Source organism: Protopterus annectens, chromosome 2.part0 (genome assembly GCF_019279795.1).
Source record: "Protopterus annectens isolate FY-2018-M chromosome 2.part0, PAN1.0, whole genome shotgun sequence".
In the NCBI taxonomy this organism is placed as follows: Eukaryota; Metazoa; Chordata; order Ceratodontiformes; family Protopteridae; genus Protopterus; species Protopterus annectens.
Genome location: NC_056728.1, coordinates 1,611,062,589 through 1,611,134,677, shown reverse-complemented (window position 1 = coordinate 1,611,134,677; position 72,089 = coordinate 1,611,062,589).

Genomic DNA, 72,089 nt, shown 5'->3' with positions numbered 1-72,089 from the left:
CTGAGCCAAATGTAGTAATGCTTTGTGTGTACTTATTTTCAAACACTGCTAGACCTCAACAGCGTTGTGCGTCACAGTTGCAACGTTTCCATGTGGAGTGCACAATTTACAAAGCTGAATTTTTGCATTCAAGATCATTTAGGTTAAGGTAGGAAACCCACTGATGTTCTTCATGTTTCACTGTTGCAGTCATTACATTTGGGTAATCAGCTGGCAGCTTGCCCTCAGGTCGGCCTGAATATCAAAGTCTTGGGTCCTGCATTGGTTGCTGTCTCCTCTTCCATGACGTCAGGTCGTCAGGGGTATAAAACATGCAGCCGATGCCATTTTCTTTAGTCTTTCTTGCCGTGCGGTGCCCGAAGCAGAAGCAGTTCGCAAGTGCCGGTCGACCGACTGCTGAAATTTTCGCATTCGAGTTTCATAACCAAAGTCTTCAATTAAATCCAAGTACCCCGTTGGGGAAACTCTTTCTTGCTCCTTACCTATGTCAGTAAATGCTAATAATTGCATTACTTGTGGGAAGCAAATACCTCATAAGGATTTCCATTTGTACTGTATTCCTTGCTGAGGCCCAGATCATGACATGCCTTGCTGTCGGCTTTGTGCTAGATTTAACCAACGCACTATTAAGCGTCGGTATATCTTTGCTTCAAAATATTTTGGAAACAGATTTAACTACCCTGAAATGTCTGATAGCAGTCCGACTACCGGAGTTTACAAAAAAACGCAAAGAAAAGGACAGAGACAGACCGTCGAGGTCGAAAACCAATGACGAAGCTTCTCCTAAACCAGTCGTCAGTTTGCTGGTACTCAGTAAGATGCTTTCGCAGCCCCTGATACCTGCTACTTTCTAGTCGAAGACCTCTACTAAGACCCATGTGGAGCCCGGCATGCCGTGAGATTCTCAAGAGTATTGTACCCGCGGATGTCTCACCCTCGGATGGGTCCGGAGCCGCTGAGCAGGCAACGGCTTCTGAGGGTGTTTTCAGGCCTCAGCATTTCTATATAAAACCGATACCAGCTTCAAAAACAAAGACAAAAGCAACTTCTAAGGCTAAAAAAACCAACACATGAGCCACGTGCTCAGGCCTCTGTGCCCAAAAATCAGATGATCAAAATGGCTGAACACTTAATTACCTTGATCAGGGGTTCCCAACCCCCCAGGTAAGAGGCCTAGTCAAGACACTGATTATGAATCTTCAGATCAGGTTTCTATTTCTTCTGATTCCTCTTCTGATCAGGAATTTTCTATACCACCCTATGAGGATTCAGATGCAGAGGAATCCATCCCTTCTGCATCTCCTCCTGAAGATTCTTTTTTTGGAGAAACCTTGCATACGTTGAGGGAACATTTTCATTGGGAGAGTCAAGATTTCTCAGAATCAAAAAAGAGGCTTAGGGATTTCCTTCTTCTTCCTCAGCGTAGGTCTTTGGCCATACCTCCTGTATTCGACATTGTTGATGATGTGTTTTCGGAATGAAGCATTGCTCCAGATTCCCCACCACCGGCTCCTAGCAAGCCACACAGATATTACAGGGTTTCCTGACTCCCACAAATTTTTATTCAAAAATCCTGCTGCTGACCCTGAAACTGTCTCACATGGTCCCAAAGGTGTAAAGGCCTCAACATCTAAGAATCCTACCCCCTCTGATAGAGATTCCAGGGCATTGGATAGATGGGGAAAGAAGGTTTATACATCTGCAACCTTGGCAATTAGGGCCTTAAACTGACAGTTTCATATGCTTAAATATCAAAAGCATGTTATGGGATTATTGAAACAGAAGATTATGTTGATTTCTGAATGTGTGGAAAATAAAGAATTACAGGAATTATTGCATGCAGCAGAACAGGTTGGAAAGCATACTTTGCAATGTGGTTTTGATTCCTTGGAGGCCTCCTGTAGGGCCGCAGTTACTGGATCTGTGACTAGAAGGCATTCCTGGTTCAAGGAGCAAAATCTGCCTGATCATGTTAAAGGTAAATTGTTGGATGCACCTTTACAGCATGATACTCTGGTAATAAGGCAGAAGAGGTTTTATAGAAAATGGAAGACAAATCTAAGTCTACGCAAAGTGTAAAAGACTTCTTACAAGTGCAGCCACCAAGATTCAGTAAACACTGGCCTACAAAAAATTGGTTCTTTCCTGTGCCCGACAGAGCCTCACAGGGCAAATCCAGGCGCTCAAAAGGCTCTAGATACCAATCACAGGGTTCTTACAGGTCAAAGCAATGGGGTTCCTCTACCTCCAAATCTAGAGGAAACAAAGCACAAACCTGCAGTAAACAGTCTCAACGACTTCCCTCTGCCATCACCAAGCACTTATCTTTTGGCAGCCCCCTTAGGGGGGAAAACTAGCAATTGGCAGTTAATAACCCAGGACAAGTGGATATTAAACATAGTATCCCAGAGATACAGATTTCATTTCCATACCTTGCCATTTCCAAACGGTTGGCCAGATCTGCCACAAAATCAATGGGCAGAGGCACAGAAGCAAGATGTTCATCGTGTTACACTGCTGCAGTCATTACACTTGGGTTATCCTGCCGTCAGGCGGTCCCGCAGTCGGCCGGAGTTCCAAAGTCTTGGTCCGGCGTCGGTTGTCGTCGCTTCTTCCCTGACATCAGTGCGACAGGGGTATAAAAGAGGCAGCTGATGCCATTTACTTCAGTCTTTCTTGCCGCGCGGTGCCCGAAACAGAAGCAGTTCACAAGTGCCGGTCGGCCAACTCCTGAGTTTTTCAAATCGAATTTCAGACCGAAGTCTTCTCTAAAGCTAAGTACCCTGTTGGGGAAACTTTTCTTGCCTCAGACCGATGTCAGACAAAGTTAATAATTGCATTTCTTGTGGGAAGCAAATACCTCATAAGGATTTCCAGTCTTATTGTATTCCTTGCCTGGGCCCAGACCATGACGTCACTGGTTGTAGGTTTTGTGCTAGGTTTAACAAACGTACAATTAAACATCGGGCAGATTTCGTCCGACATTATTTTGGTAGGAAATTTAATTATAGCATGCCGTCGGAAAAAACGACTAAAAAACGCAAGGACAAGGACAGGCAACCGAGACCCAGACCAGATACCGAGGCCTCAGCTAAGCCTGTCGCCGGTTCTCCGGTTTTCAGTGAGGCGCCTACGCAGCCCCTGACAACCGCGGATTTAGAAATACAGACGGCCTCCCAGACCGAGATAGCTGGGCCTCAGGAGCCGGTTCCTTTAGGCCCAGCGGACGCCAATCCTGAAGGGGATTCTGATGTTGCAGACAGGCCTTCGGTTTCTGAAGGTGTCTTCAGACTGACGACTCTCACTATTAAGTCCTATGCCAAGCTTAAAGCTCCCTTAAAAGTAAGAAAGCCTGGTCAACAGACCCCTGTGTAGGCCCTATGCCTAAGAAACATATGCTTAAGATGGCTGAAGATTTGATTACTCTTATCAGGGGTTCCTATCCCCCTCCTGACAAAAGGCCTAGACTGGAGGAAGATTGCCCTTCTGACCAAGTATCCATTTCCTCAGCTTCCTCAGAGGACCAGGATTATTCCTTTCCACCTTATGAAGACTCAGATGCTGAAGAATCCATTCCCTAAGCATCCCTCCCAGAAGACTATTCTTTTGGGGAAACTTTACACACCATGAGGGAACACTTCCACTGGGAAGGCCAGGATTATTCTGACTCAAAGAAAAGGCTCCATGAGTTTCTTCTTCTGCCTCAAGCACAGACCCCTTGCAATTCCTCCAGTATTAGACATTTTGGATGATGTTTATTCAGAATCCAGCCATGTGAAGTTGTTCGATCTCGCCGTTTGTTCTTACACACGGGTTCGAGTCAGCCACATTCCAAGCTCTGCGTCTAAGAGAAGCTCGAGGCACAGTCCCTATCCCATGATCCCCTGCTGCTAACCCTCAGATCTAGTTTGCCGCTGCAACAGGTCTCGTCGAGTGAGAGCTCAGGCCAGTATATTCTATAATTTTTCTACTTATATTTACATATATTTAGCTAAAATCCTTAGATTGTTAAAGTTGTTTATTGGACTAGCATAGTTTTAGTATAGTATCGGTGTGTGTGTGTGTGTGTGTGTGTGTGTGTGTGTGTGTGTGTGTGTGTGTGTGTGTGTGTGTGTGTGTGTGTGTGTGTGTGTCTGCTTAAATTAGCGTTAGCTTATATGGGAGTGCCTGCCTGTAGACTTTAGGCCATTTTCCCTTTTTTCTGTCAGGGCTCTGACAGAAACTGTTATTGATAATTCCCTAGTTAATCGATAGTTGTGTGTTTTCTTAGTGACAGTATCTCTTATATACTTTTACTGATATATATATATATATATATATATATATATATATATATATATATATATTCATATATATATTCATATATATCTAGCCTAATATTTAGATTACTGTTATTATTATTAGGATTAGTGTGGTGTGCCTTTTACACATACTGTTACACTTGTTCATCTTTTGGGAAAAAAATGTCAGAAAAAGCCAAATCTGGCTTTAAACGTTGCCAGTGTGGACAGAAAATGTCCATAACTGACAACCATGTTTCCTGCGTCTACTGTCTGGGTCCTCTCCATCTTCAAGAGGATTGTTCCATCTGCCACTCATTTAGTGGCAGAGTGATGATGAAGAGACGCAGGAAACTGGTTGAGAGGAGTCTCCTGAAGCTGGAGTTTCAGGAGACATTGGACAAGGCAGACCAGTCATCGAAGTCTTCAAAGGGGTCGAAGTCTTCGAAGGTATCGGGGCCCAGGTCATCGGCTCCGAGTACCTCTTCTAAGATTGGTTGCTGACTCCACAGACCTTGGAGCAGAGCGCCGAGAACCTGCCTCGAGTCGAAGTCCAGGTCTTGGAGCCAGTATCAGAGGTTCCCCCTTCATCGATCCTTCGCTCAGTGACCTCTTCGGCCCCTTCGACCCGTTCCTCCAGACTGTCTGACACCGATGTGGATTGAGTGGTGCAGAAACTGATGGAGAACATGGCCTTATTCAAACTGATTGCGGTTTCGTCCCAGTTGGTTTCGAAGCTTGAAGACCCTCCCTGTTCCATCTCTTGATCCTCCTTCGAGACCCGTTGTGTCATTGGAGCCGGGAGTCGAGGATCTGATCATTGATCCACCGGGGCCGAAGCCTTCCTTAGTACTTTCATCTCCACTGACCTCGACACCCTCGGTACCCTTCGAGGGGTCTCGGAGCCAACAATCTCTCCTCGGTTCTGGGGGTGGAGAGTCGAACCGAACTTTCAGTTCCAACTCTTCCCCTCGGTGCCTCGGTGCAGATTAGTTCGGCTCCGTCCTCTGGATCGGAGCTCGTGGTTCCGGGCCAGAGGAGGCCACCGTCTTCTTTGGAACCAGTGGAACCCTCGGCCTGGGGCTCCGTTGCTTTTGACGTCATGAGGAAGGTCTTGTCGGCTAAGACTTTTACATCATCAGACTCTTCTACTCCCTCCCCAAAGGGTCATTGTTCTGTCTCTGCACCACTAATCCCAGCCAAGCGTAGAGACCAAAAGCCTCAGTCAACCCCAGAGGGTGAACCCTGCTCCTCGGAAGCTTCACCAGATTCCCCCTCTGATGATGTCCCGAGGAAGAGGTTGTGCAAGAGGAGGCACATTGATTCCCCACAGGAATCTCTGACATCGGATACCAACTTGGATGAGTCAGAGGGGTCCCCACGGTCCTCCTCAGAGGATGTCTCGTTTGCCGACATCCTTGAAATCCTCAAGCAGAGGGGTGACTGGCAATCCCTTGCCCCCACTGAGGATGAGTCGGTGTTACTGAAGGCTTTTGGGGCTCAAACTTCCACCTCCTGGGTAACTCCTCCCTTCGACGAGTTAATGGAGTTGATAGCTTGAAGGGCGCGGGAGTCCCCTGACACATTGGAACCAGTCCCTCGGAGGCCCAATAAGTACATCACTGCCCCACAGGATAAGGCGTACCTCACCAAAGGGGTCCCATTTGACGCTATGGTGGTGGCGGTGGCTACCAAGAAGGAAATTTCTGAAGCATCTTCCTCTGTTCATCCTCCTAATAAGGACTCCAGGACGATGGACAGGTACGGGAAGCGCATTTTCAGTTCAGCGACGTTTTCCATGCGATCACTGAACTACCTCACTCATTTTACCCGTCTTCAGAGAGATCTCCTCAAGGAGTTGGGAGATGCTCTTCAGGGTACCACAGATGCTGCAGTCTCAGACAAGGTGACAGCACAGCTCAATACCCTAAACTCTATTGTGAACTCATCCATGCGGCTCATTTCATATGCAGCCGAAGGATCGAGTAGGGCTGCAGCTTCAGCGATCGCTCTGAGGAGACAATCCTGGATGCACCTATGCTCCTTTGCGGAAGCCTTTAAGTCTTCCTTTACTAATGCCCCTTTTGATGGCTCCTCCTTGTTTGGGCCCAAAGTGAAGGTGACGCTCACTAGGTGTGAGCAAGAAGGAAAGACCCTGTCTGCCGTAGGGGTCCATTTTTCCGCCCCTTCTAGACCATACCCCAAAGGGCAAAGAGGTGGAAAAATGTGGTTCCGGAAGACTCACGGAGCTTTCCAATCCACACCTAGTGAAACCCCCTCCAGAGGCAGAGGAGGGGGAAGGAATGGAAGAAGCCACCCAGGTGGCAGAGGGGGTCCGTAGAACCAGGGCGATAGAGATAGCGTCTCTGGCAAGCCCTTTCAGCACTCCTGAGTGGAGGCCGGGCTGTCCTGCTCTGGAGACAGTCGGGGGTCGCTTGGCTTTATACCCAGAGGTCTGGCTAAATCTCACTTCAGATTCCTGGGTAAAAAGCATAATAACCAGAGGATACAACATCCCGTTCTTAGACAATCGTCCTATCCAAAAAAGATTCCCAGATGTTTCACCCAATCTGAGGGATCAGGCAGCCATAGAAATACAAAGGCTGTTAGAAAAAGAGTCATCCAGCCAGTCCCGGCAGACCTAATACGATCCGGAACTTACTCAAGGTTCTTTTTAGTTCCAAAGAAAACGGGGGAACTGGAGGCCAATACTGGGCCTCAGCAAACTCAGTACCTTAGAAGGAAAAATTCCGGATGGTCACGCTTCAATCGATCCTCCCATTTCTTCAAACAAACGATTGGATGTGCTCTATAGATCTCAAGGATGCGTACTACCACATCAAAATGGCCAGGCCATCCAGAGATCACCTGCGCTTCCAACTTTAGTTTCGAGCTCTGCCCTTTGGCCTCACCTCAGCCCCCAGAATGTTCACCAAGTGCATGGCAATAGTGGCGTCCCACCTGAGACGACTAGGATTCCGGGTGTTTCCATACTTGGACGACTGGCTCCTAACTGCCACCACCAGGCATCACCTTTTGCTAGCCAAGGACTATACAGTCAATCTCTGTTCCCACTTAGGCATAACTCTAAACTTCGAAAAATCTGTCTTATTGCCCTCACAGCATATATCATTCATAGGAGCGGAATTGGACACCACCTTATCCCTAATCAGACTTCCCGAGTCAAGGGTCTCAACCCTGAGGGAACAGATTTCTGTTCTCTTAGAAAACAAAAGGGTCCCAGCCGCACAGGTTTTGAAAGTTTTAGATATGATAGCAGCACCCCTTATCGCGGTCCCCCTAGGGAGAATGCACATGAGGATCCTCCAATGGCAACTCTTCGCATAGTGGTCTTACCAACAGCTACCATTGTCACACAACATTCTACTCACGGAATCTTGCCAACGGGATCTCCATTGGTGGATGAACAGTCAGGAACTCATGATAGGCCGCCCGTTTGCCCCCCCCCCCCTTTAGCCACAGTGACCACGGACGCTTCCCTGATAGGGTGGGGGAGACTTTTTCAGGGGAGAACAGTTCAAGGCCAGTGGTCGGAAATGGAGTACAAACTGCACATCAATGTCCTAGAGTTAAGAGCAGTGTTCCTAGCGTTGCAACACTTTCACGACTGCTTACCTCAGGGAACAGTTGCAATTCAGACAGACAACATGTCAGTGGTCTGGTACATAGGCAAGGAGGAACCAGGTCTTATCCCCCTATGCAGAGAGGCCCTGAGGATCTGGCAATGGGCTGTGTCCACCGGACGCTTTCTCATAGCAACGCACATCTCGGGGACGTCCAGCATAATAGCGGACAGGTTGAGCAGAGCCATCCTGCTGCCTCATGAGTGGTCCCTCAAGAATCAGGTAGCGGAGAGGATTTTCCGCAGATGGGGCCAGCCTTGCTGCAACCTTTTTGCTTCCCCCTTGAATGCCAAATGCAGAAGCTAATTCGCCCTACTTCCCCTTCCTGGGGGCGCCCCCAGGGACGCACTTGTACACGATTGGCCCCCGGGTCTCCTATATGCCTTCCCTCCTATTCCACTAATCTCGAAATTTCTGCAGAAAGCCAAGGGTCTGGAAAGGACGATCATCTTCATAGCCCCATTCTGGCCTCATCAAATCTGGTTCCCCTTCCTCCAAGCTGACCAAATAGAAGAACCTTGGACTCTGGACCCAGTGCCAGACCTGCTGACCCACTCGTCAGGAGTTCTTCACGCCTCTCTCTCGTTCCTCAAACTGACAGCATGGCTGCTCCACTTCCCAGCTTAGCCAGGTTGGATCTTTTATCTCCAACAGTACAACATATTCTTATTTCTTCCCACAAATCCTCCACTAGAAAAATTGTATAAGAGCAAGTGGAAACGTTTCACGTGTTGGGCCTCCAAACAAGGTTTAGATCTCTTGGTTGCTCCTATTCACAAAATTCTGGAATTTCTATCTACTCTTTTTCTTGGAAAACTCTATTTCTGGTGGCAATCACCTTGGCCCGCAGAGTTTCGGAGCTGCACGCACTGTCAATTAGACCACCATATCTGATTTTTCACCCAGACAGGGTCACCTTACGTACTAATCCATCTTTTCTACCAAAAGTCTGCTCAGAATCGAATCTTAATCAATCCATAAAGCTTCCCACCTTTTTCAAGAACCATACCAATAAGCTGGAGTACATGCTTCACAAATTGGACATACACAGACAACTGAGATTTTACCTGTTCAGAACAAAAGAATTCAGGAAATCGGACCAACTATTTGTGTCTCATGCAGAGACAGTAAGAAAGGACTTGCAGTCACAAAAATCACGCTATCCAAATGGCTCTCAGACTGCATAAACTTTGTTTATTCATCTTCAAATCAGCTTACTCCCCTCAAAATTAAAGCTCACTCTACTAGGGCCGTTTCTACTTCTCTGGCACATGTGGCTCGCTTGCCTATAGTTACCATTTGTGCTGCAGCTACCTGGGCCGAACCTCGTACATTTATTACTCATTACAAAGTGGACAGGGCCTCCGGGGACAGGGCTTCCTTTGGTTCCACTGTTCTCAGGAATGTTCTCCCATGAGCCACCCGGGGTTTAGGGTGCTGTGGACGCTACCCGTGTGTAAGAACAAACGACGAGATCGAACAACGTCACATAAAGAAGTTATGTTCTTACCATAACGTTCCATGTGAGTTGTTCATCTCGCCTTTGTTCTTACATTCCTGCCCTCCTTCCCCCCTCCATGTTCTGGAGGAACAGGTACGACTCGTGGCTGGTCGTCTTCTCATGGTTCCGTGACTGCCTGTACCCATGTATGCGTGCGTAGTCAGACAGGTATAACAGAATTGCCTGTATTTATATTTACCTTCTAGGTATATATGTGTATAGGTATATTGGATGCGTATGCATGTGTAGACAGGTAGATATGTTGTTGCCTGGTTTCTTTGCAAACTAGATCTGAGGGTTAGTAGCAGGGGATCATGGGATAGGGACTGTGCCTCGAGCTTCTCTTAGACGCAGAACTTGGAATGTGGCCGACTCGAACCCATGTGTAAGAACAAAGGCGAGATGAACAACTCACATGGAACGTTATGGTAAGAACATAACTTCTTTTTAATCCAGACTCTACCTCCTGCTCCAGCTAAACCAGATGGGTATTACAGAGTCCCTGACTCACAAATTTTTATATAAAAGCCCTGTTGCAGATCCCAAAACCATCTCCTAGGGTCCCAAAGGGGTTAAGGCCTCTATTGCTAAGTATCCACTCCCTTCTGAAAGAGATTCAAGAGCACTAGACAGATGAGGGAAGAAAGTGTATACTTCTGCCACTTTAGCTATGAGGGCTTTAAATTGCCAATTTCACATGCTGAAATACCAGCAGTATTTGATGTCCCAATTAAAACAGAAAATGCTCACTCATACAGATCAGCCTGACTTCAAAGAAATGCAGGATTTGTTGCATGCAGCAGAACAAGTGGGAAAGCATACCTTGCAATGTGGATTTGATTCATTGGAGGCTTCATGTAGAGCAGCTGTCACAGGGTCTGTTATACGTAGACATGCTTGGTTAAAAGAACAAACTTTGCCAGAACATGTTAAAGCAAAATTATTGGATGCACCTTTACAGAAGGATGTCTTATTTGGGGTTAAAGCAGAGGAGGTTTTAAAGAAAATGGAAGAAAAGGCAAAATCTATGCAGACAGTCAAAGATTTTTTACAGGTACAACCCCCTCGTTTCAGCAGAAACTGGCCATCAAAAAACTGGTCCTTCCCTGCTTCAGACAGACCTCAAAGGGGTAAGTACAGATGCCCAAGAGGCAGAGGTCAGCCACAAGGTTCCTTCAGGCTTAGACAGTGGCCTGCAACAACTCAGAATGGTGAAGACAGATCTCAACCCTTCAGAAAACAAACACAATGACTTTCCTCTCCGTCTGCCAAGCAAAACTGCCTTGGCAGCCCCTTTGGGAGGGAAACTAGCTCTTTTTTCACAGAATTGACGCATCATAACAAAGGACAAATAGGTTCTAGATATTATTACCCAAGGCTACAGATTCCACTTTCACACTTTACCAAGACTGAGAGGCATGCCAAACCTGCCACCAAACCAATGGTCAGAGGCTCAAACATTACAGCTCTCATGGACATGAAAGCAATTCAAGAGGTACCTACAAAGGAACAAGGTCAAGGATTTTACTCAAAACTATTTCTAGTACCAAGAAAAGACAAAGCCTGGAGACCCATTTTAGACCTCTCAATTTTAAACACATACCTGGGCAAGGAGGCTTGGCTGGTAACGTTGGACCTCAAGGAGGTATACCTGCATGTCCCTGTCAGACAAAATTGCAGAAGATACCTCAGATTTCTGGCAGGTTCAACGCATTATCAATTCTCTGCACTGCCCTTTGGCTTATCTACTGCGCCCAGAGTATTCACGAAATGCCTGGCATCAGTAATTGCATACTGCAGACAAAGAGGAATCCAAATTTATCCGTATCTGGATGACTGCCTTATTCAAGCAGACAGCAAGGGCATTCTTTTACAGCATCTGGCGTTTGTAACAAAACTATTAAGTTGCCTGGGGTACACAGTAAACGAAAAGAAATCAAAACTAGTGCCCTCACAAGAGATAATATTTCTGGGTGCCAGCTTAAATACAACGGCCCAGATGGCTTATCTCACACCAGACAAACAAAGACATCTGACTCAATATTTCAAAATGATGGCAACCTTAACCCAGCTCACTGCAAGGAATATCCTGCAGACCTTGGGGTTCATGGCATCCTGCATTCTACTAATTCCATATGCCAAACTGCATATGAGGAAATTACAATGGTACCTGAAAAGTGTATGGACTCAACACAGTCACAGCTTGGAAACAATTATACCACTCATTCCCTGCCTTCAAAAATAGTTTCTATGGTGGCTCAAGCATGTCGCCTAAACAAGGGTCTCCCTTTTGTCTTACCTACAGCAAAACAGACAGTAACAACAGATTCTTCAGATTATGCCCTGGGGGAGCACACATGGCAGGGCAGTGCATACAGGGCGAATGGTCTGCAAATCAAACGCATCTGCACATCAACCAAAAGGAGATGTTAGCTGTGCAAAATGCCCTGACAGCTTTCAAGGACCTCTTGCATCCAGGACAACTACTAATAAAGACAGACAACACCAAAGTTATGTGGTACATAAACAAACAGGGAGGAACACATTCCTACCCCTTATGCAGACAGGCAATGACCTTGTGGAACACAGCATTGACCTACCAAGTACACTTGCAAGCACATTTCCTGCCAGGAAAAGAAAACACATTGGCAGACGAACTAAGCAGAAATATCACAGATCCCCATGAGTGGAGACTAGACCCACAAGTATTCTCAGTGATAACTCAAAGGTGGGGACGCCCAGACATAGATCTATTTGCCTCCTCCCACAATTACCATCTACAAAAATTTTGCATAAGGACATATCATTCACTAGCCTGGAAAGTGGACGCCCTATCATTCAGTTGGAGAACATTGACAGTCTATGCCTTCCCCCACTACCTCTACTGGCAAAGGTGTTACTGAAAGTCAGATCAGAGAGACCACAAATGATCCTCATTGCTCCGGACTGGCCACGCCAACACTGGTACCCAATACTAAGGAACATGGCGCACAGCCCTCCATGGATTTTACCTCAATTTCCACACCTGCTGACTCAGCAAACCTCTCAGATCCTTCACGGTCAGCTCAGAACTTTAAATTTGGCTGCATGGAGAATAAATTGAATAATCAATCAACACTTCTCTCAAAGAATGTCCTGGATGTCATTTTGGAGGCCAGGAGGCCCAGCACCAGAAAAACATACTCAGACAAATGGAAAAGATTCTGCGCATGGAACCAGACTAAAGGCCAAAACCCTTGGATTCCAAATATTTCTCAGATACTGCAATACTTAACTGAGATGTTACACAACGGCCTTTCTTTTTCCTCCATTAAGATGCACGTTTCAGCCATTTCATCTCATCATAATACGGATCCCCCTATATTCTCACATCCTTTACTAAGGCAGTTCCTCAGAGGGGCTAAGAATATAAGACTGCCAACTCCAGCTTGGGACCTCAACTTTGTTTTAGAAAAACTAACACTGCCTCCTTTCGAACTAGCCTACAATACTTGTCCTGGAAAACAGCCTTGCTGCTGGCAGTCATCTCAGCACACCAGGTCTCAGAGCTACAGGCCCTAATGGCAGTGGAACCCTTCATCATTTTCCATCAGGACATAGTTTCTTTACGAACTAACCCTACCTTTAAGCCAAAGGTAGTATCCAGTGTGGCCCTGAATCAGACCATTCATTTACCCACTTTTTATCCAAACCCCCAGAATAAAGGAGAAAGGCTCCTTCACTCTTTGGACATTCATAGGCAGTTACGTTTCTATTTGGATAAGACAAAGACATTCAGAAAAACCGACCAACTCTTTGTATCTTATGCTGCAGGTTCACAAGGAAAGGCCATTTCAAAACAGACTATCTCCAAATGGATAGCACATTGTATCCACTTTTGCTACACGCACCATGGGAAAACTGTAAAATATTAGGTCCCATTCTACCAGGGCTACAGCAACCTCAGCAGCCTTCCTCAGAGGGGTACCAACCAAGGACATTTTGGAGGCTGCAACTTGGAGTTCAGTGCACACCTTTACCAAGCACTATCACCTACCATTATACTCAAAAACCAGAGCTGGTTTTGCCACTGCAGTTCTTCAGGGCATCCTAGCTTCGCCTAACCCGGTTAGTGCCAGCTACCCATCCATAGCTTTGGGATTCAACCCAAGTGTGATGACTGCAGCAGTGTAACACGATGAACATAGTTCAGTTTTGTACCTACCATAAATGTAGATGTTCGAGTGTTGACACTGCTGCAGTCCAGGTTACCCTCCCTCCTTCCTCTCTTCTTTCCAGGATTTTTTGCATAACTCCATCTGCATACTATCAATTTGATGTATCTCTATATGGTGTATTTGCTTGCAGCTACTGCCATTGCTTTCCTTCTTACACATGTTATGACATCTGGGGCAAGAAAAACTGAAGAAAATGGCGTCGGCTGCCTCATTTATACCCCTGTCGCACTGACGTCAGGGAAGAAGTGACGACAACCGACGCCGGACCAAGACTTTGGAACTCCGGCCGACTGCGGGGACCACCTGATGGCAGGATAACCCAAGTGTGATGACTGCAGCAGTGTCAACACTCGAACATCTTCATTTATGGTGGGTACAAAACTGTACTTTATGTCCCTCATGGATATGGGGGCTATTCAGCCAGTACCAGAACAGGAAAAAGGACAAGGGTTTTACTCAAGACTGTTCTTGGTACCCAGAAAAGACCATGCCTGGCGCCCAATACTGGATTTATCGAGCACATTTTTGGACATCCCAAAATTCAAAATGCTGACTTTGCAACAGCTTCTGCCCGTGCTGGGCAAGAACGCTTGGCTAGTGACTCTAGACTTAAGAGGCATACCTGCATATCCCAATAAGACAATCGTGCAGAAGATACCTCCGCTTCAAGGCTGGTTTTATGCATTACCAATTCTCTGCACTGCCCTTTGGCTTATCTACTGCGCCCAGGGCCTTTACAAAGTGCCTGGCGCCAGTAATTGCATTTTGCAGACAAAGAAGCATACAAATCTATCCTTACTTGGACCACTGTCTCATTCAAGCAGAAAGCAAGGGCATTCTTCAACATCTGGCATTTGGAAAAAGGTTTCCAACATGCCTAGGGTACACAGTAAATGAAAAGAAATCACAACTGATACCCTCTCAAAAGATTACATTCCTGGGTGCAAGCTTGAATGCAGCTGCCCCGATGGCTTACCTTACACCAAACAAAACAAAGGCAACTGACTGTTAACTGGGTTTTTGTTGCCATCTGTTTGAAGTAATCTGCAAGACCAATTCTGCAGGCTTTGGGGTTCATGGCATCCTGCATTCTAATTCCATATGAAAGACTGCATATGAGGAAACTACAGTGGTATCTAAAAAGTTTATGGGAGTCAACATTGTCACAGTCTGGAAACGATGATTCCTCTCATTCCCTGCCTACAAGTGGAGTTTCATTGGTGGGCAGAGACGTCACCAGAACATGGGATGATCTTTCACTCTACCCCCTGCCAACCAAACCCTAACTACAGACGCATCAGACTATGCTTGGGGGGGCCCACCTGGCGGGCAGATGCATTCAGGGCATATGGAGCCCAAAACAAATGCATCTGCATATCAACCAGAAAGAGATGTTAGCTGTTGAGAATGCCCTGACAGCCTTCAAGGACTTACTTCATCCAGGACAACTACTGATAAAGACGGACAACACCACGGTTATGTGGTACATAAACAAGCAGGGTGGTACACATTCCTACCCCCTTTGCAGACTAGCCATGGCATTGTGGGACACAGCCTTGACTTACCAAGTACATCTTCAAGCTCAATTCCTGCCAGGAAAACAAAATACTCTGGCAGACGACCTAAGCAGAAATCTTATGGACCCTCACGAGTGGAAATTGGATCCACAAGTCTTCAGCATGATAACAGAAAAATGGGGGAGCCTGGATATAGATCTTTTTGCCTCTTCCCCCAGAATTATCAACTGGACAAATTCTGCACAAGGACTTATCACAGACAAGCATGGAAAGTGGATGCCCTATTCTTCAGTTGGAAAAACCTATCAGTCTACGCCTTTCCTCCTCTGCCTGTTCTTCCCAAGGTCTTACTAAAGGTCAGACAGGAAAAAACAAAAATTATCCTAATTGCCCCGGACTGACCTCACCAGCACTGGTACCCAATTCTAAGAAATATGTCTCAACTCCCTCCTTGGTACTTGCCTCAAATACCTCATCTACTGTCTCAGCAGAACAATCAAATTCTGCACAATGAGCTCCAAACTCTGAACCTGGAAGCATGGCTGATCATGTAATTATTCAAAGAACACCACCTCTCAGTAAATCTGTGATGGATGTCATTTTGGAAGCCAGAAGGCCTAGTACTAGAAAATCTTATGCTGATAAATGGAAGAGATTTTGTGCTTGGAACCAAGCACAAGGGACTGACATAGCAAAGCCAAATATTCCTCAGCATTTACAATACTTGACTGAGATGCTTGACAAGGGCCTATCTTTTTCATCAATACAAATCCATGCCTCTGCCATCTCGGCTCCTTATAACACAGAGCCTCCCATCTTTTTTCATCCTCTGCTAAAACAGTATCTTAGAGGGGCCAAAAATTTAAAGTCTCCCAGAAGATCACCAACTCCTGCATGGGACCTCAGTTTTGTGTTGGAAAAGCTCACCCTGCCTCCATTTGAACCAGCAGCTGCTGAGGATATAAAGTTTTTATCTTGGAAAACAGCTTTCCTTCTGGCAATCACTTCAGCAAGAAGGGTTTCAGAACTACAGGCCCTCATGGCTGTGGAGCCTTTTATTACATTTTAACCAGACAGGGTGTCCCTCAGGATCAATCCTTCCTTTATGCCTAAGGTGGTATCCAGTATGGCTCTTAACCAAACTATTCAGCTGCCAACTTTTTACCCAAATCCACAGAACAAGGAGGAGTGGATTCTGCATTCCTTGGACGTACACAGACAACTAAGATTCTACTTAAACAGGACCAAATCTCTAAGAAAGTCTGAGCAGTTACTGGTGGCATTTGCTGCAGGATCAGAGGGAAAGGCTATTTCAAAGCAGATAAGCCACTGCATTCGTTTCTGCTATTTGCATCATGGTAAACCGGTGCCCAAGGGAATCGGATCACATTCCACCAGGTCTGCATCTACCTCAGCACCTTTTCTTAGAGGGGTGCCAACCAAAGACATTCTAGAAGCTGCTACTTGGAGCTCTGTTCATACTTCTACAAAGCATTATCATTTGCCTCTCTTCTCTAAGTCCAGGGCAGGCTTTGCCACTGCAGTTCTGCAGGGCCTTATAGCCGCTCCTAATGCTATTTAGTTCCAGCTTCCCATCCATAGCTTTGGGATTCTACCCAAATGTAATGACTGCAAAAGTGAAACACAAAGAACATAGCACAGTTGTGTACACTTACCATAAATGTAGATGTTCGAGTGTATTCACTGTTGCAGTCTGGGTTACCCACCCGCCATCCCCCTTTTTTCTAAAACTTCTCTTTCCTTCACTATATTCTACAGCCTTTGTGGTGTATTTGCTTTTAGATGAAGGTAAAGTTTATGTTGTTACAATTGCATTTATATATATATATATATATATATATATATATATATATAGGCAAGAAAAACTAAAGAAAATTGCGTTGGCTGCATGTTTTATTCACCTGATGACCTGACGTCATGGAAGAGGCGACAACAACCGATGCAGGACCCAAGACTTTGATATTCAGACCGACTGAGGGCAACCTGCCAGCAGATTACCCGTATGTAATGACTGCAACAGTGAATACACTCGAGCATCTACATTTATGGTAAGTGTACACAACTATACTTTTTGCAGGTAGAATTAATAAATGTAGACTATTCTAATGGCAGAGTTAAGTACTGAAAAATAAACTTCTATTTCTTCTGTAATTTTAATTCAGAGTTTTCTGCAGTACAACTACTAGCTTTATCCTATGAGTGATAAAGCTGTTTGTTTCCCAAACCATTTTTTTTATTTTGTCAGCATAATCATTTACAACCAAAACATGAAGTGGCATAAGCATCCAGTGTCACTTTATCATTTCTAGTTTTGCAAATCATCTGACTTCTGAAAGCAAATCTTCATCTCTGACCAGTAGTATTTACCCCAGATGTACATTTTTTGAAACATTATACTGTTTTAGCATTTCATTATGAAATGCACACTGAGACATGCAGAACGTAGAAGTTATATATCCTATCACAGTCAAGTATAAGAACTAAAATGTAGTGTTTGCACAACTTCGCATGCACTTAAACTGCTTTCATGTTGCCTTTAATCACTGGAAGTTTACCATTACTCATCATATTCTGTCAGTTCACAAAAGTAAAAGGGAGGGATTTGTAGTGCAAACAGTATGCTGTTAGTACAAACCCCCCATACGACTCGTATTGTATGTAATTATTTTGCCAAAGTGAGGAAATAGCAGAGTACTAAAAGTTTGTCCATATAAAATATTTAGCATTTTCTATATAACAGTACTCACCTGAGTTTAAGTAACAAGTGAGATATTTTCCACAGACTGGCTGGTGCTTCTGAGTCGGGGAAAAAATGCTGCATTTTTTCATTTTTCACATTTCTCCTATTTCTCACAGAATGGCATTCCCATAGGCACTAATCAATGCATAGGTTCAGGAATTTAATTTTTCCTATTGTCCATTTCTCCTAGGTATGAAAATCAATGGAAGCATGATATTTATGGGGGTTGTAACTTACAAAGTATCTGAAGAAAAGTCTTGTTAGTATTCCTTTGTTTGTAGATTTTCATTACTGCACACCTTGAGGGTGGCATGCATGAGAAGTCCTGTCTGAGCCCATCTCAAAGATTTGTTGAGGTTGTGGGTGTTGTAGTGGATTGTGAGGGTATCGGTAGCTAGAGTCATTGTGTTCTCAGAGATGATTTTAAGGTGTCATTCATGTTTCGCCAAACTTTGAAGTGGTGAACAGTCCCCATTAGTGTCAGTCTGCCTTCCTTTTCTTTTGCCAGATAATTTGCAGACTCCCCCCTCCCACCACCATGCACAAAACTTCTTCTAGTCTGTACTTATGATTATCATCCTTCTCTGCCTACCACTTCTTTCCTTGTACCATAGCCTTTCTGTAGAAGACTAGAAGTTGAGATAAGAGACGTCTAGTAGATGAGTAACCATTCCTGCAGCATGTTTCCTAACCTCTTCCCCTGCTGATTTGGGTTGCATGCTGTGGAGATGAGGCTTGCAGTGCTGGACCAGTGGTGTGTGCATACCTCCAAGCACACTCTGAATTCAGCTGCAGTGATAATGTGCTTGGCAGACTAGGTGCACGCCACTGGCTCATGTACTGTTTGCTGCTGTATTTGGCCACTGCCAGGTGCCACTGTTGCTGTCAGACCACCTCCTCTGCCCCATAAAGTCCACCTTCCCTGCTCAACTTCTGCAGTGCTGGCAGTACCTAAGCAGTCCTGGGATATCTGGGTTATATTATTGGGTTTATCCCTCTGAGCCATTGAGCTGGCTTTTGTCTTGGCTATTGACAGCAACTTCTTCACTGCTGGGGGTGGGGTGCCTACCTCCTCTCAAGGGAAGAGGAACCCCTTGGAGAGGCAGATCATCCTAAATCAACTGAAGTAAAGTTCAGTGATGCTTGCCATGAGGGTTGCGAAGAGACACTTCTAATCCGGTCTGACAAGTACGTCTGTTATGTAGTGCCTAAACAAGTAGGTTGTCACTCATTTCTGCCACCTCTGCAGGGATGCACTGTGAGTCTAGTTTTGAGTCATAGAAACAGGCAACACTTTTTAGCCTTTCACATCACAAGAGTTGTTGGCTATATTGACAAGAGTCCTTAAACTGTTTCTCCAGACATTTCCTGGAGCTGTGGATTTTGGAAGTCTCGTCTGATCAGACAACTTCGAGTCTGGCACTCCAGCTGTCAGCCTGTAAGCTGTATTGAAGAGACTTGCCCTCTTTCTTTTCAGTGCAGGACTGCAAGGGGAGTTAACACTGGTGTTTTTCTACTGTTATGGTGGGAGAGATTACTGTACACCTTCTCTCCATTCTTCTGATTACAAGCCTCACAGAAAGACTGTAGCTCATCCTCTATTTCCTGATAGCTGAAGATGTTTCTTTTTGCCAGTATTTCCAAGTGCCTTTCAAAACGTTTACTTCTAGAGCTAATCCAGTAGCATTCCCAATGTGTTGTGTATGGTTTAGGTTGCTGATCTTTTCCAATACTTAATATTCTAATTTTTGTTCATTTAATAAAAAAATACATTTAATTGTGCACTTTTTGTAAGGACAAAAGTTTTTGGTGAGAGATCATCGGTTGCGTTTTACTGTTTGTTTTTACTGAGCTCTTGATTTGCACTGTTTCAGAGCGTACTTCATACTTTTAATTAATAATGTTTAGGTGCAATTGGACTTTTTAATGATCACATTAAATTGAATGCACATATTCATCATTATTTTTTTTTTCTTTCTGTGTAGTAGAATTACAAAGCTGTTAGTGCTGATTTTATGACTGTAAAATGTACTCTGATTGTCTGACCCCCTATGCCCAATTAACAAGGGAATCACAGCACTGAAGTTGATAATTAGCAGTCTTTTATGTCTCGTGTGGTTATAAAGTGAAAGACTTTGAGACACTTAATAATTTTCTCTTGACTTTGTATTTTATTTTAGGACTTAATTAAGAATGCATTGGGAGTAAGCTTTTAACAAAATCAATTTTCTTTTTAAAAATGGTATATTTGTCTCCCAAAGGACAGCTTTAAGGATTTTTAAGATGGCAGTGCTGAGCTGATACTTTACCATTTAGTCCCATCTGTTTTTGGACAGGTTCCTTACCCATTTGTTAACTGGATAAGCTCACTAGACCCAGGTGTTAGAGGTTGGTTTTGAAAGTATATGTTTTGCTGTTTAAATTGTCACTAATGTACAAGAAAACTTTAAAATAATAATATGATCTGCATTAGTTAATTGTTAGATTTATTTTAGCCCAGATTTTTTGCACTGTAAAAATACGTTCAGAATTATTTTCCACAGAACATCAATAGCGAGTGCCCCTGCATACATCTTTCTCAAAAAAATGTAAATGCAGGTGAATAACAGATGATCATAAGCAGCATTAGACTTAAATCCTTCTAAAATAAGCTTGTGAAATGTGTTGTATAATTCATACACCAGATAGCATGACAAGGCTGTACCAGATGAAGTTTGCCTTTAAGGACTTTTAAGGGTACCAAAGCAAGTACAACTTGCCTGCATTGTTTTTGTATGATGTCAAATGTAATTTCATTTCTTTTTGAATCCTGGCTTTATGACATCTTTTTAGTAGTATAGCATAGTAGCTTAAGACAGTAAGCTGTAATAATGTCTTGTGCATGCGAGTTTAACTCCTAGTACTGTTGCTTGCATACTCTTTAACCTTGAATAAGCCAGTAAAGTAAGGCACTGTTTCTAGGTCATATCTGCAAATAGTGAGTTCTCTGTTATATCTTATGCAGTTCCCATAAGTATTGCTGGTGTAGTAGTGTAAAGTGAGAAGCAGATTTGCGGGACCTTAGATGTAGGTAATTGTACATTTTGTGCCAGGTATTAATACAGTGTGTAATGCACTTGGATGCTGATGTTATGCGTTCAATACATATCTGTATAGCAACCAGAGAGATGGGGTGTTTTTTCCATTACAGCTAAAAACTAACATGGCCAGATTTTTCTGTTTACTCAGTATTCCCTAACCCCTTCAAAAATGACCCGATCCTAGACAAAAAAAAATTGTGGGGAGAGCCAGAAAGTCCAAAGCATGACTGTTTTTACTGTACTTTAGAATTAAATTGTGGGGAAAGCCAAAAAGTCCAAAGCATGATTGTTTTTATTGTACTTTAGAATTATAAAGTATTCATTCCACTTCTGACTGAGGTTTTCCAAAAATTCAGACTAAAAGGAATTTATAAGTAGGTGAGTTTTTTCATAATTGTGGTGTTTCTTGTTGTAAGACCATATTCCTTATCAGAACACTTTTGTATTTTTCGTTTGTTTGTTCATTTAGTACTTGTTTTGGAGCTATTTTTTTCGTTGTGGACTTGTGTCGTGAAGTAAGTGAACTTAATAGTTAATCAGAACCAGATCTTGGTCAAATGGGGCCCTAGACAGGATAATGGTTCAGGGCCCACCCCTCCACAAACAGCAGCCCCCGTCCCCACCCCCTGTAGCCATTACAGTGTCCCTTTACTTGACTGTTTCTCTCCATTTACTGTAAACACTGTTAAAACCTGTAAATGCACATACTATTTTCTTCTGTGTGTCTACAATGATTACGAATATTTGGATTTAATTTAAAACTTTTATTTCAAAATTTTATAGCCCAAACACTGATTAACGTTTGTTAAACAAAGCAATACAGTCATGCAATGAAAACAGACTTGGTGTTAACAGTAAACTTCACTGCCCTAGAAACTCCGTTATTGAAATGGCATTGAAACCCACATTCAAAGACCATGCACCTGGCCAGTGGTAGATCGTTTATTTACATTTGGGCTTTTTTTCAAACCATAGCCAACTTGCACACATTTTTAGGACCATGTAGACATGCATGCGTTCTTTGATTCACCATCCTGATTGTATTAAATTATATACCTTCTATAATACAGCACCACTAGAGTGTATTGTAAATTTTTAGTTTTGAACATTTTTCCAGCAAGTAAAGAAACAAAACGTATGAAGTAATAATGACAAAACTGCCCATTGCAGAACATTTCAACCATAAAAGGCCACTCCATATCAGCCAATATGCACAATCTCTGCAGAAGTAAAAGTCTTGAGTACTTTAATTACACATTAAAGAGATGTGTAACTAATGAAAAGGTTGCTGTTAGCAAACAACGTTATATTTCAGTGTTTCATCTACTAATTCAGTGCCTGCTGCCCTTGAAGAATAAACTGTTAAGGTTACATTAAAACAAATGATAAGCTGTAATATTGCAGTAATGGAATGGATGGCAAACTGACAACAGGTTCATAGTTACTAGACACCTCATCCAAAGGAGGACACTCAGGACTGCAGCTCCCCCACCACCCCTTAAAGCACAACACAGTATCAGCAATCCATCAAAAGAATGTGGGAGTAGAACCCATAGCCTTCTGTATCAAAAGCAAGCATGCTACCTGTTATGCCACTAATACTGCTTTCATATTCTGTAGCACAAACAGATGTGACCATTTGCTGAACAAAATAGTTGTCCATTGAAAACCAACTTGGAATGAGCAGCAGCAAACTTCTCTTTCCCTGAAGCTCACAGTTCCTTGAAAATGCACTGAAGCTCATAATTCCTTCAAAATGAAGTGAAGCTCAGTCCCTTGAAAACGTGCTTAGAGTGCTATGGTAGTTTGATTTATTGGATTCACATTGTCATCTCCTGTAAATAAAGGTACCGGGTTTGAGCCTGATCAAATTAACTAACCTGCTATCCCTAAATAGGGCTTTTTAGACGTACACACATGTACACATACGCACACACACACGGTACTTTAATTCTGAGGTGGCACTGAGAGATTCATTCAGTAGCAGCTTAATCTTGATAATCCTCTGAGGTGGCAGTAACAAATGTTTATTATGTTTAAATTCCATGGGCGCAGAAAAGAAGCAGCAACAGCAGGTAGTTTGCGAGTCCGTTGCATGTACAGATGCAAAAGTCAAAGGGCGTTCATTCTCTTGAAGAACGAATGCTCTTAAATTTAATTTTTTTTTAAATTAAAATATAAATGTTATTGCAGCCCCCAGCCAGCAGGATCTAGGCTGGATTTGGCAATGCTTCTAATGCAATTGTATGACAGATCTGAGCATCCTAAAATTCCTGAAGTACATTTTAAACTTGCTCTGCAAAAGTTGAATGGTTTTTAATAAGGTGAATTTTTTGTGTAGCCCTTTCTGTCTTGGTCAGTAATCTTTTAATGTTTATTCAGGTATGCTTAATTTTACAGTTTAGAAATAAAAATCTAGTGTTTGATATCCTTAGATGAGTAATATTATTGTATATGGAGGGACTGCATTGTACTGCCAGATGTTCTTCGTGTTTCACTGTTGCAGTCATTACATTTGGGTAATCTGCTGGCAGGTTGCCCTCAGTCGGCCTGAATAACAAAGTTTTGGGTCCTGCGTCCTATCTTTCAGTTGGAAAAACCTATCAGTCTACGCCTTTCCCCCTCTGCCTCTTCTCTCCAAGGTCTTACTAAAGGTCAGACAGGAATAACCAAAAATGATCGGGACTGGCCTCGCCAGCACTTGTACCCAAATGTTCATCGTGCATTCAGCTGCAGTAATCACATATGGGTTCTCTGCCGTCAGGCGGTCCCTCGGTCAGCCGAATTCCAAAGTCTAGGTCCGGCGTCGGTTGTTGTCACTTTCTTTCCTGACGTCAGTGAGGCAGGGGTATATAAGACACAGCCGACGCCATTTTCTTCAGTCTTTTTTGCCGCACGGTGCCCAAAGCAGAAGCAGTTCGCAAGTGCCGGTCGGCCAGCTCCTGAATTTATGAAAAAATTGGAAACCGAAGTCTTCATTAAAGCTAAGTACCCCATTGGGGAAACTTTTCTTGCCTCAGACCGATGTCAGAAAAAGTTAAAAATTGTATTTCTTGTGGGAAGCAAATACTGCATAAGGATTTCCATTCCCTTTGCATACCTTGTTTAGGCCCAGACCACGAAGTCTCGGGCTGTCGCTTTTGCGCGACTTTCAATAAATGCACTATTAAGCGTCGGGCGGAGTTCACCCAACACTTTTTTGGTACAGCTTTTGATTATAAAATGTCGTCGGAGACTCCGACTACCGTTTTGACCAAATAACGCAAGGACAAGGACCGACACGCGAGGTCCGTGGTCCCCACTGACACCACGCCAAAACCAGCTACACGTGGTCCGGTTCTCAGCGAGATGCCTATGCAGTCCCTGACTACCGATGACACGTCTTTGGCGGTGTCTTCTGTAACCGAGACCGCAGGTTCCTCGGCCCAGACCCAGACTACAACCACTGAAGCCACTGTGAGCGTTGAGCCTCCTAATGTGGACAGGTCCACTTCCATCCATGGTGTCTTTAGACCTTCATCTTCCTTTTTTATTAAGGCCTTTACTAAGTCCAAATCAGCCAGGCATCCCAAGAGGCCTGTTGCACAGGGCCCATTCCCAGGCCCAATGCCTAAAAAGCAGATGCTTAAAATGGCTAAAGATTTAATTACTCTGATCAGGGGTTCCCAACCCCCTCCAGACAAGAGACCCAGAGTGGAGGAGGATTCTCCCTCTTCTGATCAGGGCTCCATTTTTACAGAACATTCTGATGTAGAGGAACACTCTTACTCCCCATTTGAAGACTCGGACGCAGAGCAGTCCATTCCTTCAATATCTCCTCCTGAGGATTTTTCTTTTGGGGAAACCTTGCACACCTTGAGGGAACACTTCCATTGGGAAGGCCAAGACTTTTCTGATTCCAAGAAAAGACTTGGGGAATTTCTTTTGTTACCTTAGCACAGACCTCTGGCGATACGTCCTGTATTGGACGTACTTGATGATGTTTACTCGGAGGCTTGCCTTAATCCGGATTCACTGCCTCCTGCCCCAGTCAAGCCTGATAGGTACTACAGGGTTCCTAACTCTCACCAATTTCTTTACAAAAGCCATAATGCTGACCCTGAAACCATTTCTCAAGGCCCCAAGGGAATGAAGGCCTCTACTGCTAAGAATCCACTTCCTTCAGAAAGAGAGTCAAGATCCTTAGAAAGGTGGGGAAAAAAGGTATATACCTCAGCCACCCTAGCTATGAGGGCCTTAAATTGTCAGTTTCATATGCTTAAATATCAGCAGTTTCTGTTATCACAATTAAGAAATAAAATGTCTCAACCTGAACAACCAGATTTGAAGGAGTTGCAGGATATGATGCATAGTGCAGAGCAAGTGGGTAAACACACTTTACAATGTGGCTATGATGCCCTAGAGGCCTCAGGTAGAGCTGCTGTTACAGTATCAGTCATTTGTAGACATGCATGGCTTAGGGAACAAATCTTGCCTGATCATGTGAAAGCTAAACTATTGGATGCTCCTTTACAAAAGGATGTGCTATTTGGTACTAATGCTGAGGAGATGCTACGGAAAATGGAAGAAAAAGCCAAATCTATGCAAACAGTCAAAGCTTTTCTACAGGTTCAACCACCACGTTTTAGCAGAAATTGGCCTTCTAAAAACTGGTCCTTTCCAGCCACGGACACGCCCCAAAGAGGTAGATACAGACGCACTAGGGGCAGAGGGCAATCACAAGGATCATATAGAGGCAGGCAATGGCAATCTCCAGCAGCAAGAGGTGGTGAGGACAGTGCACAACAATACAGGAAACAAACCCAATGACTTCCTCCTTTCCATGCCAAGCAAATACCAGCTGGCAGCACCCTTGGGAGGAAAGCTGGCATTATTTACAAGAAATTGGCATATTGTCACAACAGACAAATGGATCATGGACGTTATAAACAGAGGCTACAGATTTCATTTTCACACTCTCCCAAAAATGAGAGGCATGCCAAACCTGCCACACAATCAAAGGGCAGAGCCACAACTACAAATTTCAAAGCTCATCGACATGAAAGCTATTCAAGAGGTACCTACTCACGAACAAGGTCAAGGTTTTTATTCCAGGCTATTTCTGGTACCAAGGAAAGGAACCGACTAGAGACCCATTTTGGACTTATCTATCCTGAACACATTCTTACTCGTACCAAAATTCAAGATGCTCACATTACAGCAGCTTCTTCCCATGCTGGGCAAGGAGTTTTGGCTGGTAACATTGGACCTCAAGGAGGCATACCTGCATGTCCCAATCAGAGAAAGCTGCAGAAGATACCTCAGATTTCTTGCAGGTTCAGTACACTATCAATTCTCTGCATTGCCCTTTGGCTTATCTACTGCGCCCAGAGTATTCACAAAATGCCTGGCATCAGTAATTGCCTACTGCAGACTTCAAGGGATACAAATTTACCCTTATTTGGACGACTGCCTGATCCAAGCGGACAGCAAGCATATACTTCTGGAACATCTGGTTATGCAACACGGTTACTGAATTCTCTGGGATACACAATCAACAAAGAGAAATCCAGGCTAACACCATCTCAGAAAATAACTTTCCTGGGTGCCAACTTGGACACAAACACCCAGATGGCCTATCTTACGCCAGAAAAACAGGGGCAACTAACTCAGTACTTCAAAACACTAGCAAATTGTAACCAGGCTTACTGCAAGGAAAATCCTGCAGGCTCTGGGCTTCATGGCATCTTGCATTCTTTTAATCCCATGTGCAAAGTTGCATATGAGGAAACTTCAATGGTACCTAAAAAACCTATGGTCTCAACACAGCCACAGTTTGGAAGCAGTAATACCAATAATTCCATGTTTGCAAAAGGAATTTCTATGGTGGGCCCGAGCATGTCAAACAAACACAGGTCTTCCATTCTACAAGCCTCAAGAAAATCAAGTCATCACAACAGATGCCTCACTACGCCTGGGGGGCGCACATGACAGACAGTTGCATTCAGGGCAAATGGTCCCAAAAGGAAAAGTACCTTCACATCAATCAAAAAGAAATGCTAGCAGTGATAAATGCAATTACAGCATTCAAGGACCTCCTGCATCCAGGACAATTATTGATAAGAACAGACAACACCACAATAATGTGGTACATAAACAAGCAAGGAGGAACACATTCATACCCCCTGTGCAGACTAGCCATGACACTTTGAAACTTGGCTCTGGAATGGCAAATCGAACTTCAAGCACAGTACTTGCCAGGCTTGGAAAACACGCTGGCAGACAATCTAAGCAGAAATATGACAGATCCACACGAATGGAAGTTGCATCCTCAAGTGTTTACAAAGATAATCCAAGCGTGGGGGAGGCCAGACATAGATGTCTTCGCCTCCCACGGGAACCATCAATTGGAAAAGTTTTGTTCAAGGGCCTTTCTTCCAAAGGCCTGGAGAGTGGACGCCCTTTCATTCAGTTGGACAGCATGGACAGTTTACGCTTTCCCACCTCTGCCTCTTCTGCCAAAGGTGCTCTTGAAAGCAAGAGCAGACAGACCGAAGATGATACTAATTGCTCCAGACTGGCCAAGGCAACACTGGTACCCACTACTGAGGAGCCTAACACATACTCCTCCCTGGCCCCTACCTCTAATGCCTCTTCTGCTGACTCAGCACAGCTACAAAACTCTTCACAGTCAGCTGAAAACACTCAATCTCGCTTCATGGAAAATTTCTTAACACCACAACAGACTCTATTCCCCAAAGAGGTGCAGGATGTTATTTTGGCGGCCAGAAGACCATCTACTTGAAAGGCTTACTCTGCAAAATGGAAACGGTTTTGCTCTTGGAATGAGAAAAAAGGCCAGGACCCTAAAAAGCTGAATTTGCCTCGGGTATTACAGTATCTAGCTGAGCTGCTGAACACTGGACTTTCTTTTTCCTCCATAAAAATCCATGCCTCAGCCATTTCTGCAGAATTCAACACGGATCCACCCTTATTGTCTCACCCACTCTTAAGACAGTTCCTCGGAGGGGCTAAGAATATAAGACCACCAAGGAAGCAACCAATACCAGCCTGGGATCTTAATTACATTCTAGAAAAATTAACATTGCCTCCCTTTGAACCAGCTGCCTCAACAGATTTGCAATACTTGTCCTGGAAAACAGCTTTCCTTCTGGCCATTACCTCAGCTCGTAGAGTATCGGAGCTACAAGCCCTCATGGCTGTGCAGCCCTTTCTCATCTTCCATCAGGATAGGGTTTCCCTTCGAACCAACCCGTCATTTATGCCTAAAGTGGTATCCAGGGTAGCTTTAAATCAAGCCATACACTTACTTACCTTTTACCCCAATCCTCAAAACAAAGGGGAAAGGCTTCTACACTCCTTAGACATCCATAGACAGCTACGTTATTATTTGGACAGAACAAAGCCCTTCAAGGAATCAGAGCAACTCTTTGTGTCCTATGCTGTAGGAGCTCAAGGGAAGCCAGTTACCAAACAGACAATTTTAAAATGGATAGGCCACTGCATACGCTTTTGTTACTCCTATCATGGAAAATCTGTCCCTATAGGCATCAGATCCCACTCCACCAGGGCCACAGCTACCTCTACAGCCTTCCTCAGAGGAGTTCCTACCAAAGATATTTTGGAGGCAGCCACTTGGAGTTCTGTGCATACCTTCACAAAACACTACCACCTGCCTTTATATTCCAAAACTAGAGCAGGCTTTGCCACTGCTGTGTTGCAGGGCATTCTGGCTCATCCCAGTTCCACCTAGTGCCTACCACCCTGTGCGTAGCTTTGGGATTCTACCCATATGTGATTACTGCAGCTGTATGCACGATGAACATAGTACAGTTTTGTACCTACCATAAATGTAGATGTTCGAGTGCTAATACAGCTGCAGTACAGGTTTCCCCCCCTCCTTCCCCTCTTGGTAAAGGCCTAGGGCCTAACCCCTCTTCATACAACCTGATGGGGTTATCCTTCTATGATATATTTGCTTGCAGCTACTGTTTTTTGATTATATTGCATTTCATGTATATAAATATAATTTATGTATTGCCTTCCTTCTGGGGGCACCTGACATCTGGGGCAAGAAAGACTGAAGAAAATGGCGTCGGCTGTGTCTTGTATACCCCTGCCTCACTGACGTCAGGAAAGAAAGCGACAACAACCGACGCTGGACCTAGACTTTGGAATTAGGCCGACCGAGGGACCGCCTGACGGCAGAGAACCCATATGTGATTACTGCAGCTGCATTAGCACTTGAACATCTACATTTATGGTAGGTACAAAACTGTACTTTCTAAGGAATATGTCTCAACTCCCTCCTTGGTACTTGCCTCAAATGCCTCATCTACTGTCTCAGCAGAACAAGCAGATTCTGCACACTCCGCTCCAAACTCTGAACCTTGCAGCATGGCTGATCATGTAGTTATTCAAACAACACCTCTCAGTAAATCTGTGATGGATGTCATTTTGGAAGCCAGAAGGCCAAGTACTAGAAAATCTTATGCTGATAAATGGAAGAGATTATGTGCTTGGAACCAAGTACAAGGAACGGACACAGCAAAACCAAATATCCTTCAGATTTTACAATACTTGACTGAGATGCTTGACAAGGGCCTATCTTTTTCTTCAGTAAAAATCCATGCCTCTGCCATCTTGGCTCATTACAACACGGAGCCTCCCATCTTTTCTCATCCTCTGCTAAAACTGTATCTTAGAGGGGCCAAAAATTTAAGGCCTCCCAGAAGATCACCAACTTCTGCATAGGACCTCAATTTTGTGCTGGAAAAACTCTCCCTGCCTCTTTTTGAACCAGCAGCTACTGCAGATATAAAGATTTTATCTCGGAAAACCGCTTTCCTTTTGGCAATCACTTCAGCAAGAAGGGTTTCAGAACTACAGGCTCTCATGGCTGTGGAGCCTTTTATTACATTTTACCCGGACAGGGTGTCCCTCAGGACCAATCCTTTCTTTATGCATAAGGTGGTATCCAGTGTGGCTGTTAACCAAACTATTCACCTGCCAACATTTTACCCAAATCCGCAGAACAAGGGGGAGCAGATTCTGCATTCATTGGACGTACACAGACACCTAAGATTCTACTTAAACAGGACCAAATTTCTAAGAAAGTCTGAGCAACTACTGGTGGCATTTGCTTCAGGGTCAGAGGGGAAGGCTATATCAAAGCAGACTATTTCTAAGTGGATAAGCCACTGCATTCGTTTCTGCTACTTGCATAATGGGAAATCTGTGCCCAAGGGAATCTGGTCACACTCCACCAGGGCTGCCTCTACCTCAGCAGCCTTTCTCAGAGGAGTTCCATCCAAAGACATTCTAGAAGCTGCTACTTGGAGCTCTGTGCATACCTTCACAAAGCATTATCATTTGCCTCTCTTCTCTAAATCCAGGGCAGGTTTGCCACTGCAGTTCTGCTGGGCCTTATAGCCGCTCCTAATGCTATTTAGTTCCATCCGCCTATCCATAGTTTTGGGATTCTACCCAAATGTAATGACTGCAACAGTAAAACATGAAGAACATGGTACAGTTGTGTACACTTACCATAAATGTAGATGTTTTGAGTGTATTCACTGTTGTAGTCCAGGTTACCCACCCGCCATCCCTTTTTCTATACCTTTCCTTTCCTTCACTGTACTCAAAAGCCCTTATGGTGTATTTGCTTTTAGTTGACGGTAAAGTTTGTTTCTAAAAGTGTATTTATATATTTATATATATTTTGCTCTCCATTTGGGGGGCACCTGAAATCTGGGGCAAGAAAAACTGAATAAAATGGCATCGGCTGCATGTTTTATACCCCTGACGACCTGACGTCATGGAAGAGGAGACAACAAACGACGCAGGACCCAAGACTTTGTTATTCAGGCTGACTGAGGGCAACCTGCCAGCAGATTACCCAAATGTAATGACTGCAATAGTGAATACCATCGAACGTCTACATTTATGGTAAGTGTACACAACTGTACTTTGCAGTCATCACACTTGGATTATCCTGCCAGGGGGTAGACCTCATTCGGCCCGAATACCAAAGGCTTAGTGTTTCTGCGTCTGTTGCTCCAGGACTGACGTCCGGTTGTCAGTGGTATAAAATCAGGCAGCCAACGCCATTACATCAGTCTTTCTTGCTGAGGAGCCCGAAGCAGAAGCAGTTCGCACGAGTGCTGGTAGGCTGCTACCTGAGTTTTATCTCCGAATTGAAGTTGAAGTCTTCTAAAGCTAAGTACCCCATCGGGGATTCTTTTTTCTTTCTCTAACCGATGTCAGAAAAAGTTAACAATTGTCTCGCCTGTGGAAAGCAAATACCACACTGAGACTTCCATTCTTACTACGTCACCTGTTTAGGCCCAGACCACGACATCCCTCGCTGTCATTTTTGCGCTTTGTTCAATGTCAGAACTATACAGCGTCAGGCCCTTATAGTAGCTAAATATTTTCGCTCTCTATCTCCATATTCCAAAATGGCTTCGGTAAGCCATCCGACTACTGTTCTTCCAAAAATAGTAAGGATAACGACAGTGACAGACCGCACAGGTCCAAAACTGCCGGCGACACTTCTGTTAAGCTAGTCGCCAGTTTGCCGGTCCTCAGTGAGACGCTTTCGCAGCCCCTGATGCCCGCTTCTGTGGATTCGCAGGCCACTACCAAGACCCTTTGGGAGTCCGGTATGCCGTGAGGCTCTTCTTTGACTAAGGATCCTGCAGATGTCTCTACCTTGGATGGGTCTGGAACTGCTGAGCAGGCCCACCTTCCGAGGAAGTTCTTCGCACTACCGATACTCAACACAAACTGATGACTTCTTTCACGTCTTCAGTTCTTTCTAAAACTACCCAGTTTCTAAGGCCCAGGGTATGAACTACGCCTAAAAAAATGACGACCCAGCTCAGGCACCTGCTTCCATGCCTCAATCTCAAATGCTTAAAACAGTGGAAGACCTTATCATGCTTATTAGGGGAAGTCAGCCTACCCCTTCCAAAAGAAAGAGGCTTTTCCCCAGCAGTTTTATCTGACCAGGAGTCCGATGGCTCTGAGGTTTCTGAATATGAAGACATGTAACCCCTATCTGCTTATGAGGATTCAGATGCAGAGGGAATCCATTCCTTCTGCATCTTCTCCAGAGGATTTTTCATTTGGTGAAACCCTACATACTTTAAGGGAGCATTTCCAATGGGAATGTCAGGACTATCCTCAGTCCAAAAAGAGACCCAGGGAATTCTTAGACTTATCACAAACACAGACCTTTAGCCATTCCTTTTGTCTTGGATGTTGTGGATGATGTCTTTCTGGAATCCAGTTTGACTCCTGACACCCATGTTCTTCTTGTTTCACTGTTGCAGTCATCACATTTGGGTTATCTGCCTGCAGGTAGCCTTCAGTCTGCCTGAATACCAGAGTCTTGGGATTTCTGCTTCAGATGCTGTCGCTTCTTAAAACATGCAGTCAACGCCATTACATCAGTCTTTCTTGCCGTGCAGTGTCCAAAGCAGAAGCAGTTTGCAAGTGCCGGTCGTCCGCCTCCTGAAATTTTCGGTTTTCGAGTTTCAGACCTGAAGTCTTGTAAAAGATAAGTACCCCGTTGGGGATCCTTTTTGCTTGCTCTAACCGATGTCAGAAAAAGTTCATAATGGTCTTGCCTGTGGAAAGCAAATACCTCACAGAGATTTTCATTCTTACTGCGCCATCTGTTTAGGCCCAGACCACGATGTTCCTCACTGTCGGTTTTGTGTCTTGTTCAACGCCCAAACTATTAGTCGGGTTATTTTTGTCGCTAAATTATTTTGCTCTCGTTCTCCGTATTCCAAAATGGCTTCAATAAGCCGTCTGACTACCGATCTTCCAAAAAAAGTAAGGATAAAGACAGAGACAGACTGCATAGGCTGGTACTCAGTGAGGCGCCTTTGCTACCCCTGATACCCGCTTCTACAGATTCACAGGCCTATGCTGAGACCCTTTCAGAGTCCGGTATGCCTCGAGTTGCTTCTTCGACTTTGGAACCTGCGGATGTCTTTACCTTGGATGGGTCTGGAGCCGCTGTGCAGGCACCAGCTTCTGAGGGTGTATTCCAACCTTCTGATGTTTGTATTAACCCAACATCTTCGTTTTTGACTAAAACTACCGAGTTTCTCAGGCCCAGAGTTCGCACTTCGCCTGGAAAACCGATGACCAAAGCGCATGCTCAAGCTTCTATGCCATGGAAACAAATGCTTAGAATGGCTGAAGACCTACTAAATTTAATTAGGGGATGTCAGCCTTCCCCCTCTATGAGACAAAGGCTTGATTTTCCTTCTGATTCTACAGACCGTGAGCCTGATGACTCTGATCCCTCTGATTACCAGGACATTCCCTTATCTACCTATGAGGATTTAGATTCAGAAGATTCCATCCCCTCTGCCTCCCCTCCAGAGGACTTTTAATTTGGTGAAACATTGCATACCTTAAGAGAGCATTTCAGCTGGGAATGCCAGGACTACCCACAGTCCAAAAAGAGGCTCAGAGAATTTTTAGACTTGCCTCAGCACAGGCCTCTAGCTATACCCCCTGTTCTGGAGATTGTAGATGATGTCTTCTTGGAATCCAGCTTTACCCCTGATACCTTGCCTCCAGCGGCCAGGAAACCTGACCGGTACTACAGAGTACCGGACTTCCACAAATTTCTCTTTAAGAATCCTACTGTGGATCCAGAGACCATTTCCCAGGGACCTAAAGGCATTAAGTCTACAATAGCCAAAAGCCCTTCCCCTTCGGACAGGGACTCTAGGACTTTAGATAGATGGGGTAAGAAGATATACACCTCTGCTACTCTTGCCATCAGGGCTTTAAATTGCCAGTTTCATATGTTAAAGTATCAGCAACATATTATGGAGTTAATTAAACAGAAAATGTTGATTTCTGATTGTGCAGAACATAAAGATTTACAAGAGTTAATGCATTCTGCTAGCCAAGTTGGAAAACATACATTGCATTGTGGTTTTGATGCCTTCGAAGCATCTTGCAGGGCTGCTGTCACTGGGCCTGTTCTTAGAAGGCATGCTTGGCTTAAGGAACATATCTTGCCAGACTATGTCAAAGCAAAATTACTAGATGCACCACTAAATCAAAAATGCCCGTTTGGCAAAAAAGCAGAAGTCGTCCTCAAAAAGATTGAGGAAAAAGCTAAATCTATGCAAACTGTTAAGTATTTCCTACAGGTACAGCCACCTAGATTCAGTAGGCATTGGCCTTCAAAAAACTGGTCCTTTCCATTCCCTCCCAGAGCTTTTCAGTCCTAACCCAGGGGCAGCATACCACCACTATTACAGTCTCAGGGTATGCACAGTTCTAAGCAATGGAGTGCTCCCACCTCTAAAACAGGGAGTAGTAAGTCAACATCCTATGGTAAAATCTCACAATGACTCATCCTTAATTCTTCCAAGCCTTGCCCAAGTACTTGCACCCTTAGGAAGAAAACCTGCCCTACATGCAAAAAACTGGGAGTACATCAACCAGGATAGATGGGTCTTGAACATTGTATCCCAGGGATACAGATTCTACTTCCACTCACTGCCAACCCAAGCGGATGACCAGACCTCCCCCCAAACCAGTGGGCAGAGGCCCAAAAACAAGTACTTTCTCTTCTCCGTATCAAGGCTATTTGACCTGTCCCAGCAGAGCATAAGGGGACAAGGTTTTTACTCCAGACTGTTTCTGGTCCCTAGGAAAGAAAACTCTTGGCGCTCTATCCTGGATCTGTCTCTTCTCAACACCTTCCTGGTGGTTCCAAGGTTCAAGATGCTTACTTTCCAGCAGCTGCTTCCTGTGCTAGCCAAGGACTCCTGGCTAACCACCCTAAACTTAAAAGAAGCTTATGTGCACATCCCTATAAGGGAATCCTGCTGGAAATACCTATGTTTCAGAGCAGGCTCTATGCATTATCAATTCTCTGCACTTCCCTTTGGCTTATCTACTGTGCCCAGGGTATTCACAAAATGCCTAGCTCCAGCCATTGCATATTGCAGGCAGAGAAAAATTCAAATATATACATACTTGCACGATTGCCTGATTCAGACGGACAATTAAGAATTGCTACTCCAGCACCTGACATTTGTAAACAGACTTCTAACTTCACTGGGGTACTCCATCAACGAAAACAAATCACATCAGGCACCCAGCCAACAAATTGTATTCCTGGGAGCAAGCTTGAACACAACTTCCCAGATGGCATTCCTCATTCCAGAAAAACAAATGTATTTGACAAACTACTTCAATCTACTGGCCACCAAAACCCAGCTATCTGTAAGAAAAATACTGCAAGCCCTAGCGTTCATCGCCTCTTGCATTCTACTAATTCCATATGTAGGACTGCATATGAGGAAACTTCAATGGTACTTAAAAAGTCTCTGGTGTCAACTTTCTCAGGACCTGGAAACAATGATTCCTATCATTCCTTGCCTAAGGGCAGAGTTTCTTTGGTGGACAGAGGCCTGCTACCACAACAAAGGACTCCCTTTCACTCTACCCCCTGCCACCCAAACCCTAACAACAGACTCATCAGACTATGCATGGGGGGCTCACATGGGCAGGACAAGGTATTCAAGGCAAATGGAGCCCAAAGCAAATGCACCTGCATATCAATCAAAAAGAAACGTTAGCATACAGAATGCTCTGACAGCCCTCAAACACATTATTCTTCCAAAGCAACTATTGATAGACAGACAATGCCACAGTTATGTGGTACATAAACAAGCAGGAAGGAACCCACTCCTACCCACTCTGCAGGTTAGCTATGGCTCAGTGGGGCACAGCCTTGAGCAACCAAGTGCACCTACAAGCTGAATTCCTGCCAGGCAAACTAAATTTACTGGCAGACTTAAGCAGAAATCTAACGGACCTGCACAAGTGGGAACTGGAAGACAAATCATTCAAGCTGCTGATCCACAGGTGGGGGGGGGGGGCACCAGAGGTGGACCTCTTCGCTTCCCCTCAGAACTTTCAGTTGAGGAAATATTGCACCAGAACTCCCCACAGCCAAGCATGAATAGCAGATGCTCTGTCCTTTACATGGGAAAACCTCTCAATCTATGACTTTCCCCCTCTGCCCCTCCTCTCGAAGGTTCTACTAAAGATCAAATAGGGCAAGCCAAGGACAATCCTGATTGCACCAGACCTGCCATGCCAGCACTGGTACCCGCCTTTGCGTTGTCTGACAGTACTGCCACCTGCCTCAGACCCCCTCCCTGCTGTCCCAGCAGGAGGGTCAGATTTTGCATCCTCAGTTACAAACCCTGAACCTAGCAGCCTGGTTCATCCCCTGAACCCTCAGTAAACAGGTGCTGGATGTCTTCCTGGAGGAAAAAAGGCCTACTACTAGAAAATCCTATTCAGAAAAGTGGAAAATATGCTGTTCTTGGAGCCCTTCTCAAGGAATGGACACGTGCCCAGCTTACCTCATATACTAGATTACTTAACAGAAATGTTCCACTAAGGCCTGTCCTTCTCTTCAGTTAAGATTCATGCCTCTGCCCTCTCAGCTCATTATAATACTGAGCCACCCCTCTTCTGTCATCCTCTGGTCAAACTGTTCTTGAGAGGAGACAGAAATTTAAGACCCCCCAGGAGAGCTCCCACTCCAGCCTGGGACCTTAACTTTGTATTGGAAAAAACTCACTCTTCCACCCTTTGAACCCGCTGCTTCAGCAGAGTTAACATTCCTCTCATGGAAAGCATCTTTACTCCTAGCCATCACTTCCGCAAGAAGAGTGTCTGAATTGCAGGCCCTTATGGCCGTGGAACCCTTCATTATCTTACATGCGGACAGGGTTCCCTCAGGACTAACCCATCATTTATGCCAAAGGTGGTATCTAGTGTGGCTTTAAACCAATCCATTCATTTGCCAACCTTTTTCCCTAATCCTCCGAATACAGGGGAAAGGATCCTGCACTCCCTGGACATGCACAGGCAGCTTGGGTTCTATCTGGACAGGACTAAACCTTTCTGAAAATCTGACCAGCTGCTAGTCAGTTTTGCTACAGCACAGAGGGCAAACCATTACTACATGAATAGCACACTGCATCCATTTCTGCTGCAAGCATCATGGGAAACCTGCCTCATAGGGGATCGGAACACATTCCACTAGAGCTACGTCATCCTCTACAACATTTCCCAGGGGAGTCCCTGCTAGGGACATGCTGGAAGCTGCAACCTGGAGCTCTGTACACACCTTCACCAAGCATTACCACTTACCTATGTTTTTTAAATCCAGAGCTGGATTTGCTTTAGCAGTCTTACAGGGCCTGCTTGCCAGCCCTAATGCTTCTTGACTGCCTCCACCCATCCTAGGCTTTGGGAATCAACCTAAATGTGATGACTGCAACATTGAAACATGAAGAACATAGTACAGTTGTGTCTTGAAACATGAAGAACATAGTACAGTTGTGTACACTTACCATAAATGTAGATGTTTGAGTGCATTCACCATAAATGTAGATGTTTGAGTGCATTCACTGTTGCAGTCCTGGTTACCCTCCCTCCAGCCCCCCTGACTTCTCTTTAATTCTATCTATCCTTTTTGTATGACATACCTTATATATCATTGGCATTTGCTTTTTGCTGGGGGTGTTCCACACCATGTAATTGCTTCTTATTTAGGAGGCTCCTGACATCTGGGGCAAGAAAAACTGATGTAATGACGTCTGCTGCATGTTTTATACCCATGACGTTCTGACGTCATGGAAGAAGTGACAACATCCGACGCAGAAATCCCAAGACTCTTGTATTCAGGCCGACTGAGGGCTACCTGCAGGCAGATAACCCAAATGTGATGACTGCAACAGTGAATACACTCAAACATCTACATTTATGGTAAGTGTACACAACTGTACTTTCCTCCTGCTCCCAGGAAACCTGACCGGTATTACAGACTCCCTGACTCTCACAAATTTATTTTCAAAAATCATACTGCTGACCCAGAGTTCATCTCCCAAGGACCTAAAGGAATAAATGCAACCATAGCTAAAAATTCCACCCCCTCTGACAGGGATTTCCGAGCTTTAGACAGATTGGGTAAAAAAGTATACACCTCTGCAACTCTTGCCATTAGAGCACTAAATTGTCAGTTCCACATGCTGAAATACCAGCCACATACCATGGAACTCCTCAAGCAAAAAATATCTACCTTTCCTGCTTGTGCAGAAATTAAAGAAATACAGGAGCTTATGCATTCTGCAAGCCAAGTTACTAGACACACTGCAGTGTGACTTTGGCGCCCTAAAAGCATCTTGCAGGATAGCAGTCACAGGTTCTGTACTTAGAAGGCATGCTTGGCTTAAGGAACAGACCTTGCCAGAGCATGTCAAATCTAAACTATTGGACGCATCAATGAATAAAGACAGATGTCCTTCAAGAATGCAACTGCAGTCATAACATGTGGGTTGTCCTGCCTCAGGCAGCCCTCGGTCGGCCGGATTCCAAAGTCTGGTTCTGATGTCGCATTTCTCCTCCGCCAGAGCGAGAGAGTATATATCAGCCAGCGCCACGCCTTTTCTCCAGTCTTTCTTGCCAGAAGCAGTTCGCAAGTGCCGGTCTGTCAGCTCCTGTATTCGACCTTTTCTTACCCGAGCCATGTCAGAAATTACTGAAAAGTTAACAGTTGTCTTTTTGTGGTAAACAAATACCTCATAAGGATTTCCACTCTTTGCCTCCCTTGCCTGGGCCCAGACCACTACGCTCAGCCTGTGTAGCCTGTACCGCCTAACAAGCACACCTCTCAGGCGGGCGCGAGTTCGCTGAAAGACTTTTTCGCGATAAATTTTTTATACCATGCCGCGGATCTTCCAAACTCCAAAAGCGAAAAGACTGGGACCCATCACTCGGCCCCCTACGACCTACCGCCAAAACCTAGCGCGGGTGCCCGGTTCCCTCGGTCCCTCTGGTCCCTCACTCTCTCCACCGCCACCGAAGACACGGACCCTAGTACCCTCGATTCCAGACATTACTCCGGCGCCAGTTATAGATTTTCCTCCGCCAGAAACAGAGGAAATGACCATTGCTGTAGACAAGGTCACTCCTGCAGAGCTGCCAGGCCTCCTATGGCCATGTCTATTAAGGCCTACACACACTGCAAAACAAAGCATATTACTTCAAGATCCTTACCTCAGCCTTCTCCAGAGACACAAATTTTGTCCATGGCTGCTGATTTAGTTTCCATGATTAGAGGTTCACAGACCCATCCAGAGAGAGCATCCCAGCCTCCTCCTGATAAAAGGCCCCAGGTTGAACCCTCTGACCCTACTCCTTCAGATGAAGACTCTGAGGGCTCTGTCCACTCTGATAGCCAGGAAGAGCTCTTCCAGACCTATGAGGACTCCGATGCAGAAGATTCCATCCCTTCGGCCTCCCCTCCTGAGGATATTTCCTTTGAAGTTCTGCACACCATGAGGGAACATTTCAAGTGGCAGGGCCAAGAATATTCTGATTCGGACTTTCCTTAAGAAGCCTCAGCACAGGCCCTTAGCTATTCCTCCTGTACTTGATGTTCTGGATGATTTGTATTCTGATTCTAGTGCTACCCCTGATACTCTCTCTCCTGCACCAGCCAAGCCAGACAGGTATTACAGGGTCCCAGAAACTCATTCCCATTTATTCAGGGCCCATACTGTTGATTTGGAAACTATTTCACAGGGGCCTAAAGGAGTTTCAGCCTCCACCTCTAAAATCCTTTGCCTCCAACAGGGAGGCAAGGTCTTTAGAGAGATGGGGTAAAAAGGTTTACACTTCCACTACTTTATCTATGAGAGCTTTAAATTGCCTTTTTCATATGTTCCAATATCAGGATTATCTCTTAGAAGATTTACAAAAAACACTAGCTTCTCCTGATCCTTTAGACAGGAAGACTTTGCAGGAAGCTGTACATAACACTCAGCAAGTAAGCAAATCACTTCCTGCAGTGTGGATATGATGCACTGGAAGCTTCATGTAGGGCAGCTATGACGGGCAGTGATGCGAAGACATGCTTGGTTAAAAGATCAACCTCTACCAGATCATGTAAAAGCAAAACTTCTGGATGCACCTTTGGAAAAGAACAAGCTTTTTGGTGCAAATGCTAAGGATGTGCTAAAGACCATTGAAGAAAAAGCAAAATCAGTTCAAACTGTAAAGGATTTCCTCCAGGTTCAACCCCCCAGATTCAGTAGGAACTGGCCTTCAAAAAACTGGTCCTTTCCTAATCCAGAAAAGTTTCAAAGGGTAAGAACAGACGCGCCGAGGAAGAGGCCAATACAGAGGCCCTTACAGGGACGCCAATGGCAGCCAGGAAACCAAAGAAGTGACGGGGTTTCTCCTGCCCAACAACCACAAACTCAATGACTTTCCTCTACTACACCGCCTACCAGGGAACAACTAAAAGCTCCCTTGGCTGGAATTATCTCTGTTTGCAGAAAACTGGCACAGACTGACAAAGGACAAATGGATTTTGGACATTATAGACCGAGGGTACAGGTTTCATTTTCATACCCTACCAAGAAAACAAGGCATGCCAAATCTACCACAACATCAAAGGGCAGAGGCTATCAAGCAAATCTCTGCTAGCTCAAATGAAAGCAATAGAAAGAGTTCCACAACAAGAACAAGAACAGGATTTTACTCAAGACTGTTCCTTGTTCCAAGAAAAGAAACTCAATGGAGACCAATACTGGACTTGTCCGCATTAAACACCTTTTCATAGTACCAAAGTTCAAAATGCTGACTCTGCAGCAACTCCTTCCCATGCTGGGCAAGAGTCGTGGCTGATTATTCTGGACCTCAAGGAGGCATACCTGCATGTCCCTATCAGACACAGTTGCAGAAGATACCTCAGATTTCTTGCAGGGCCAGAGCATTATCAATTCTCAGCATTGCCATTGGCTTATCTACTGGCGCCCAGAGTGTTTACAAAATGCCTGGCTTCAGTAATTGCTCATTGCAGGCTCCAGGGTATACAAATTTACCTGCATTCCTGGGACTGCCTCGACAAACTGATGTTGACAAAAAATCTGGAATATGTCATACGATTATTTCAAGCTCTGGGATACACAGTCAACTTCCAAAAGTCAAGACTGCAGCCATCCCAGCAAATAATCTTCTTAGGAGCCAAACTAGACACTGCCTCTCAAATGGCTTACCTGACAGAAGACAAGCAAGAGTTAACTCAATACTTCAAAGATTTAGCAAAACTCACCCAGATGACTGCAAGGAGATTCCTACAGGCCCTGGTTGGGTTACATGGCATCCTGCATTCTACTGGTTCCATTAGCAAAACTACACATGAGAAAGCTTCAATGGTACCTAAAAAGCGCTTGGTCTCAGCACAGCAACAACTTGGAGACAATCATACCACTCATTCCATGCTTACAAAAGGAATTCCTATGGTGGGCTTCGTGAGCAAGGAAAACACAGGTTTGTCATTCAAAAACCACAGATAACACAGACCATGACTACAGACTTCAGACCTCGGATGGGGGGCGCACATGGAAGGCAGATGTATACAAGGACAATGGTCTCCAAAGGAAACACATCTGCATATAAATTAAAAGGAAATGCTGGCAGTAATGCATGCTATCGAGGCTTTTCAAAACCAACTCCAGCAAGGTCACTTAATGATACGGACAGACAACACCACTGTGATGTGGTACATAAACAAACAGGGGGGCACTCAGTCTTATCCCCTTTGCAGACTGACAATGCAGCTTTGGGAGAAATCACTGAGTCTAAACATCCAGTTACAGTTTGTTCCAGGAAAAGACAATGTGTTGGCGGACAGCCTAAGCAGGAATTTCACAGATCCACACGAGTGGAGGTTGCATCCAAGGCTTTCAGACAACTCACTTCGACATGGGGCAAGCCAGAAGTGGACCTATTTGCCTCTCACCTCAATCATCTACTACCAAAATTTTGCACAAGGACATACCATCCAAAGGCTTGGAAAATAGATGCTCTTTCATTCAACTGGAGCTCCCTAGCAATCTATGCATTCCCACCTCTGCCACTGATGACCTCAGTATTACTAAAGATCAAAGCAGAGAAGCCCAAGGGAATCATAATAGCTCCGGACTGGCCAAGACAACACTGGTACCCACTACTACGGAGCATATGTCACACCAGGAGGTGGGCCCTCCCTCAGTGGCCTCTACTTTTGACTCAGCACAATTTCGGAACACTGCATCCAAACCTTCAGACTCTGCAGCTAACAGCCTGGGAGATCCCATAAATAAATTCAACTTACCTCTCTCTAAGGAAGTTCAGCGGATACTAACAGAGGCTCGAAGACCGTCCACCAGAAAGGTCTACTTAGCCAAGTGGAAAATATTCATCAATTAGAATACCAGCAAAGGGCATGATGCATCATTACTGAACATCCCACTTATCTTGAAATATTTGGCAGATATGTTAGAGTGGCCTCTCATATTCATCAATAAAAATACATGCATCTGCCATTTCAGCTAGATACAACACTGATCCTCCTGTTTTTCTCCACCTTACTAAGACAATTCCTCAGGGAATCAAGAACATTAAGCCACCAAGAAAGGCCCCAGTGCCAGCCTGGGACCTCAATTTTGTCTTAGAAAAACTGACTCTACCTCCTTTTGAGACAGCAGCATCAGTTGACTTGCAATTTCTATCATGGAAAACAGCTTTCCTGTTGGCAATTACCTCAGCAAGAAGGGTTTGAACTACAGGCCCTAATGGCAATACCACCCTTTATTATTTTCCACAGAGACAGGGTTTCATTAAGGACCAACCCTACCTTTATGCCAAAGGTGGTATCTAGGGTTTCTCTAAATCAAGCCATTCATCTGCCTGCTTTTCCCCAATCCTGAGAATAAGGGGAAAGGCTTTTACATACCTTGGGCATTCATAGACAACTTCGTACTACCTGGACAGAACCAAGGCAAGTAGGAAGTCTGAACAGCTACGCCCCTGCAGTCCAAGGAAAAGCAATTTCAAAACAGACTATTTCTAAATGGATTGGACATTGCATCAGATTCTGTTATTCCTTTCATGGAAAGACTGTTCCAGCCTATGTCAGACCACATTCCACCAGAGCTACAGCCACCTCTACAGCATTTTTAAGAGGGTGCCTACAAAGGACATTCTAGAAGCTGCTACATGGAGCTCCGTGCATACATTCTCAAAACACTACAGTCTCCCCTATATTCCAGATCCAGAGCAGGCTTTGCTCGGCAGTCCTGCAGGGTTTGATTGCCACACCATCACTCTCCTAGAGCATACCTCCCCCCCAGCTGCTAATGGTATTCTACCCACATGTTATGACTGCAGTTGCATTCTTGAAGGATATAGTACAGTTTTGTACCTACCATAAATGTAGATGTCCGAGACATGCAACTGCAGTCCTCCATACCCCTCTATGCTTAGGGTCCACCTATCCCCTCTCTCTTAGCTGGGGATATCTGTTATGGTGTATTTGTTTTATTGCTCATGTATTTGTTTGGAATCCTGTTTTGTCTTCCATTTGATTACAGCCTTCCTTGAGGCACCTGGCATCTGGGGCAAGAAACACTGAAGAAAATGGCGTCGGCTGATGCTTATGTACTCCAGCCGAAATGTGACATCAGCCGACGTCGGAACCAGACTTTGGAATCCGGCCGACCGAGGGCTGCCTGAGGCAGGACAACCCACATGTTATGACTGCAGTTGCATGTCTCTCGGACATCTACATTTATGGTAGGTACAAAGCTGTACTTTTGTTTGGCACCAAGGCAGAAGAGGTCTTAAAAAAGATGGAAGAAAAAGCTAAATCTATGCAGACAGTTAGACTTCTTACAGGTCCAGCCTCCGAGGTTCAGTAGGCATTGCCACTCCAAACACTGGTCCTTTCCAGCCCCCTCCAGGTCAGCTCAGACAAGACCTAGGGGATGCAGACCCCCCAGACAGCACTCCCAGGGAATGCAGCGATCTAAGCAATGGAGTTCCTCCACTTCAAAAACAGGGAGTGCTAAGCCACCCCCTTATGGAAATAACTCACAATGACTTTACACCTCCACCCCTTACCTCTGCCCACCTGCTTGTGCCCCTAGGAGGAAAACTTTCCTCCCATGCAAAAAACTGGGCCTCTATTACCAATGACTGATGGGTTCTCAACATAGTGTCCCAGGGATACAAATTTTATTTCCACACTCTACCAACCCCAAAAGGGTTCGCAGATCTTTCTCCAAGCCAGTGGGCAGAGGTAAAAAAAAAAAACTGTAAATTCCCTGCTCTCCATGATGGAAATACAGCCTGTTCCTGCAGATCAGATAGGCCAGGGTTTCTATTCCAGACTTTTCCTTGTACCCACAAAAGAGGGCACCTGGTGCCCAATTCTCAGTCTATCAGTTCTAAACATCTTCCTGGTGATACCAAAATTCAAAATGCTCACCCTCCAGCAGCCTCTTCCTATGCTTTCCAAGGATGCTTGATTAGCCACCCTAAACCTACAAGAGGCCTACCTACACATCCCAGTCAGGGATTCTTGCAGGAAATATCTACGTTTCAGGGCAGGATCTATGCACTTTCAGTTCTCTGCGCTTCCCTTTGGTTTATCCACTGTGCCCAGAGTTTTCACAAAATGCCTGGCTCCAGCCATTGCTTTTTGCAGACAAAGGAATATTCAAATTTACCCTACTTAGACGACTGCCTGATTCAGGTAGACGTTCAGGAAAAGTTGTTACAGCACCTGACCTTTGTAAAAGACCTACTGACCTCCCTGGGGTATACTGTACTATAAACGAAAAGAAATCCAAACTAGTCCCCACTCAAAATATTGTATTCCTGGGAGCAAGCCTGGACACAGCCTCCCAGATGGCATTCCTTACTCCAGAAAAACAAGCCTACCTGACAGGCTACTTCTCTCAACTAGCCACCAGAACCCAGTTATCTGCAAGGAAAATCCTGCAAGCTCTAGGGTTCATGGTATCCTGCATTCTACTCATTCCATATGCCAGACTGCATATGAGGAAACTACAGTGGTACCTAAAAAGCCTTTGGTGTCAACACTCTCAGGACCTGGAAACTATCATACCTATAATACCCTCTCTAAGGAAAGATTTTCTTTGGTGGGCAGCAGCATGCAACCACAACAAGGGTCTTCCCTTCTCACAACCTCATGCCACCCAGAACCTAACCACAGAAGCATCAGATTATGCCTGGGGTACACACCTGGATGGCAGGTGCATTCAGGGCCATTGGAGCCCAAATCGGATAACATCTGCACATCGACCAAAAAGCGTTACTAGCTGTCCAGCATGCTCTGACAGCTTTCAGACCCCTATCCTCCCTGGAGCCTCTAGTGATCAAAACAGACAACATCACAGTGATGTGGTATATCAACAAGCAGGGAGGAACTCACTCTTATCTTCTCTGCAGGCTCGCCATGAACCTTTGGCACACGGCTTCAGCCATGCAAATTTACTTGCTAGCACAATTCCTGCCAGGCTCCCAAAACTCACTGGCAGACAACTTAAGCAGAAACCTGCTAGACCCACATGAGTGGCAGCTAGACCACAGAACCTTCAACCTTGTAATCCAGAAATGGGGCACCCCGAAGGTGGACCTCTTTGCCTCCCACAAAAATTACCAGCTCAGCAAATTCTGCACTAGGGAACCTCACAGCAAGGCCGGGAAAGTGGATGCTCTATCTTTCCATTGGGTAAACCTCTTGATCTATGCATTTCCCCCTCTACCTCTAATTTCAAGGGTACTGCTCAAAATAAGGGAGGAAAAACCAAGGGCAACCTTGATTGCTCCAGACTGGCCACACCAGCACTGGTACCCACTGCTCCGCAGCCCGTCACCCCTGCCATTATGGCACCTATCTCAGATCCAAACACTCCTGACCCAGAAGAATGGAGAATTCATGCATCCACAATTGCAGACCGTGAACCTGTCAGCCTGGCTTATTCCCTGAACTCTCCTCCAGCTGCCAGCCTAAGCAAACAAGCCTTGGATGTTATACATGAGGCCAGACGCCCCAGCACTGGGAAATCCTATGCTGACAAGTGGAAAAGGTATTGCACTTGGATCCAGGCTAAAGGAGCTAAAACAGCACAGCCCTCCCTACCACTTATCCTGGATTACCTAGCAGACCTACTACATAGGGGCCTTTCCTTCTCTTCTATTAAAATTCATGCCTCTGCCATCTCTGCTCATTACAGCACATAGCCACCTCTCTTCTCTCACCCTCTCATCAAACAGTTCCTAAGAGGGGCTAACAATTTAAGGCCACCCAGAAGAGCTCCTACCCCAGCTTGGGACCTTAACCTTGTGTTGGAAAAGCTCTCACTACCCCTCTTTGAGCCTGCAGCTTCAGCAGAGTTAACATTCCTCTCTTGGAAAACAGCCTTGCTTCTGGCCATCACCTCAGCTAGAAGAGTTTCAGAACTACAAGCTCTCATGGCTGTAGAGTCCTTCATCATTTTCCATGTTGACAGGGTCTCCCTCAGGACTAACCCAACTTTCATCCCTAAAGTGGTGTACAGTGTGGCTCTCAACCAATCAATTAATTTGCCCACCTTTTTCCCTAACCCACAAAACAAGGGGGAAAGTATTGTGCATTCCCTAGATGTGCACAGACAGCTCAGATTCTACCTGGATAGGTCTAAATCTTTTAGGAAAACTGACCAGTTGTTAGTCATCTTTGCAGCAGGGGCAGAGGGCAATGCCATATCCAAACAATCTCCAAATGGATAGCACACTGCATCCATTTCTGCTACAAACACCATGAGAAACCACCCCCTAAGGGGGTCAGAATGCATTCCACCAGGGCACCTTCCACCTCTGCAGCTTTTCTCAGAGGGGTCCCTACCAAGGACATCCTGGAGGCTGCAACATGGACTTCTGTTTTTACTTTCAAGCATTACCACCTGTCTGTAGTCTCCAAATCCAGGGCAGGCTTTGCAACCGTAGTCTTGCAGGGCATCCTAGCCATCCCCCCATCTTCTTGACTGCCTCCACCCTTGTCTTCAGCTTTGGGAATCAACCCAAGTGTGATGACTGCAACAATGAAACACGAAGAACATAGTACAGTTGCGTACACTTACCATAAATGTAGATGACGTTCTTCATGTTTCACTGTTGTATTCATTACATTTGGGTTATCTGCCTGCAGGTAGCCCTCAGCCAGCCTGAATACCAGTGTCTTGGATTCCTGCTTTGGATGCTCTCTCTTCTTCCATGACATCAGGTTGTCAGGGGTATAAAACATGCAGCTGACGCCATTACATCAGTCTTTCATGCCACGTGGTGCCCGAAGCAGAAGCAGATGTTCTTTGTGTTTCACTGTCGCAGTCATTACATTTGGGTAATCTGCTTGCAGGTTGCCCTCAGTCGGCCTGATTAACAAAATCTTGGGTACTGCGTCAGTTGCTGTCCCTTCTTCCATGACATCAGGTTGTCAGGGGGTATAAAACATGCAACCGATGCCATTACATCAGTCTTTCTTGCCACGCGGTGCCCGAAACAGAAGCAGTTTGCAAGTGCCGGTTAGCCAACTCCTGAAATTTTCATTTTCGAGTTTCAGAATCAATGTCTTCTACTAAAAGCTAAGTACCCCATTGGGGAAACTTTTTCTTGCTCCTTACTGATGTCAGTAAAAGTTAATAATTGTATTACTTGTGGGAAGCAAATACCTCAGAAGGATTTTCATTTGTACTGTATTCCTTGCCTAGGCCCTGACCACAAAGTGCCTTGCTGTCAGTTTTGTGCTAAATTTAATCAGTGCACTATTAAACGTCAGTATATTTTTGCCTCGGCTCAAGATTTAACTATCTAGAAATGTCATCCGTTAGCAATCAGACTACTGGAATACCTAAAAAAAACGCAAAGAAAAAGAGACAGACCGTCGAGGTCCAAAACCGATGACGAAGCTTCTCCTAAGCAAGTCGCTGGTTCGCTGGTACTGAGTGAGGTGCTTTCGCAGCCCCTGATACCCGCTACTTTTGATTCGCAGGACTCTACTGAGACCCATTCGGAGTCCGGTATGCAGCGAGATACTTTAAGTATTGAAACCGCGGATGTCTCTACCTTAGATGGGTCCGGAGCCGCTGAGCAGGCCATCTTCAAAACTAAGGCCAAAAACTACTACTATGTCTGAAAAACTGACGCTTGGGCCACCTGTACAGGCCCCAATGCCTAAAAAACAAATGATCAAAATAGCTGAGGACTTAATTACCTTGATCAGGGGTACCCATCCCCCTCATACTAAGAGGCCTTGGCAAGGCACTGACTATGAATCTTCAGATCAGGTTTCTATTTCTTCTGATTCCTCTTCTGATCAGGAATTATCTATTCCCACTTATGAGGACTCTGATACAGAAGATTCCATCCCTTCTGCTTCTTCTCCAGAGGATTTTTCTTTTAGAGAAACTTTGCATACCTTAAGGGAACACTTTCACTGAGAGAGTCAGGATTTCTCAGAATCTAAAAAGAGACTTAGGCATTTTCTTCTTCTTCCTCAGCATAGGCCTTTGGCTATGCCTCCTGTTCTAGACATTGTTGATGATGTTTTCTCAGAGTCCAGTATGACTCCTGATTCCCAGCCTCCGGCTCCCAGTAAGCCAGACAGATACTACAGGGTTCCTGACTCCCACAAATTCCTTTTTAAAAACCCTACTGCTGACCCTGAAACCATTTCTCAGGGTCCCAAGGGTGTTAAGGCCTCTTGTGCTAAAAAATCCAACCCCTTCTGATAGAGATTCCAGGGTGCTGGATAGATGGGGTAAGAAGGCTTGCACATCTGCAACCTTGGCAATCAGGGCTTTAAACTGTCAATTTCATATGCTTAAATATCAACAGCATGTCATGGGTTTACTTAAACAGAAAATGATGTTTATTTCTGACTGTGTGGAAAATACAGTTGGAGGATTTATTGCATTCAGCTGAACAAGTTGGGAAACGTACTTTGCAATGTGGTTTTGATTCCTTGGAGGCCTCTTGCAGGGCTGCTGTAACTGGATCTGTGATAAGAAGGCATACTTGGCTCAAGGAGCAAAATCTGCCTGACCATGTTAAAGCAAAATTGTTGGATGCTCCTTTACAACAGGACAGTCTATTTGGTAATAAGGCTGAAGAAGTTTTGAAAAAGATGGAAGATAAAGCTACATCTATGCAAGCTAAATCTATGCAAACTATGAAAGATTTCCTACAAGTGCAGCCACCCAGGTTCGGTAGGCACTGGCCTACTAAGAATTGGTCCTTTCCAGTACCCACTAGAGCCGCTCAGGTCAAACCCAGACATACCAAAGGCTCCAGGTTTCAGTCACAAGGAACTTTTAGAACAAAGCAATGGGGTGCCTCCACCTCCAAACCTGGAAGTAACAAGGCACCTCCCTATGGTAAACAGTCTCAATGACTTTCCACTGCAATCACCAAGCACTTATATTTTGGCCGCCCCTTTGGGAGGGAAACTGGCACTTCATGCACAAAACTGGCAACTAGATTACCCAGGACAAATGGGTTTTAAATATATTATCCCAGGGATACAGATTTCATCTCCACACGTTGCCAGTCCCAAATGGATGGCCAGACCTGCCTCCAAATCACTGGGCAGAGGCCCAGAAACAATTTATGTTCCTTGTGAATATGGGGGCTATTCAACCACTACCAGAAAAGGAAAAGGACAAGGTTTTTATTCAAGACTTTTCCTGGTACCCAGAAAAGACAAATCATGGTGTCCAATTCTGGACTTATCCATTCTAAAGACATTTCTGGACATTCCAAAATTCAAGATGCTGACTCTTCAACAGTTACTACCTATGCTAGGCAAAGATACCTGGTTGGTAACTGTAGACTTAAGAGGCTTATCTGCATATCCCAATCAGGGAATCTTGCAGAAGATACCTCCGCTTCAAAGCAGGCTATTTGCATTACCAGTTCTCTGCACTGCCCTTTGGCTTATCTACTGCGTCCAGGGTCTTCACAAAGTGCCTGGCACCAGTAATTGCATTTTGCAGGCAAAGAAATATTCAAATTTATCCATACCTGGACGATTGTCTAATTCAGTCAGAAAGCAAGGACACTCTTCTAAAATGTCTGGCGTTTGTAAAAAGGCTTCTAACTTGTCTAGGGTGCACCATAAATGAAAAGAAATCACAACTGGTACCCTCTCAAATAATTACATTCCTGGGTGCAAGCTTGAATACATCTGCCCAACTGACTTACCTTATGCCAGAAAAACAAATTCAATTGATGACTTACTTCAAGCAGGTGGCCACAAAAACCCAGCTATCTGCAAGACAAATTCTGAAGGCCTTGGAGTTCATGGCCTCCTGCATTCTTCTAATTCCATATGCAAGACTGCATATGAGGAAACTTCAATAGTACCTAAAAACCTTATGGAGTCAACATTGTCACAGCCTGGAAACAATGATTCCTATCATTCCTTGCCTTTAACTAGAGTTCCTATGGTGGGCAGAGGCCTGCCACCAAAACAAGGGACCGTCATTCATTCCACCCCCTGCCACCCAAACCTTGACAACAGATGCATCAGACTATGCTTGGAGGGGCGCATCTGGAAGGGAGATGCATTCAGGGCCAATGGAGCCCAAATCAAATGCACCTACGTATCAAGCAGAAAGAGATGCTAGCTGTACAGAATGCTCTGACAGGCTTCAAGGACTATCTTCATCCAGGACAACTACTGATAAAGACAGACAACACCACAGTCATGTGGTACATAAACAAGCAGGGAGGTACACATTCCCTACCCCCTTTGCAGACTAACCATGGCATTTTGAAACACGGCTTTGACTTATCACATAATCTACAAGCTCAATTCCTGCCAGGAAAGCAAAATACTCTGGCAGACGAACTAAGCAGAAATCTCATGGACCCACGCAAATGGAAATTGGATCTACAAATCTTCAGCATGTTGACACGCAAATGGGGTAGCCCAGACATGGATCTTTTTGCCTCACCCCAAAACTATCAGAGACATTCTGCACATGAATTCATCACAAAAAAGCTTGGAAAGTGGATGCTCTATCTTTCCGCTGGAAAAACCTATCAATCTATGCCTTTCCCCCTCTGCCTCTGCTCTCCAAGGTCTTACTAAAAGCCAAACAGGAAAAGCCAAAAGTGATTCTGATTGCTCCAGACTGGCCTCGCTAGCACACTGGTACCCGCTCCTGTGCAATATGTCGCACCTTCCTCCGTGGTACCTGCCTCAAACACCTCACATACTTTCTCAGCAGAACTATCAAATTCTGCACACTCTGCTCCAAACTTTGAATCTTGCAGCATGGCTAATCCACTAATTTCACCAGTTACATCTCTCAGCAAACCCGTGATGGATGTCATTTTGGAGGCTAGAAGGCCTAGTACTAGAAAGTCTTATGCTGACAAATGGAAAATATTATGTGCCTGGAACCAAGCACAAGGAATAAGCACAGCAATACCCAATATTCCTTGATTATGCAATACTTAACTGAGATGCTTCATAAGGGCCTCTCTTTTTCTTCCATAAAAATCCATGCCTCTGTCATTTCAGCTCATTACAACACAGAGCCTCCCCTCTTTTCTCATCCTCTGCTAAAGCAGTACCTCAGAGGGGCCAAAAATGTAAGACCTCCCAGGAGAGCACCAACTCCTGCATGGGACCTCAATTTTGTTTTGGAAAAACTCACTCTACCTCCTTTTGAGCCAGCTGCTACTGTGGACCTAAAATTTCTCTCTTGGAAAACAGCTTTTCTTTTAGCAGTCACTTCAGCTAGAAGGATTTCAGAACTACAGGCTCTTATGGCAGTGGAGCCTTTCATTATTTTTTACCCTGACAGGGTGGCTCTCAGGACCAATCCATCCTTTATGCCTAAAGTGGTATCTAGTGTGGCCCTTAATCAAGACCATTCATCTGCCAACTTTCTTCCCAAATCCACAGAACAAGGGTGAGTGGATTCTGCATTCATTGGATGTACACAGACAACTAAGATTCTACTTAAACAGGACAAAATCTTTAAGAAAATATGAACAATTACTGGTGGCATTTGCTGCAGGGACAGAGGGAAAGGCTATTTCAAAGCAGACTATTTCCAAATGGATAAGCCATTGTATTCGTTTCTGCTATATGCACCATGGTAAATCTGTCCCCAAGGGGATCAGATGTCATTCCACCAGGGCTGCATCTACTTCTGCAGCCTTTCTCAGAGGGGTTCCTACCAGAGACATTCTAGAAGCTGCCACCTGGAGCTCAGTTCTTACGTTCACCAAACATTACCTTTTACCTCTCTTCTCTAAATCCAGAGCAGGCTTTGCCACTGCTGTCCTGCAGGGCCTTATAGCTGCTCCTAATGCTCTATATATATATATATATCCATCCTCCCAACCATAGCTTTGGGATTCTACCCAAATGTAATGACTGCAACAGTGAAACATGATGAACATAGTACAGTTGTGTACACTTACCATAAATGTAGATGTTCCAGTGTATTCACTGTTGCAGTCCTGGTTACCCTCCCTCCAGCCCCCTGTGTTTTTCTAGCTATACCTCTCATTTCTGATACTATCATTAAAAGCCTTTTTATTGTATTTGCTTTTGTTTAAAAAACGCAAAACATATACCTCTATTTTGTATGTATATATATATATATATATATATATATATATATATATATATTGTTTTTTTTTTTTGCTCCCCATATGGGGGGGCACCTGACATCTGGGGCAAGAAAAACTGATGTAATGGCATCGGCTGCATGTTTTATACCCCTGACGACCTGACGTCATGGAAGAAGGGACAGCAACTGACGCAGGACCCAAGACTTTGTTCATCAAGCCGACTGAGAGCAACCTGCAAGCAGATTACCCAAATGTAATGACTGCAACAGTGAATACACTCGAGCTACTACATGGTAAATGTACACAACTGTACTTTCACAAGTGACAGTTGGCCAACTCCTGAAATTTTCATTTTTGAGTTTCAGAACTGACGTCTTCGAAAAAAGCTAAGTACTCCGTTGGGGACCCTTTTTCTTGCTCTTAACCAGTGTCAGTTGTGTCTTTTGACGTTTCCTGGTTAGGGTCGTCACAGCGGAACTCCGGTCCGCTAATGATTGGCAGTAGATTTTTTACGTGCAGAGTTGCCGGCCCAGATGCACAACCTTGAACGAAGGTACGCCCATTCATGCACGTCTCCTCACAGAAGACGCTCTAGCTGAGAATTGAACAGGACAACATCTTACTGTGAGGCGACAATGCTACTGCAGCACCACCACCGATGTCAGTAAAAGTTAACAATAGTCTTACCTGTGGAAAGCAAATACCTCATAAAGGTTTTCATTTTTACTGCATTCCTAACTTAGGCCCAGACCACGACGTCCCTCGCTGTCAGTTTTGTGCCTTATTCAACCCCCAAACTATTCATCGTCTGTCTATTTTTGCAGCAAATTATTTTGGTACTTTGTTTAATTATCTAGAAATGGCTTCGGTAAGCCATCCGACTACCGATATTCCGAAAAAACGTAAAGATAAAGACAGAGACCGCATAGGTCCAAAACTGCCAACGACGTTTCTGTTAAGCTAGGCGCCAGTTTGCCGGTACTTGTGCACTTTCGCAGCCCCTGATGCACACTCCTTTTGATTCGCAGGCCTCTACTGAGACCCATTCGGAGTCCGGTATGCCGTGAGATGCTTCTTTGACTATGGAACCTATGGATGTCTCTACCTTGGGTGGGTCTGGAGCCACTGTGCAGGCACCGGCTTCTGAGGGTGCATTCAGGCCTACAGATTTACATTTTAAACAGACGCCATCTTCTTCATCAAGGCCTAAAACTCCACCAACGCTTAGAAAACAGACGTCCAAACCGCATGGTCAGGCCCATACGCCTAAAAAAATGCTTAGAATGGCTGAAGACTGTATTACTATAATTAGGGGAAGCCAGCCTTCCCCATCTAAGAGACCTACAACTGATTTTCCTTCTGATTATCAGGATTTGCCATTATCTACCTTTGAGGATTCTAATGCAGAGGATTCCATTCCCTCTGCTTCCCCTCCAGAAGATTTTTCTTTTGGTGAAACCTTGCACTCTCTTAGGGAGCATTTCCACTGGGAAGGCCAGGATTACTCTGACTCCAAAAAGAGGCTTAGGGAATTCTTACTCCTCCCTCAACACAGGCCTTTAGCTATCCCTCCTGTTCTGGACATTGTACATTATGCCTTCTTGGAGTCTAGCCTGGCCCCAGACACTTTACCTCCAGCTCCCAGAAAACCTGACAGGTGTTAGAGTACCTGAGTCTCACAAGTTCTTCTTCAATAATCCTACTGCAGATCCAGAGACCATTTCCCAAGGACCAAAAGGCATTAAGGCTACTGCTGCCAAAAACCCTACCCCCTCTGATAGAGATTCCAGGGCCTTGGACAGATGGGGTAAGAAGGTATACACTTCTGCTACGTTGGCCATTAGAGCCTTAAATTGCCAGTTTCATATGTTGAAGTATCAGCAGCATATTATGGGACTACCTAAACAGAAAAGTATGTTGATTCCTGACTCTGCTGAACATAAAGCATTACAAGATTTAGTGCATTTTGCTGAACATACTTTGCAATGTGGTTTTGACTCTTCAGAGGCATCTTGCAGGGCTGCTGTCACTGGGTCTGTACTTAGAAGGCATGCTGGGCTTAAGGAGCAAAACTTGCCAGATCACGTTAAAGCTAAATTACTTGACGCTCCCTTAAACCAAGACCGCTTGTTTGGCAGCAAAGCAGAGGGAAGTCCTTAAAAGATGGAGGAAAAAGCTAAATATATGCAAAATGTTAAAGATTCCCTGCAAGTACAGCTTCTCAGATTTAGTAGGCATTGGCCTTCTAAGAATTGGTCCTTTCCAGTCTCTTCCAGGTCTTCTCAGTCCAAACCCAGGAACAGCAGACCACCTAGGCTATAGTCTCAGGCTACACACAGGCCTAAGCAGTGGGGGGCTCCCATTTCCAAAGCTGGAAGTAGTAAGACACCCCTCTATGGAAAAATGTCACAATGACTTAACCTTAAACCTTCCAAGCCCTGCTCAACTGCCTGCTCCCTTAGGGCAAAAGATCGCCTTGCATGCAAAAAACTGGGAACTCATTACCCAGGACAAATGAGTTTTAAATATAGTTTTCCAAGGATACAGATTCCACTTTCACATCTTACCAACCCCAAACGGTTGGCCAGACCTACCCCCAAATCAGTGGGCAGAGGCTCAACAGCAGATTCTCTCTCTTCTAAGTATCAGGGCAATTCAACCTGTCCCAGCAGAAGAAAGGGACAAGGTTTTTACTCAAGACTTTTCCTGGTACCCAGAAAAGACAGCTCCTGGCGTCCTATCCTGGACCTCTCTATTCTGAACACCTTTTCGGTAATCCCAAAATTCAAAATGCTAACACTTCAACAGCTGCTTCCTATGCTAGGTAAAGATGCCTGTTGGCAACCTTAGACTTAAAGGAAGCTTACCTGCACATTCCAATAAGGGAATCTTGCAGGAAATACGTACGCTTCAGGGCAGGCTCCATGCACTATCAGTTTTCTGCACTTCCCTTTGGCTTATCTACTGCACCCAAGGTATTTACAAAGTGTCTAGCTCCAGACATTGCATTTTGCAGGCAGAGAAATATTCAAATATACCCATACCCAGACGTTTGTCTGACTCTGGCAGAAAGCCAGGACATGCTAATAAAACTTATGGCATTTGTAAAGAAACTTCTAACCTTGCTGTGTATACCTTAAACGAAAAGAAATCTCATCTAGTACCCTGCCAACAGATTGTATTCCTGGGAGCAAGCTTGAACACAACTTTCCAGATGGCTTACGTCACGCAAGAGAAACAAGTTTATTTGACAGCCTACTTCAAGCTACTGGCCACAAAGACCCAGCTTTCAGCAAGGAAAATCCTGCAAGCCCCGGGGTTCATGGCCTCTTGCATTCTACTAATTCCATGTGCAAGACCGCATATGAGGAAACTACAGTAGTATCTAAAAAGCCTATGGTGTCAACATTCTCAGGACCTGGAATCAATGATTCCTTTCATTCCTTGTATAAAGACAGAGTTCCTTTGGTGGGCAAAGGCCTGCCACCTCAACAAGGGGCTCTCTTTCAATCTACCTCTTGCCACCCAAACCCTGACTACAGACACATCAGACTGTGCATGGGGGGGGCTCACTTGGCAGGGCGGTGCACTCAGGGCAAATGGAACCAGAGTCAGATGCACCTGCATATCAACCAAAAAGAAATGTTAGCTGTACAGAATTCCCTGACAACCTTCAAAGACCACGTCCTTCCAGGATGATTATTGGTAAAGACAGACAACACCACAGTTATGTGGTAGATAAACAAGCAGTAGGGAACCCATTCGTACCCTCTCTGCAGACTAGCCATGGCTCAGTGGAACACAGCCTTGAGCTACCAAGTGTAATTACAAGCTCAATTCCTGCCAGGCAAGCTAACTTCACTGTCAGACGACCTAAGCAGAAATCTCATGGACCCACACGAATGGAAACTGGAACCAAAAATATTCAACCTCTTGAACAAATGGGGGACTCCAGAGATGGACCTGTTTGCCTCCCCCCAGAACTACCAGTTGAAAATATTCTGCACAAGGACTTCCCACAGTCAAGCTTGGAAAGTGGATGGCCCTGTCCTTTACCTGGGAAAGCCTCTCTGTTTATGCCTTTCCCCCTCTGCCTCTACTCTTGAAGGTTCTGCTAAAGATCAAACAGGACAAACCAGGGACAGTTCTTATTGCACCAGACTGGCCTTGCCAGCACTGGTACCCCCTCTTGTGCAGTATGTCACTGCTGGAACCATGGCACCTGCCACAGACCCCTTCCCTGCTATCCCAGCAGGAGGGCCAGATTCTGCACCCGCAGCTTCAAACCGTAAACCTTGCAGCCTGGCTAATTCCCTGAGCTCTCCAATAGCATCCCTCTGTAAGCAGGTGCTAGATGTCATTCTGGAGGCAAGGAGGCCTAGTACTAGAAAATCCTATGCTGATAAGTGGAAAAGATACTGTTCCTGGAGCCAGACTCAGGGGGTAGGCACAACAGTGCCCAGCTTACCTCATATTCTTCAGTACTCAACAGAGATGCTCCACAAGGGCCGTTCCTTCTCATCAATTAAAATTCATGCCTCAGCCATTTCAGCACATTATAATACTGAGCCACCCCTCTTCTTTCACCCCCTGCTGAAACGATTCCTCAGAGGGGCTAAAAATTTAAGACCACCGAGGAGAGCCCCTACTCCAGCCTGGGACCTTAACTTTGTATTGGAAAAGCTCACTCTACCTCCTTTTGAGCCAGCTGCAGCTGCAGAGTTGTAATTCCTTTCTTGGTAAACAGTCTTCCTTCTAGCCATCACTTCAGCAAGAAGAGTGTCTAAATTACAGGCCCTCATGGCAGTGGAGCCCTTATCTTACTTGCTGACAGGGAGTCCCTCAGGACCAATCCTTTCTTTATGCCCAAGGTGGTATCCAGTGTGGCCCTTAATCAGTCCATTCATTTGTCAGCCTTTTTTTCCTAATCCACAGAACAAAGGAGAATGAATACTGCACTTTTTGGATGTGCATAGACAACTTAGATTTTATTTGGACATGACTAAGCTTCTCAGAACAACTGAACAGCTGCTAGTTGCCTTTGCTGCAGGGGCAGAGGGGTAGGCCATTTCAAAGCAAACCATTTCTAAGCGGATAGGCCATTGCATTCGTTCTGCTATAAGCACCATGGAAAACCTATCCCACAAGGAGATCAGATCACATTCCCTCTGACTTCTCTTGGCTATACCTTTCTTCTTGTTTAGTGTATTTCAGCTTTCTGGTGTATTTGCTTTTTGTTGGAGGTGTAACCTTATATATAATTGCTTCCCATTATGGGGGCACCTGACATCTGGGGCAAGAAAAACTGATGTAATGGCATCAGCTGCATGCTTTATACCTGTGGCGACCTGATGTCATGGAAGAAGAGATAGCATCCAACGCAGGACCCACGACTTTGATATTCAGGCCAGCTGAGGGCTAACTGCAGGCAGATAACCCAAATGTAATGACTGCAACAGTGAATACACTCAAATGTCTACATTTATGTTAAGTTTACACAACTGTACTTTTCCCACCCTCCATTCCCCTTCTTTCTCTCTCTCTCTCCCCCTCTTCCTCACTCCTTACAGGGAAATTTTGGTATTTACTTTCTACTGTAGTGTTCTTCCACTGTAACCTAGCTCCTATTTGGGGGCTGCTGACATTCGGGGCAAGATAAACTGATGTAATGGCGTCGGCTGCCTGATTTTATACCACTGTCAACCTGACGTCTGTCCTGGTGCGACAGCAACCAGCGCAGAAATACTAAGCCTCTGGTATTCGGGCCAACTGAGAGATACCCCTGGCAGGCTAACCCAAGTGTAATGCCTGCAACAGTGAATACATTGGAACATCTACATTTATGGTAAGTGTACACAACTGTACTTTTTTGTGTTGTAATACTTTAAACTGGACTTGAGATCTGGAGTGTAGTGCATCTTTGGGGCACTTACAAGGTAGTGTGCTTACTTGGATAACAAATGGGGTAGAATAATTGGTTTACAGTAATAAACGTACTTGATATTGACACAACTATTTAAAGTTTGAGGCTTTTGTGCAAAAATGTCATGCAGTGAATTTGATACCTCTGCTCACACTTGTATTTCCGGCAAGTTGTGTGACACTGATCTCTTTGTGCACAAATAGAGTATATGCACATTTCTTAAGCCCGGTTTTTGTGATCTTTTAGGTTTTCACTGACATCCCAAAGTTTGGTTTTGAAACAGGCTTTCTAAATGAACAGACTGAAGCTAAAGTGTTCAGTAAACTATATATCTATTGGCATGTGGTAGGTCTTGTGGTATTGGAGTAACTTTGCCTTTCCATTTTAAGTTACTAAAACGGCTGGTAAGAGTTGGCTTTAAGACAGGTTTCATTCATAGACTTGTTGCCATGCAAGTCAGGAACATGTATCTAAATGTTCATATCCTTATGTGGGATGTTGATGCTGACAAGCCTGCTTCCCATGTCCATTACTACTTCGTGTCAAGCTATTACTAATTTGTAAATTCATTACTTTACAAAAGTGACAAGTTAATTAATCACTGAGAGTATAGCTGCTTGGTCCCTAACTTAAAGCTGGCTGGCAATCTTGCCAAATTATGTCCAAAACTAACACCAGGTAGAGTATACATTTAAGTAATACAGCTCCTTCTACTTAAAAATGTAGACCTTTTTGTAGCAGTTTCTCTTTTGCTGACCAGATTTTTCAAACTGACAGTTAGTCAGCCCAGGTGCCCCATCACTCTTTCAGTCTTACAATACTCTACCACTACCTCAGCAATATGGTGGGCCCTTTCTTGAGTGTATAGCTTGTTTGAAAAAGGTTTACAAATAATGAGAGGAGAGGAGCTGAGTTTCAAAGCTTTGACCCCTTTATCTCCCATCACAGAATTTGCATCTATTTTTTTGAAGTGTGTGTGAAGGTGATCTGTCTCTTTTCACTCATGCCTCAGACAAGTAAAGAAAAAGTGACCAGCTCTGTAACCTTCTGTAGCCTGTCCTGCTGAACAAAGGCCCCGTTTCTCTTTGAACAGCATATCACAAGAACATTCTGAATTTTTTTATAAGTCATTACAGATTTTTTTCTTAATGCCTGTTTGGTGAAAGTAGACTGCCAGAAAATAAGTAGATGAAATTCTGGGTTCAGAATTTTTGACAGTCTTTCTGTCTGCCTACATTAGTCAAAGTGGGGTTAGTGAAAAGTTGGAGATATCAACCCTGCCTCGATAAGACTTGTTCACAGGTTCTTACTAACCTTTTAGCCAAGGAGATCCTCAAGAAGCTTGACCACAACACCCAGTACTGATAGAAGACTAGCAATGCCCCCCATTATTTAGACTTTTTCCAGATATCCCTGGTGAGTATTTGTGACCATTCACTCATCCAGAACGATTTTACAAATTGGTAGGGAAGTACTCTGCTTGATGGGAAAAGCCAGTCTATTCCAGAAACTGGGGTATGTTGAGTTAAGTATCTGTAATGTCATCTGGAGGTGGTGATTCAGCACTAAAGGTTCAGGTCTCTAAAGTGGGTGTTTGCTATTTCTATTGGTTTGTTAAAGTAAAGGAGTTCAAAGAGTGCTGGGTCATTCATGGCAAGGAAGGCTAAGCGGAGCTGCGGAGGGCACCCCTCAGGAGTGTGTATGGCACTGATTAGACAGATACAATTAGTTTATTGGAGTAACTAAGGATACAAAGATGTGAGATCTCCTTCATGAGGAAACCTTGAGGTCTTTCAAGCTGGTTTAGGTTCTATAGGGCTGACCATGCTAAGAAGTGCATTATGTTAAATGATGGGTTTGATCAGAGTTTAATAAAGTGGGAGTAAACCTTCATAGTATCTCCTCGAGGTCCAAAGGAGTTAAAGTTGTGTGGGGTAGAAATTTTTCTAACCACCAAAGAGATGTGCTGGTCAAAGGAAAGTGCATTATCAACGTACGTATCAAAGTCCCTGATGACTGGAAATTTAAGTGGAATATTATCTATGTGGTAAGCAACAGTAATGCTAGAATTACTAAAGGATACTATGCCTCATTTCTTGGTATTGAGGGTATTCCTGTGTTTGATACACCAAGCATTTGTTTGGTCCAGCCCTTGCTGGAGAATTTGAGTATCAGAATGGGATTTGATAACCACCCCAAGATGTCCTTCATGGATGCATCTGCAGTCATAACAAATGGGTTGTCCTGTCGTCAGGCAGCCTTTGATCAGTTCAAAGTCTAGGGTCGGCTTCTGCTGATGTCGCTTCACCCCCGATCTCTGCTGGTGCTGGTCTTGGGTAAAAAAGGCATCCGCGGCCATCTTTCTTCAGTCTTTCTTGCGCGCCGCGCCAGAAGCGTTGTCAGACTGTTGCGTGCCGTCCGGTCAGATAGAATTCCTAGATTCCTACTACTGAAGACTCTACAAAAGCTAAGTACCCCGTTGAGGACTTTTCTTTCTTCTTTAGATGTCAGAAAAAGTAAATAATTGCTTAACTTGTGAAACAAATACCTCATAAAGATTTCCACTCTTACTGCCTACCTTGTTTAGGCCCAGACCACGACGTAGCTGCCTGTTTAGCCTGTTCTTCCTTCAAGCTTAGGCGTCGGTTGAGTTTGCTGAACAGTTTTTGGCTCAGATTTTGCGTACGCCGGATCATCCGACAACCCAAATAATAAAAACCAAAGAAAAGACCGACACTCGCGGTCCGTTTCGGCGAAACCACGGATAAGCAAACCCGAAAATCGTCAATCCTCAGCCGAATCCATGACTACCGAGGCTCCTGCTACTTTAGTTGAATCGGCCTCTGAAACCTTGCCTACTACTGTGGCCTCTAGTGATTTATCTGACACCATCCCTTTGGATGTTTCTACCCCAGCACGTGGTGCTGCTAGGCCTCCTGCAGCCATGTCTATCAAGGCCTTTGCCAGGGCCAAAGCAGCCAAAACTGTTAAAACACTTCCTGCTAAGGCCCCCTCACACAGACACCCTTCCAGCTCTCAAATGCTTACCCTGGCAGAGGATTTGATTTCCTTAATTAGGGGAACCCAATCACACCCAGACATGGCCTCTCAGCCTCCAGAAAAGAGACCTAGGATAGAGCCACTCCAGCAGGAGTGCTCTGATGATCCTTCGGAGGACTCAGACACCACAGACCAGCCAGAGGCTCCTTTGTCCACCTATGAAGACTCCGATGCTGACGAATCCATTCCATCGGCCTCTCCTCCAGAGGAATTCTCTTTTGGGGAAACCTTACATGCCATGAGAGAACAATTCCAATGGCAAGAACAAGATTTCTCAGACTCAAGAAAAAGGCTCAGAACCTTTCTGCACCTTCCACAACATAGGCCCTTAGCTATTCCTCCAGTTTTGCCTGTTGTGGATGATGCATTTAATGATGTTTGTACTGCTCCTGATACCTTACCACCAGCCCCTGCCAAACCTGACAGATTTTACAGGGTACCTAACACTCATCACCACCTTTTCAGGGCCCCACTTACAGATCCTGAGACTATAGCCCAGGGGCCTAAGGCAGTAGCTTCTACCTCTACTAAAAAAACCCTCCCTTCTGAAAGGGAAGCCAGGTCATTAGACAGATGGGGCAAAAAAGTTTACACATCTGCCACTCTCTCAGCTAGAGCTTTAAACTGTCAGTTTCACATGATCCAATACCAAGAATTTATGCTTGATCAGTTGACTAAGAAACTTTCTTCGGAAGAACCCTTAGATAAGAAATATGTTTTAGAAATGGTGAATAACATACAGCAGGTTAGTAACCATTCTTTGAAATGTGGCTATGATGCACTGGAGGCTTCATTTAGATCAGCCATGACTGGCACAGTGATAAGAAGGCATGCATGGTTGAAAGAACAGGTCCTGCCGGATCATGTAAAAGCAAAGCTGTTAGATGCTCCTATGGATAAGGACAGTCTTTTGCTGCTCAACAAGTAATGAAGAAAATGGAAGAAAAGGCAAAATCTGTACAAACAGTTAAGGATTTCTTACAGGTTCAGCCCTCGGGTTTAAGAAATTGGCCTGCCAAAAATTGGTCCTTTCCAGACTCCTCAAAGACCCAAAGGGGCAGGTATAGGCAGCTAGAGGCAGAAACCAATCCAGAGGAAGTGCCTACAGAGGGCGAGGACTACAGTGGCAAGGAAATAACCAGCGAGGCACTGGCACAACCACTGCCACAACAGGACAATCACAGTGACTTGGCCTGACACCGCCTACCAGAGAGCAATTAGCAGCACCTTTAGGCTGAAAAAATTAGCCCTTTATTTCAAAACTGGCACTATATCACAAAAGACAAGTGGATTCTAAAACCATAGACCAAGGCTACAGGTTCCACTTCCACACCTTACCAGTAAAAGAGGAATGCCAAACTTACCCCAGCTCAAAAACAGAAGCTCTAAACCAGGTAATTCAGCTAACCAACATGAGAGCTGTGGAGAGTACCAGTAAATCAACAAGGCAAAGGATTTTACTCCAGACTCTTCCTAGTCCCAAGAAAAGAAAAACTTGGAGACCCATTCTCGATCTGTCCGTCTTAAACACATACATCATCGTTCCAAAATTCAAAATGCTGACCTTACAGCAACTTCTTCCCATGCTGGGCAAGGAGTGTTGGCTGGTGACTCTAGATCTCAAGGAGGCATAACTGCGTCCCCATACGACCAATTTGCAGAAGATACCTCAGATTCCTTGCAGGATCAGAGCATTATCAATTCTCAGCATTGCCCTTTGGCTTATCTACTGCGCCCAGAGTATTCACAAAATGCCTGGCATCAGTAATCGCTCATTGCAGGCTCCAAGGAATCCAAATCTATCCATACCTGGACGACTGCCTGCTACAAGCGGACAACAAAGACAAGCTGACAACAGATTTACAAAGGGTCATTTGCTTGCTACAAGCTCTGGGATACACAGTCAATTTAAAAAAGTCAAGGCTGATCCCATCCCAGACAAGAACATTCTTGGGTGCAGAATTGGACACAGTAAAACAAATGGCATTCCTGACTGCAGAAAAACAAGAACAACTTCCTCTTTACTTCTTGGCATTAACAAAGCAGAACAAATTATCAGCAAGAAAAGTATTGCAGGCCTTGGGATTCATGGCATCGTGCATAATCCTGATTCCTCATGCCAGACTGCATATGAGAAAGCTACAGTGGTACCTAAAAAACTTATGGTCTCAACACAGACACAGCTTAGAAACCGAAATTCCACTAATCCCATGCCTGAAAAAAGAATTCCTATGGTGGGCTCAAGCATGCCAGGCAAATCTAGGCTTACCCTTCCGAAAAGCGACCCAGACCATCGACCTAGGCTGGGGGGCACACATGTTGGACAAATGCATACAAGGATTGTGGACCCCAGACCAACTGCACCTGCACATAAACCAAAAAGAAATGCTGGCAGTACAACTAGCAATCCAGAAATTCAAGCCTTTCCTCAAGGAAGGTCATTTATTGATAAGGACAGACAACACCACAGTCATGTGGTACATCAACAAGCAAGGGGGCACTCACTCTTACCCCCTATGCAGAATGACTCTGGACCTTTGGAACATGGCTCTGAGCTACAACATCCAGTTACAGGCAACCTTTGTGCCAGGAAAAGAAAATACACTAGCAGATATGTTAAGCAGAACCACCTCGGATGCCCACGAATGGATGCTGCACCCGGACATCTTCAAGGCCATCACAAGAAAATGGGGAATGCCACAAATAGACCTGTTCACATCCCCACTTAACCATCAGCTCAGGAGATTCTGCACAAGGACATGTCACCCTCTTGCATGGAAGGTGGACTCCCTTTCCTTCAGTTGGAAAGGCCTGACAGCATATGCATTCCCACCTCTTCCTCTGATGCACAAGGTACTTCTGAAAATCAAAGAGGAACAACCAAGGATAATTCTGATAGCTCCGAATTGGCCAAGACAACACTGGTATCCCTTGCTGAGGAGCATGTCTCAGGGGAGAATGTGGTCAATACCCCTGATGCCTTTGATGTTAACTCAGAACAACTACAACATCCTACATCCAAACCTAAAAACCTTACAACTAACTGCCTGGAACATCACTTAAGAGCAACTAACCCAGACTTATCCCAAAGGGTTAAAGACATTATACTTGAAGCCCGCAGACCTTCAACAAGAAGGAACTATGCAGGAAAATGGAAAAGGTTTGCCACTTGGACTGCTGAAAGAGGAAAAGATGTGTCAAACATAGACATTGCTAACATCCTCGAATACTTGGCAGAGCTTCTACACACAGGTCTGTCCTATTCCTCCATCAAGATACATGCTTCAGCTATTTCTGCAGAATACAGCTTTGATCCACCTGTCTTCTCGCACCCTCTACTCAGGCAATTCCTCAGAGGGATCAAGAATGTAAAACCTCCTAGGAAACCACCACTACCAGCATGGGACTTAAAATTTGTACTAGAAAAATTGACTCTCCCACCATTTGAACCAGCAGGAACAGCGGATTTGCAACACCTATCATGGAAAACTGCTTTCCTTCTGGCAATTACTTCAGCAAGAAGGGTTTCAGAACTCCAGGCCTTAATGGCAGTACAACCCTTCCTGATCTTCCATCAAGATAGAGTCTCCATGAGAACTAATCCTACATTTATGCCAAAGGTGGTATCCAGAGTGTCCCTAAACCAGGCAATCCACCTGCCTACCTTCTTTCCAAACCCACAGAACAGGGGGGAAAGGCTACTGCATACTTTGGATGTACACAGACAGTTACGCTACTACCTGGACAGAACCAAAAGTAACAGAAAAACTGACCAGCTGTTAGTGGCCTATGCACCAGGAAGGGAAGGAAAAGCAATTTCCAAACAAACAATCTCCAAATGGTTAGGAAATTGCATAAGATTCTGTTACTCCTACCATGGAAAACCAATGCCACAGGACATAAGACCTCATTCAACAAGAGCTACAGCCACTACCACAGCCTTCTTACGGGGAGTGGCAACCAACAATTATTGAGGCGGCTACTTGGACCTCCATGCATACATTTGCCAAGCATTACAATTTACCTCTATATTCCAGATCCCGAGCAGGGTTTGCCACTGCTGTACTGCAAGGGATCCTTACTTCACCATAATTGTTTTTCTTCCTCCACCCCTAGTTTAGCTATGGTATTCTACCCATTTGTTATGACTGCAGATGCATCCATGAAGGACATAGTACAGTTTTGTACCTACCATAAATGTAGATGTCCGAACTGGATAGCATCTGCAGTCAGGATTACCCACCCTCCTTCCCCTCTGTGGTACTCCTAGGGTATTTACACCCCTAATAGCTAGCTGGGGGGGAGTCTCTTATGTTGTATTTGTTTGTATATATGTACATACATGCTTATTTTTTGTATTTGCCTTCTACCTTGCCTGCATACATTGGTATTTATCCAAATTTAGCCTGCCAAGAGGGCAACTGGCATCTGGGGCAAGAAACACTGAAGAAAATGGCGTCGGCTGATGCCTTTATACCCGAAGACCAGCAGAGATGACGTCGGGTGAGTGCGACATCAGCGAAGCGGACCCAGACTTTGGAATCCGGCCGACCGAAGGGCTGCCTGACGACAGGACAACCCATTTGTTATGACTGCAGATGCTATCCAGTTCGGACATCTACATTTATGGTAGGTACAAAACTGTACTTTTGAACTGTTTACGTGACTTGTAGTAAAGATACAAGTACTCATATTCTGGAATAAATAACTGCAGTCATTTTTTGATACGACTGCCATCTCCCATCTCTTAATTGCTTGTTAACTGCAGTTAAAACTAATGTTTTATTCCTTGATTTTCTTTGAGTGTGTGTGTGGGTAACTGTTCAGGCATTTTTAGGCATTTTTCATATGCTTATCTGTACTTGTCTTTGTTGCATCCCTTGGGTGGCTATCACTAGGCTGATGTCACCCTTCTGGCATGCTACTAATACCTAACTGTCCGCTATAGATGCAGCATCACCAGTGACTTGTATAGTAGAGATAATATAGCAATAACCCACGCCTGGGTGTGGGTAATGCGGGATTTACCCATGGTTGGCGTGGTTTGGTCCCGGGGCGGCCCGAGGACCAAACAAAGACAACCGTGGGTAAATCCCGCATTACCACACCCAGAAGTGGTTATTGCTATACTATGACATTATTTAAGAAAATAAATAATTACTTTTCTTAAATAATGGCATTGTATAATGCCTCTTTGCTGCCCTTCCGCGGCTGTCTGGTATCGGCGCCGCGTAGTTCTGATGTACTGCGCTCACGCAGTACATCAGAGCTATGGCCAAAGCAACAGAAAGCAAGATCTCCGTTGCTTTTTACTGTTTCACTATGTTAAATGGGTTTACCATAGCGAGACAGCTTTAAAATAAGCCCGTTGCTTATTTTAAAGCTGTCCCGCTATGTTAAACCCATTTAACATAGCGAAACAGTAAAAGGTAACGGAGATCTTGCTTTCCGCTGATTTTAAACCTGTCTCGCTATGTTAAATGGGTTTAACATAGCGAGACAGTTTAAAATAAGCAACGGAGATCTCCGTTGCTTATTTTAACTGTCTCGCTATGTTAAACCCATTTAACAGCGAGACAGGTTTAAAAAGCAACGGAGAAAGCAAGATCTTCGTTGCTTTTTACACACTGTGTCGCTATGTTAAAGGAGTTTAACATAGCGAGACAGCTTTTAAAAAAGCAACGGAGATCTCCGTTGCTTTTTTTAAACCTGTGTCGCTATGTTAAACTCTTTTAACATAGCGAGACAGTGTTTAAGAGACTTATACTAATGGAAAAGTCCGGGACGGAACTTTTCCATTAGTATAAGTTGATTTACAACTTGCACGCTGGCCAATCAGCGTGCACGTTTTGGAATATTAATGGGGGGTCATGGTATAATGACCAGTAGTATGGTGTTGGTTGAGTTTATCTGGTACCCCAGCTGTGTACACTTGAGAGAAATATTTCTACTTACTGACTTGTTATTCTGTTAACCCAATAAGGTGCAGTTTTTGAATGAAATGTTTTTCAATATGGCATGAGTAGCTTGATCAATTTTCAGATTTTTTTACTTGAATGTGACAGTTTTCAGGTTACTGTATACTTTCTGCCAGTACAAAACACCCATTTTCACTGAGCTAAAAAAATTGATGAGTGTTTATCATTTCATGTCATACTAAGTTGTTTCATTTATGGAGTTAATATTTTCTGCAGTGTTTAATGGGAAGATAATGCAATATCAGAACACTTGATAGTTTTTCATGTCTCTACTACAGGCAATTAGAACTGTTTTATGAAAATAGATTGAGGGGTAACTGCTGACATGGGAGTGCTTGTAATAAGACAGTACTGCTGAAAGTAACACATACTTTATCAACTGTCTCATTTATGGTTTTTCTAGCATTTCAGGTGTAAGCTAAAAGTGTGCCTGGCACAAGGGTAGCATCAGGCAAATAGTGCATGCTGTGCTCCATCCACACCCCTCTGATGCAGGAGAAATTAACTGCTTTTCTGTCAGTATAAAATGCCTAAAAAAACAATGCAAACACAATGGGGGATGATACAAAATAGAAATTATTTTTAGTAGAATACAGAGCTGTTCATGGAGTTGATCCTTGATGGGGAACTGTCTTAGCAGAGTTTCTCTCCTTGTAGCCACATTTTTGTGCTGGTGATGCTAGCTTCTTTTTATATCCTAGAGACATGACAGTAAGTGAACTGACAATTTTCAGATTGCATTATGAATGGGAAAGTGCACTTGTCATGTGATCTGTGGATTGACATCTTATCCCAGAGGTTCTTGCTTCCTCTGTTCCTGGGATGTTGAATTGGCTAATGTTTGTGTTAAAAGTGTTGGAAACAGATTGATGGTGTTATATATATATATATATATATATATATATATATATATATATATATATATATATATATATATATGTGTTCTTATCTATATATATATATATATATATATATATATATCTATATGGGTCTACTTCTTTTTTGACTTTTATTTTCATTTTGCCCCCATTTTTTGATTGAAATTTTCAAATTTGCCTGACACTTCATTTCACTGACAAGTATTATTAGCAAGAAAATAGAATATGCCCCTTCCCCACTGTAGTGCGACCTGGAATATAGTTAGGGGGTATAGCCCCTTGGGGGTGTGGGGGGGGGGGGCCCCCCAGTCCCCACTTCATTTCATATGATATTGTTAACTTTTGATGTAATATTGCTTAGTAAAAAAAAAGGGGGGGGACCCCCCCAACCCCTAACTATATATTCTAACTCCAGGGTCGCACTACAGTGGGGGAAGGGGGCATATTTTTTTTTGCTAAATAATTTTTGTGTCAGTGAAATGAAATTTCAGCTAAAATGAAATTTCAGTCATTTGGCAAAATGGTGTCATGCAACAAATGGGAGTTAGGTCAATGGTTAGTCAAATAAAGAAGTATATAGATATATATATATATTTATATATATATTCACTTTATAACCTTGAAATACTGAAATATCGAATTTCAGTATCTGGAGACTATAAAACCGAATCCACAAAACACCGACACAAAAAAAACGCGAAATTCACAACACCGAAAAAAATGCACACACTATACCACACATACACCACAACACCCACATCACAACATAAACAAACAAAATTACACACATACACAACTGCGCCCCCCACACCCCCCTACTTATTTATACTAATTCTGAGATCGCACAAACACAAAACAAAAGCCAACTCACACACGCACATTCTCCGACCCCTCACACACACATCAAACACATCAGCACACTCGCACACACTCTAACTCCCACTCAAATCCCTTAGAAAACACTTACCTGACATAACACCTACATCCACACATGGCACCGCGCACTATCAAAACACAATCCCAAACATTACGCAGGGTAAGGTCATAACCGCGAATTCAACATATATTCGAGTTCGCGATTATGACCCTTCGCTATTTTTAACATTCGGCTTTATAGTCTCGAGATACTGAAATTCGACATTTCAGTAATTCGAGGTTATAAAGTGTTTCCATATATATATATATATATTGATATATATATTGATATATATATATATGTATATATATATATATATATATATATATATGTATATGTATATTGATATTTGCTTAAGATGTCATTGTATACATGTTCATATATTTGCTTGATAGCTTAAAACATTTGTTTAGATTATCTAGATATGTGGTATTATGGCCATTTAAAATCATATCATATTTGTTTCATTATTGGGACTGCAGTGGTGGTGCTGCGGTAGCGTTGTCGCCTCACAGTAAGACGTTGTCCTGTTCGAGTCTCAGCTAAAGCGTCTTCTGTGTGGAGACATGCGTGAATGGGCGTACCTTCGTTGAAGGTTGTGCGTCAGGGCCAGCAACTCGGCACGTAAAAATCTACTGCCAATCATTAGCGGACCGGAGTTCCGCTGTGGCAACCCCTAACTGGGAAAAGCCAAAAGACACAACAGCAGCATCATTGTGACACGTGATTGCAACTCTGCAGTCCTCTCCCCTAATCTTCCGCTCGCCCCACACATGTTTACAACTCCTAAAACTTTATTACTGCTATCAACAGAGGCATGCATTTAACTTGTACATCATGTATACCACTACAGCAGTACCGTGCTCTCTCATAATATCTTCCCACCTAAAGACACAACTATAAAAAAAGCACTGCTTGATGAAGCTGGAAGTGAATACAGTATCTTGGGTCTCTCTGTTCTCCGGGAGAGTTTTTTTTTTCCAGGTTTTGGTAGGTGCTGGCAGACTTACTTACAGGTAAACAGCCATCATGAGGGAGGCAGAGGTGCTGGCAAACATTTACATTGACATTTTATGTATTGCCTGGAAAGTGGTGAGTGTGGATAGAAACTTTAAAAAAGAAAAAAAAAAGCCTATCCCTTGGAGAATGAATGGACATATGTGGGTTAATTGAGAAGTCATTAACACCATCTGTTTTGTTACTTATTTCTTAAAAGATCACTCATTATGAAAGTTAACAAAGGGACATGAACATATTAATGGTTAATAAGAAAAAAAGGAACATTTTTGTGGAGTAGTTACGTTTAGAATTATTTCTTGAGATTTTACTCATTATAAATGCTAGCAGTTAACTGTTGTCATATTTTTCTAGATCCCAAAGCAGAAACAAGATTGTATGTAACAGTGAATGGTTTTGAGTTCCATGTGTACAACCGCTCTGACGTTTATGCACGGCTCCAAAAACTGTTTGGTCTGGATGAAACCGTCATACCACCAAGTAAAGATGATGACAAGACTCCTGAAGGTGAAGGAAGAAGTATAAATTCAAAAAAAAGGTATAAAACTGAAGGTGGTAGATCTATGCATTTGGCTTGGCCTGTGTTTATTCCTAAGCAAACAGCTGACTAAGCTTCAGCACTCATTTCCAAATTATTTAGATGACTTGCAGCTGAAATTAAAACTAAAAACTTAAATTATGAATGCTTTTGTTTTCTGCCCCTTCTCTTAACTCATACTTCTAAAGCATAGTTGTGAAACAGTAGATGTGATGTTGTCCTATCTAGCCTTCATTCTTTACTGGTTGGGTTCGGAGCTGATCCTCTGTTCCGACTCTGTCGTATACAAAAGCTAGAGGTCTTCCACTGGCTCATGGCTGTATTCCTATCCCATCATGCCCTAGGAAAACTTCCAGATCTTATTTGCCGCTAAACAGATTGGGTGCTTCCATTTGGGTCTGGATAAGTTAACATTTTTTTCTTGCATATTGTTGCTATACTTGGTGTTTTGGATGTTTAAAAAGTTAACGATTATTTTTTTAGTAGTTATCTAGTTTTTTTAGAGAGTTTGCACTTCTGCTTTGTTCTGGCCATCATTTTCCTTCACTAGGCCTTTGTTACTCCCTATCCTGGCTTAAATTTAGTGTTTATAGCCCGTTTTTAGTTAGAGGGCTTTCCTTTTATCCTTTACTGTGCTTTTTTACACACACATTTAATTTAGAGAGTGTTGTAAAGATAATTAATGCTCCTAAGTCTTCTTCCTAACCTAAACCGGCAGCTCGTTTGAGGGTTGCTGTTGCCCGTTTAAGTTAGAGAGCTATCTTTCTTCTTTTTCCTTCCCTTGACTAGGCAGCTTTGTTTTAGCTAGAGAACTGCCTCCCCTTTCCCTTCCTCCTTTTGTGATTGTTATTGTTATTTCTCCTTGTGCCTGTTTAAAAAAAAAAAAAAGTTTTGTATAATATATATGTATATATATATATATATATATATATATGTATAGTATAGTGATAGCTTTGTTTTGTCTACTAGACTGTTGAGTAGTTTGTACACCTTTTTTATACTAGTTATCTGTTAGGATATTGATTATGTCTAAGGAACTTAAAAAAAACACACACTTTTTGAACACAGAGGGTTTGAAGTGTAACCAAAAAATGTTCATCACTGATGGACACACTATTTGTGTGTACTGTTTAGGATCTTTGCATCTGCAGGAATCCTGTTCCGTTTGCCACTCTTTCAGTTCTAGAGTGCTGCTTGAAAGGAAGAACAAATTTGATATTGAGAG